The 72,089-nt window shown below is 44.4% G+C and overlaps 1 protein-coding gene across 1 annotated transcript; it reads right to left on the bottom strand.

Moving 5' to 3' along the window:
- Nucleotides 1–52,218: 52,218 nt before the first annotated feature.
- LOC138644989 (hemoglobin subunit alpha-3-like) lies at nt 52,219–53,795 on the bottom strand. The gene is made up of 3 exons (XM_069733949.1): nt 53,632–53,795; nt 52,952–53,156; nt 52,219–52,589 (listed from the first exon to the last, which is right to left on the bottom strand). Exons 1-3 carry the CDS (start codon nt 53,724–53,726, stop codon nt 52,461–52,463), a joined length of 429 nt encoding a protein of 142 aa, XP_069590050.1. The 5' UTR covers nt 53,727–53,795; the 3' UTR covers nt 52,219–52,460.
- Between the last annotated feature and the right edge of the window lie 18,294 nt (nt 53,796–72,089).

The raw sequence follows: 72,089 nt of genomic DNA, 5'->3' as shown, positions 1-72,089 counted from the left end.
GTAGTTTGTATTCAGCCAGGGTGACACAGTCGGAATCGTCATAAATGAGCCCCCAGGGCACTAAAAAATTCTTCCATGTCAAACTCATCTGAGCCGCCACAAAGCACCTTAAATTGTGTTCCAAAGATTGATCTGCCCTTTTCAGTCTTATTGTTGATTTCATGGTGATAAACAAAGGACAATGACAATTTAATCCCCAGTTTACTACAAAAAAGGCTCCAGAATTTGAAGACAAATTGCATTACCCTATCAGACACAATGTTAAGGGGGATCCCATGTAATCTTACAATATTAGAAATAAACAACCTGGAGAGTGTCTCTGCATTAGGTTAATCCTGAGAAATCAACAAAATGAGCTTGTTTGCTGAATCGGTCAACTACCACCCAGATATCAATTTTCTCACCAGACAAAGGCAAATCCGTAATGAAATCCATGAATAGATACCTTTCTGGAATCTTGGCAATGGAGCCAATTCTGAGATCAGCCTGTTACGATAAACTTTAGTGCGAGTGGAGACTTCACAAGCAAATATAAAATATTTAATATCATTATGCATGGAAAGCCACCAAAAACATATAGCAATGGATTTTCACATAGCTGTGACCCCAGGATGACCACTCAAGACAGAATCATGAAACTTCAGATGCAATCTAAGATACATAGTCACAAATAATTTGGACCCTGGATAGCCGGAAGGAGCCATTGACTCGACTTTACAGATCTCCTCTTCCAATTCCGATGTTACTATGGAAACCACAATACCCTGAGGAAGAATGGAGGATGGAGGTTCTGGAGGAGAAAATTCAATAGAGACTGCTTTATAACATATCAGCTTTCACATTCTTAGACCCCAGCCTGAATGGGATAGAGAAATTAAAGGTAAAGAAAAACAAGGACTGTCTAGCCTTGTTTAGCTTATTCAATGTTCACTAGATTCTTGTGATCAGTGGTCACCGTAACTTGATGAACCGCCCCTTCCAAAAAATGCCTTTGTTCCTCAAAGGCCAATTTAACAGCAAATAACTCATGATTCCAAACATCATAATTTCATTACACAAAGGCTATTTTTTTTTTAGAAAAAAAAGCACATGGACGCAGGTTAGTCAGAGTTTTGGCTCCCTGCTATAAAACAGACCCTACCCTGTAATTCATAAAGTTTTGAAATACAGCAGGCATGACAAGCTTTTCAAATAAACCCTCAGGTATTAAGAACTCTGTTTTCCACTCATCACCCTTCCAGATGCATATTATATTATAAGTCCCTCTAAGATCAAGTTTAGAAAATCTCCTAGCCCCCTAAAGCTAAGGGATGAGTGGAAGTGGGTAAGTATTTTTAACCGTAATTTTTTTTAGTTCTTGCAAATCGAGGCAAGGACGGAGGCCGCCATCTTTTTTTTTTTTTTTTTTTAACAAAGAAAAATCTGGCAGCCACAGGTGAGGAGGAAGGACGGATATGACCCTTCTGTAAACTTCCATTAACATATTCTTTTATGGCGGTCCGTTCAGGTCCAAACAAATTGTACAGGCGAGCTTTAGGTAATTTGTCATTAGGGTGAAAATGTATACTACAATTATAGGGACAATGGGGAGGTAATATCTCTGTCTCTTTTTTCTGCGAACACATCCCCAAAAACATTCAGATACCTTTGCAGACCCTTCAGACTCGTAGAGTCAATGAACACCTGGTCCTTCAAGGATAACACCATATTCATTAATGCTTTATCAGAGGAAGAAAAAGGTACCTGGGGGTCTGGGTGATCTCTTCGTCAATCACCCAGACCCAGACGTTCTCCCGACAGTTTGATTCCCTGAGAAAAAGTTGGGCAATCCTTGACAAAATGTCCAGTGAGATCACAGTATAGACAGAGTCCATGATCTTGTCTATGTTTCCTCTCCACCACACGAAAACTGGCAACTCTGACCTCCAATGGCTCCACCTCAGGTAAATGGACCTCCTCCATGGAAATATAATGGGTGGCCTGCTGTTCACCCCGTTTATCATGGATTCTGCAGTCCAGTCTTATGGCCTGGGTCATGGAATCCAGCAGAGAACAAGGGGCATCATGAAGAACCAGAGCATCCTTAAGAGTTTTGGAAAGATCTTTGCGGGACTGGCACCTAAGTGCTGCATCATTCCACTGAACTTCAGTGGACCACTGTCAGAAGTCAGTGCAGTAGTCCTCAGTCATGCGCCTCCTCTAAGCTAGGTTTATGATCTTTGCCTCAGTGACCTGGATCCTGTCAGGTTCATCATAGATCAAACCTAAAGCATCAAAAAAGGCCTCCACAGAAGACCGTTCAGGGACTTGTGGGGACAAAGAAAATGCCCAGGTTTGAGGACCTCCATGTGGTAAGGACATGATTATTCCCACCTACTGGAACTCATCCCCTGACAACCGGGGCGCAGGATAAAAAAATAGCCTATTCTCCCTGAACACACTAAACTGGTTTTGCTCTCCCTAAAATTTATCAGGGAAGGCCATTACAGGTTCAGGAGAGATCAACTGTACCTCAGAGGGTACTGACATCACAGGCACTGCCGGCAGTGGAGAGCTATAGGAAGATTTCATAAAACTACCATATTTTTCAGACTATAAGACACCCAGGACCATGAGACTCACCTAGATTTTAGAGGAGCAAAATAGAAACAAAAAGCTGAAGCAAAAAATGTGGTCATGACATACTGTTATGGGGGTAGGAGCTGCTGATGACACAGCTATAGGGGAAATATTCCCAATCCTGGTATATATATGCCCCCCATCCTAATATATCTGTCTCCATCCATATATAAATGGCCATTCTTCCTAGTATACATGGCCACCATCTCCATCCTGTTATACATGGTCCACCATCCCCATCCTGGTAAACATGCCTACTCCCTCTCCCCATCCTGGTGTACATGTTCCCTCATCCCCACCCTGATATACATAGCCACCATCCCCATCTTGGTATATATGGCCACTATCCCCATCCTGCTATATAACGCCACCATCCCCATTCTGATATACATGCCCCCCCATACTGGTATACATGACCCCATCATGCTGCACACATAAAAAATAAACAGTTCTACTTACCTTCCCTCCGCTCCCTTGCAGCAGCATTCTGTTCTGATGCCAACAGCTAATTAAAGCATGTAACAGCACATAATGTCACTGCTATGCGCCCTGACACACTAAGGTCAGCTGCCAGAATACTCACTGCCCTCCATGCCTGGGATTATTGGCGTGGAGAGCAGTGAATGTTCATTTTCTTTAATAGCGGGCACACTGTTATAGCCACAGCCACCATGCAAATACGTGTGCCCGGTATGAAAGAGAATGAATATTCACTGCTCTCCACTCCTATGGGCATGGAGAGCTGTGAATATTCATTCTCTTTAATAGTGGGCAAACATGATCGATTGGCTGCAGAGACTGTGTACCCGCTTTTAAAGAGAATTAATATTTACTGCTCTACACACCACCAAAACAATTCCTCTAAATAAAGATAAACTATGATCCTCTCCACAACTAAACCGCTATTACTAATTGAGATAGTGAAGCAAAAACACAATCAAAATATGATAAAACCAATGAATCGCTTTATTCAAAATATTACATAGAAAAATTCCAGGTGAATATATTACAAAGATGATACGCAGCAGCCTACCGAATACGTCAAATCGCATGCTAATACAAAATTGTCAAATATTAGGCTATCTATGACCATCCATGAATTACATTAAGATTGCAACAATGTCCACAAACTCCCATATTTGTGCATAATATATAAAATAATAAAACCATGAACAATAAGTGACAGATATTAAATCATATAAGAAAATATGCATTAATCATACAATAGACAGGAAAAAATATAATTAAATAAGAAATAATTAATAAAAATAAAAATAAATATGAAATAAAAAATATATATATATATAATGCATATCTGTGATTAAATGTGCACTCTTGTGCTAAATACTGTGTACAAATAAGCAAGTGCTGTGAAACATACTAAATCCATATAATAACAATTATCTACAGTAAGTGAACGATATTTAAACTAGACATAAAGATACATAAAGTACATGGGTGCATTCATCTTACAAAGTATGAGGGCTGTGAAGCAAAAAATTATTATTCATATAACCTCATGAAGTGATATTGCATATATTAAATATATTTTTTCTAACAAGGTTATGAAGACAAGTCGATTTGTTGGTTCCAATCCAGCAACGATAGGCAACTTAATCATCATCCATGGGCACTACATCAGTACTTCTTTCACTCTGAATAGCAAAGTTGAGGTAAGTAAATAACCCGTATAACCTAGACAGATAGACATAAACAAATTAATAAACAACAACAATATTAAAAACAAGCAAACAATATACGAAAATTCGCGCCATAATTTAGATGAAGGATTTGAAGCTCACCACCTCTTTAAGCCCATTGGGTGTAAGAGTATTCAAAGATATGATCCACTTAGCCTCCCTTTTAAGCAATTCTCTCTGATAGTTACCCCCTCTAGTTCCCAGCTGTACTCTGTCAATTCCTCTTATTTTGAGGCCTCTAGGGTCACTATTGTGATGGGCCAGAAAATGTCTAGGAATTGTTTTCAATGTTGTTCTGTCTTGTATTTGGGCGGCATTCTTTATATCCCTAACATGCTCTAATGTCCTCACTCTCAATTGCCGGGTAGTCATACCGATATAATTCTGATTGCATGGGCAAGATGCAAAGTAGATTACCATATCAGTTTTACAGGTAATGTGGTGGGTGATAGTATATGTACGAGATTGGTCACTATTATGAAACGTAAATGTTCGCTCTATGAATTTACAGGCCGAACAGTCGCCACATTTAAAACAGCCCCATTTAGGGCCTGTTCTCTCTGAAAAAAATAAGTTCTTAGGGGCCACATAGTGGCTACGGGTCAAAATATCTTTCAAGTTTTTCGATCTCCTCCACGTTATAGACGGAGTTTCAGGAAGATGTTTTGCTAAGTCATTATCCATTCTCAGAACTGACCAATGTTTTTTGCAGATACGTAATATGTCTGTCCATCTAGAGTTGAAATCAGTGATCAATCTCACCAGTTGTTCTGACTGTAACATAGTTTTTTTCTTTTTTACAAGTAGCTGATTTCTGGATGTAAATTTAGCTCGTCGGTATCCCGCACGGATATTTTGGTGATTATATCCCCGTTGTTTCAGATTTTGTGTCAAAATTTGCGCCTGACTCTCAATCTTATATTATCTGAGCAGATACGTTTCATACGTAAAAATTGTCCCACCGGGACGGACCTAATAGTCTGCGGGTGATGTGATGACCCTGCATGGAGGAGTGCGTTAGTTGCCGTATCCTTACGAAATACATCAGTTGTCAAAAATCTGTCATTACCAACCTCAATGAGGACATCCAAAAATTCCACTCGTTTTCTACTGATTTTCCAAGTGAGATTAATATTAAGCGAATTTTCGTTTAATTTATTAAGGAATGATGTCAACCCCGCTTCGGTTCCTTGCCAAATAAACAAAATATCGTCAATATATCTTGACCATGAGATCACAGCAGCGAAGTCCTCCAAATTATATACCACCTCTCTCTCCCACAGCCCCAGGAACAAATTTGCATACGAGGGCGCACAAGTCGCCCCCATAGCAGTGCCCTGGAGCTGTAGGAAAAAGCGGTCTTTAAATGTAAAAAAATTGTGTGTTAAGGAAAATTGTAAAAGATCAATAATAAAATGAATCAAATCTAAATCAAAATTAGTCATATTTAAGAAGGACCTCGATGCCGCGATCCCATGGTCGAGACGTATAGATGTGTAAAGTGACTCAACGTCACATGTAGCAAGGAACATATCCTGCTCAAGTTCGACATCATTCAATCCCCTAAGGATATCAGAAGTATCTCTAATAAAGGATGGCAATGTCTCAATGCATTTCTGGAAATAAAAATCAATAAATCTACACACCCCCTCACACAGGCCACCAATCCCAGAGACTATAGGCCGTCCCTGTGGGTTACAGGCATCTTTATGTATCTTGGGGGTCATATAGAACATAGGAACAACCGGTGAGTTGTTGGTCAAACCATCCAACATTTTTTTGGAAATAACTCCCTATTCAAAACCCTGTTTGAGTATCACATCCAAATCATATTTAAATTTATTGAGGGGGTTGCTATCCAATTTAGCATAACAATGTCTAGTGTGAAGCTGTTTAAAGGCCTCACGCTCATACATATCTACAGGCCATAACACAACATTTCCCCCCTTGCCTGCAGGTTTAATAACAAGATGTTTCATTCTCTTAAGTTCATGGATGGCCTTATTTTCAACAGCAGACAAATTGTGTCTGGAAACATCCTCTGGTAATAATAAGATGTCATCTTTTACTAACTTGACAAAAATGTCAATATTCGGACAAATACAGTGAATGTTCATTTTCGATCATGTTTGCCCACTATTAAAGAGAATGAATATTCACAGCTCTCCATGCCCATAGGAGTGGAGAGCAGTGAATGTTCATTTTCTTTAATAGCGGGCACACTGTTATAGCCACAGCCACCATGCAAATATGTGTGCCCGGTATTAAAGAGAATGAATATTCACTGCTCTCCACTCCTATGGGCATAGAGAGCTGTGAATATTCATTCTCTTTAATAGTGGGCAAACATGATCGATTGGCTGCAGAGACTCTGTACCCGCTTTTAAAGAGAATTAATATTTACTGCTCTACATGCCTATAGTCCCTCCCACATCTTGGTGCTGGCTATGTGCATAGAGGTGGGAAGGAATATTGGCATTGGGAGCGGTGAATATTCATTTTATTTTAACAGCGGGTACAGTGTTAGCTGCAGCAGCCGGCTCCTGCCTCCTGTGACCCTCTGCCCCTACTCCCTCCATCCACAGCCACAGAGGATATATATATATATATATATATACTAGATGTTGGCACAGTCACGTAGTATATTGTCCAGTCACGTAGTATAATGCTCCATTCAGTTATGGCCCCATAGATGCCCCATATAATGCTCCATGCAGTTATGGCCCCATAGATGCCCCATATAATGCTCCTTGCAGTTATGGCCCCATAGATGCCCCATATAATGCTCCATGCAGTTATGGCCCCATAGATGCTCCATATAATGCTCCATGCAGTTATGGCCCCATAGATGCCCCATATAATGCTCCATGCAGTTATGGCCCCATAGATGCCCCATTTAATGCTCCATGCAGTTCTTTATGGCCCCATAGACGCTCCATACAGCATTGTGTCACATGTAATGCTGCTGCTGCTGCTGCAATAAAAAAAAAATCACATACTCACCTCTTGTCGCTGCTCCTCAGCGTCCCTTCTCTCCACACAGACTGTTCAGGCAGAGGGCAGCGCGCACACTAATACGTCATCGCGCCCTCTGACCTGCACAGTCACTGAAGAGGACGGGAAGACGGAGCGGCGCCCGGCGGATGGAACGTGGACAGGTGAATATTAAATACTCACCTGGTCCTGACGCTGTCCCTGCCTGTTCCATGGTACCGCAGCTTCTTCGCGCCTGTGCGAGAAGGACCTGCCAGGACGTAATGGTCGCATGACCGTGACGTCATGGCAGGTCCTTCTCGCGCAGGGCCTGTGATGACGTCGCAGTCACATGACCGTGACGTCATGGAAGGTCCTTGTCGCATACCATCCTTAGCACTGGAACGTCGCGAAGAGCGGGAAAGGCGCCGGAGGGTGAGTATATGATGATTTTTTTTTTTATTATTATTTTTAACATTAGATCTTTTTACTATTGACGCTGCATAGGCAGCATGAATAGTAAAAAGTTGGTCACACAGGGTTAATAGCGGCGGTAACGGAGTTACACGCGGCATAACGCGGTCTGTTACTGCCAGCATTAACCCTATGTGAGCGGTGACTGGAGGGGAGTATGCGGGCGCCGGGCAGTGACTGCGGGGAGGAAGAAGCGGCCATTTTCTTCCGGACTGTGCCCGTCGCTGATTGGTCGTGGCTGTTTTGCCGTGACCAATGAGCGACTTGGATTCCATGACAGACAGAGGCCGCGACCAATGAATATCCATGACAGACAGAAGGACAGACAGACAGAAAGACAGAAGTTACCCTTAGACAATTATATAGAAGATATACAGTGGGGCAAAAAAGTATTTAGTCAGTCAGCAATAGTGCAAGTTCCACCACTTAAAAAGATGAGAGGCGTCTATAATTTACATCATAGGTAGACCTCAACTGTGGGAGACAAACTGAGAAAAAAAAATCCAGAAAATCACATTGTCTGTTTTTTTAACATTTTATTTGCATATTATGGTGGAAAATAAGTATTTGGTCAGAAACAAAATTTCATCTCAATACTTTGTAATATATCCTTTGTTGGCAATGACAGAGGTCAAACGTTTTCTGTAAGTCTTCACAAGGTTGCCACACACTGTTGTTGGTATGTTGGCCCATTCCTCAATGCAGATCTCCTCTAGAGCAGTGATGTTTTTGGCTTTTCGCTTGGCAACACGGACTTTCAACTCCCTCCAAAGGTTTTCTATAGGGTTGAGATCTGGAGACTGGCTAGGTCACTCCAGGACCTTGAAATGCTTCTTACGAAGCCACTCCTTCGTTGCCCTGGCGGTGTGCTTTGGATCATTGTCATGTTGAAAGACCCAGCCACGTTTCATCTTCAATGCCCTTGCTGATGGAAGGAGGTTTGCACTCAAAATCTCACGATACATGGCCCCATTTATTCTTTCATGTACCCGGATCAGTCGTCCTGGCCCCTTTGCAGAGAAACAGCCCCAAAGCATGATGTTTCCACCACCATGCTTTACAGTAGGTATGGTGTTTGATGGATGCAACTCAGTATTCTTTTTCCTCCAAACACGACAAGTTGTGTTTCTACCAACCAGTTCCAGTTTGGTTTCATCAGACCATAGGACATTCTCCCAAAACTCCTCTGGATCATCCAAATGCTCTCTAGCAAACTTCAGACGGGCCCGGACATGTACTGGCTTAAGCAGTGGGACACGTCTGGCACTGCAGGATCTGAGTCCATGGTGGCGTAGTGTGTTACTTATGGTAGGCCTTGTTACATTGGTCCCAGCTCTCTGCAGTTCATTCACTAGGTCCCCCCGCGTGGTTCTGGGATTTTTGCTCACCGTTCTTGTGATCATTCTGACCCCACGGGGTGGGATTTTGCGTGGAGCCCCAGATCGAGGGAGATTATCAGTGGTCTTGTATGTCTTCCATTTTCTAATTATTGCTCCCACTGTTGATTTTTTCACTCCAAGCTGGTTGGCTATTGCAGATTCAGTCTTCCCAGCCTGGTGCAGGGCTACAATTTTGTTTCTGGTGTCCTTTGACAGCTCTTTGGTCTTCACCATAGTGGAGTTTGGAGTCAGACTGTTTGAGGGTGTGCACAGGTGTCTTTTTATACTGATAACAAGTTTAAACAGGTGCCATTACTACAGGTAATGAGTGGAGGAAAGAGGAGACTCTTAAAGAAGAAGTTACAGGTCTGTGAGAGCCAGAAATCTTGATTGTTTGTTTCTGACCAAATACTTATTTTCCACCATAATATGCAAAAAAAATGATAAAAAAACAGACAATGTGATTTTCTGGATTTTTTTTTCTCAGTTTGTCTCCCATAGTTGAGGTCTACCTATGATGTAAATTACAGACGCCTCTCATCTTTTTAAGTGGTGGAACTTGCACTATTGCTGACTGACTAAATACTTTTTTGCCCCACTGTATAAGGTACATGTGGATTGTAAGACACACACCCCACTTTCCTACTAAAATTTGGAGAAAAAAACGCATCTTACAGTCTGAAAAATACTGTAATTATCTGACCCTGCAACTGATATTATTATGATTTCAGACTCTGGCATTCCTTAGCCAAAATCTTGCATCAGTGACAGAGTGTGTGAATTGGATCCATATTGGCGAAAAAAAATCCAAAAACGTACAGGCCAGACGTAATGTGTTTGAACTAAAAAGGGTGGGAAAATTTACTCATAGGTAGGAGTTCAGAACTATCTACATGACCAACAGAAATAGAACTACCCAAAAGTTAAAATGTGTAAAACATAAGCCTTTAATGAATAAAAAAAACTGGATAAAATAAATATTAAAATAAAGAGGATATGAGCTTGTACAGCGAATATAGTAGTAATAAGTCAAATATACAGTTTAACATTAATCACCAATATTGATATAGTATCATGGGTTCCGAGTAATTCATAAGAAGGATCAGTGTCAAACAATTAAGCGCTATAAACAGTATACCCATAAATAAGCATTAGTGTAAAATTCACCATATGGATGAATTGCTATCTACACAATACGCTGACTCCACCTAGTGGACAAAAAAAATAATATAGACATCACAAACCCATAGGTTTCCATATTTTAGTGAAAACCTCAGTGTGACAAATAATGATAGCAGTGTGTACCTATAGCAAATCATATAACAGAAATATATACCATAGCGTAAGTGTATATATATATATTATTTCTTCAGAAAGCCAATTGGCGAAATGTGCATTAAGGGGATCAGTGGTAATTATGGTTCCCTCTATATTCCATACATGTCTGTTATTGAGGCTTTATTTATTCATGTGATGTTCCTTGTAGGTTAACTTGATATTGATTTAACCTCTTCATGACATGCGCTGTACATGTACGGCATGTCGTGCCCCTCCCTTTGATGTTTGCTCCGGTGCTGAGCCCACATCTTTCTTGGCACATGTCAGCTATTTTGAACAGCTGACAGGTGCCGCTAACAGCCGTGGGTGGAATCACAATCCACCCATGGCTGTTAACCTGATAAATGCCGCTATCAATCTTTGACAGTGGCATTTAATGTGATCGCGCCGGAAGCGCGTCACTATTGCCACCCATTGGCATCCGTGTCACATGATCGCATGGTGGGCATGACAACGCGGGGTCTGCAGCAGACCCCTGAGGTTGTCGTTGCCGGATTGCTATGAGCAAGTGAGCCTTTCTGCTACACACAGGCGATCTCATCATCGCCTGTGTGTAGCAAAGGCAATCAGAAAATCGCAGATTATAGTCTCCCATGGAGACTATTGAAGCAAGTGAAAAGTAAAAAAAGTTTTTCAAAATCTTAAAAAAATAAAATATAAAAGTTCAAATCACCCGCAATTTGCCCCATTCAAAATAAAACAATTTAAAGAAAATTAAAAATACACATATTTGGAATCACCGCGTTCAGGATCGCCCAATGTTTCAAGATATAAAAATAATTAATCCGATCGTTAAACGGTGTAGCAAAAAAAAAAATCGAAACTTTTTTTGGTAGCTGGAACATTGCATTAAAATGCAATACTGGGTGATCAAAAGATTATATCTACGTGAACGTGGTGTAATTAAAAACATCAACTTGGAGAGCAAAAAATAAGCCTTCACCCAACCCCAGATCACGAAAAATGTCGACGCTACGGGTCCCGGAAAATAGTGCAAATGTTTTTTAGATTTTTTTTCACCACTTAAATAAAAAAGAACCTATACATGTTTGGTGTCTCCGAACTTGTAATGACCTGGAGAATCATAATGGCAGGTCAGTTTTACATTTAGTGAATATGGAAAAAAAATGGTTATGGAATTGCACTTTTTTTTTGCAATTTTATTGCATTTGGGAATTTTGTTTCCCGTTTTCCAGTACAGTTTATGGTAAAACCAATGGAGTCGTTCAAAAGCACAAGTTGTCCCGCAAAAAATTAGCCCTTACATGGCCATATTGTTGGAAAAATAAAAAATGATTGGCTCTGGGAAGAAGGGGAGCAAAAAACGGAAACGCAAAAATGAAAATGTGCTGCGGTGTGAAGTGGTTAAAACATCCAATTGATTACCTTTTTGCACAATGTATTTTGCATCAAAAGATGATATCACGGAGGCTATAAATTAATTTATCTACCTGTTTATCTATCTGTTAATATGTGCAGTCTAGGTTACATTCACTGGTGTCGGCGTGCGGTGCTGTTAGGAGGAGTCACCTTGCAGGGGGTGCAGACGGAGACGATAGACTGCCAGGGGCATGCCAGTGTGTAGATCCCCACTGGAACAGTAGAATGCCTGGTCCTTGCATGCTCTGGCCGAAAGCAATGCTGAGGCCACGGTGTGGATGGCGGGGGGGCGGAGCTTGGTGTGGCACCCCAGGGTCCTGGTCGTCACAGTAGCATTACTTTCCTCCTGGGGAGAGTGATGTTACGCTTGAAGGCAAGAAGGGATAACTGTAACCAGGTAACCACAAGCATGCAACACATTCACACTCCAGGCCACCAAGGGGAGCTTTTGTTCCTATTTACTAGGTGACTCCCTATATATATATATATATATATATATATATATATATATATACATATATATATATATATATATATGTATATATATATATATATATATATATATATATCTGGTAGTCTATAGGGAAAGTCAGTCAGTTCTTGCCAGGAAACAGACTGGATCAGTCTGAGGCAGAGGAGGGATTAAGGAGCTGTGTAGCCGCAGTGCAGCAGTTCCTGGAAAGAGAGATTCAGAAGGCCGAATAGATTGCAGTGAACATGCAGGAGAGCAAAGCACAGGAGAGGATATCAGGGGGAGCCCAGCCCTGAGCAGGCTGCCTCCTTCTGAGGCGCAGAGACCGGTAGCTGGAACACCGAGGTTGTAAGGACCTCTATGACTTACATCAGAGACCGGCAGGACAGCTGAACTCCAAGTTACCCATCCGACCAAATACTCAGGAGGCACGGTGACACCCTTAGAGGCTGGGGCATGCTAGAGTCCCTATAAACCACCTCAAGTCACCAGTCATAGGGGTTATGTCCTATCCTATCCGGGGGACAGAGAGAGAGATAACATCTGTGAGGACCTTATGTGAAGCCATAGGCAGTAAGGGACTACACCACCACGGCGCTAGAGGAAGGCTTTGATTTCCACCTGGATAAGGGGACTCCTAACTTGCCTCCAAGCCGGCCGGACCCTGCCTGCCCTGTGATCCGGTGCCCTGGACTGTGGCTGCCTGAAGTTGACAGTAAACAAGGTAAAGAGACTGCAAACCTGTGTCCTCTTTCCTTACTACGCCATTCACCATCTACCATCTACACACCGGGAAGCCCTGGGGACATACTTCACCTGTGGGAAGGTATACCATCTAGCTGCCATAACATCACCCCAGAGGACCCCTTAAAGCAGTGTCCCCACTGGGAACTTTTCAGAATATTTTCCCAGGCTCGAGTTCATATGAGGACATCCAGCAGAGGGCTCATCACCGCAACACGAGCTAACTACAGGTCATTCACCTACATTCCATTCATTCGCCGGGTTTTTACAGGCAGGGGTGGCTGCATTAGCAGGCTTCTGCTTGTAAAATTAGTTAACCCTTTCAGATGGATTTACAGCGTGGGACGAGACTGATCGTCGGAAGGTATGGAATATTGTTGTTTGTTTTGTTTTCATTTGTTTCAGGTGACAACGGTCTTCAGGTGGATTACCAGCATAATAAAATATTACAACAACCTGTGTATTTATTTCATTAAAATACTTTGTAATAATGTGTGTGTGTGTTTTTTTTAACCATTTCATACTATCCGATTAATAATGGATAGGTGTCATAATTGCCGCCTCTCCATTATTAATCTGGCTTAATGTCACCTTACAATAGCAAGGTGACATTAACCCTTCATTACCCCATATCCCACCGCTACACGGGAATGGGAAGAGAGTGGCCAAGTGCCAGAATAGGCGCATCTTCCAGATGTGCCGTCTCTGGGGTGGCTGGGGGCAGATGTTTTTAGCCAGGGGGGGGGGGGGGCAATAACCATGGACCCTCTCCAGGCTATTAATATCTGCCCTCAGTCACTGGCTTTACCACTCTGGCGGAGAAAATTGCGCGGGAGCCCACGCCATTTTTTTCCGCGATTTAACCCTTTAATTTAATAGCTAGAGCGCCCAAATTTTGCACATACACATTAGTAGTGTGGAATATGCAAAAAAAAAAGGGATATGAGATGGTTTACTGTATGTAAACCATGTCTCATATCATGTCGGGTTTGAGGAGATAGGAAAAGCCGGCAATTGAATTACCGGCTTTTAAGCTATCCAGCGCTGTATGATATATTAATATACGTTATTTTTATATATATATATATATATGTGTCTCACTGATATATATATAGATAGATAGATAGATAGATAGATAGATAGATAGATAGATAGATAGATAGACAGTATATATGTTTTTACGATTATTTGAGCCCATGGATTCATTGTATGTCCGTATTGCAAGCCTGCGAGAAAATCTCGCAGTACGGATGCCATGTGGATTACATACAGAGGATGCCATGTGCAAAATACGCTGACACACCCTGCCTACGGATGACATACGTATTACTATTTTGGGGACTTTTCTGCGTACTACGGCCGTAAATAACGGACCGTATTTTCATACGCTGAGTGTGACGCTGGCCTCAGGGTTAAGTCTCTCTTGTGTAGCCCCTTCCTTTTAGAGCAGATCTCCTTCCCCTGTGTGCAGGACACCTATTAAGCTAAAAGGCGGCGTGTATGCTTGTAATTACTTAGTGGATTGACGCACAGATGCAAAAATAACTGGACTGCATGGACTTAGATTGTAATAACAAGGATGTGAAAATGCATTCACCCCATTGGAATAAATAGATAAAACAAATGAAAACTTAATAAGGGAATTGACCCACGTTTGGATGTGCTGACTAAGATAAAACTGCGATTTTATTAATATTTGGTTAAAAATAAAAAATAGGAAATAATGTGGGCAATTATATTGAGACAGATAAAAATTATGTGTAACATATAGGAAAAATATTAAGAAAAAGTAAAATAAAAGTACTGGTGAAGGGGACTCTGGATTCGCTTCCAAGCCGGCCGGACCCTGCCTGTCCTGTAATCTGGTGCCCTGGACTGCGGTTGCCAAAGGGTATGTGCACACGTATTCTTGGCCACTGTGGATTTTTCCACAGCAGATTTGATAAATCTGCAGGGCAAAAACGCAGCGTTTTTGCTGCAGATTTATCGCGAATTTGCCATGGATTTACCGCGGTTTTTCTGCAGTTTTCCAACTGCAGTTTTCCATAGGGGCAGCTGTAAAACCGCTGCGAAATCCGCAGAAAGAAGTGACATGCTACGGAATGTAAGCTGCTGCGTTTCTGCACGTTTTTTTCTGCAGCATGTGCACAGCGTTTTTGGTTTCCCATCGGTTTACATTGAACTGTAAACTCATGGGAAACTGCTGCGGACCCGCAGCTACGGAAATGCTGCGGATCCGCAGCAAAATCCGCATCGTGTGCACATACCCTGAAGCCTTCAGTAAACAAGGTAAGAAACATTGCAAACCTGTGTCCTCGTTCTTCATTGCACTATTCACCATCTTCACCTATACACCGGGAGCCCTGGGGACCTACTTCACCTGTGGGAAGTTATACCATCTAGCTGCCATACCATCACCCCCAGAGGACCCCTTTAAGCAGCGTCGGTCCCTACTGACCGAATACCACAGGTGGCATCACGAACAAAAACTTTAATCAATATTTCTTTTACATGGGTGCCCAGGCCACGGACCGGGTCGCCGCTGTGACACGTCCCCTTAAGTACTGGACGCGGTACCGAGTACCCCACGGCCCTGGCGGGTGACTCATCTCTCTCGCACACCCATCTCTGAGCCCTAAGCCCTGTGACGTCATGCCAAGCTCTGCCCCCCCACCATCCACGCCGCGCCCTCAGCGTTGCTTCCTGCCGGAGCACGCGAGGACCCGGTGTTCTTCTGTTCCAGCGGGGATCTACACACTGGCATGCCCCTGGCAATCTATTCTCTCCGTCTCCACCCCCTGCAAGGTGACTCCTCCTAACAGCACCGCACGCCGGCACCAGTGAATGTAACCTAGACTGCACATATTAACAGTAAGTGCACTACTATTACTTTAGTAGAATCTCTGTACTCACAGTAGCATTTTCACCATTACAAGTATTAACGGACCACCACAATTGCCTTTTTGATTCAGCTAAAGCGCATTTGTCTCGCTTGCGACATTTATGTTATAGTGTGCATACCCCAAATACCAGTCTTAATTGTCATAGGAATTCACCCTCATTCTCTGGGCAAATAAGTGAGTACATGCAAATCAGGACGCTGACTCCTAGATACTTACTATATTCCACAAAATACAGCAGGTCTAACAATTAATTAACTCTCATTGCAATCCACAGTGTTTCCTGCTTTCACATCTCTCGCTGCCTTGTACCCACATCCATTGAAAACCAGGTTATCTACTTCCTCTGAAGTTTTCAATTCACTCACTACTTCCTCAGACGGATCAGTAATGCCTTGTAGTGCCCTAGATATGCTTCTGTGACGCCCAGGAGACCGGGGTACCCAGCACCGGACCAATGGGGTCTGTCTCTTGAGGGGGATGTCACGGGTGGCTTGACCCGGTGCTGTGGCCTCAGGCAATGCACAGTGTAAGGGGTATCATGAGGGAACAGGCACTTACTTGATCAGCAGCAGGTTCTCTCAGCGGTGATGATCCCGATCCTGGATAGATAGCTATTGTCCAAATGAAAGACTGAGGCACTGAAACGTTTAACCAGTTTACTTCAACATAAAAGGGATTTACAACCAGTCCTGTCACCGGAGTCTGTATGGGAACTCTGAGTTACTTTGACCCTGCCGGGGTCTTCGCCTCTTATTGTACGCAGTTTCTGTGTGGCCCTGCTGCTGTATGTGAACTGGCTGCCGGCCCAATCTGTCCCCTCCGGGTCCTGGTTCGACGGGCAACCCGAGTCCTTTTATCGGCTTACCCCCTCCGGGAGTACCGCTGAACTCTGTGTCTGTTGCTGCGTCCGACCCTAGTGAAGCTGATATCACCTCACGTTTTTCCGGTTGCTGTATTATATGTAATGAATACAGCCACGGATCCGGTATCCGTCTTTGCGCCTGTTCTGGGTAGTGATTAATGCTACCCGGTTCTCACAATGTCCTTTTTCTCTGTCCCTCTTCTCCTCAGGCCGGTGATTTAGGCCTGGAAACAGTCACAGGACTGTTAGAAATTCAGCTGTATGACCTCTCACTTTCAGCTCCTTAGCCCAACTGCCATTTCTTCTCTCAGACCAGAATGGATCAAGGGGAGTCTCTGGAGCTCCCCCTTCTGGCCGGAGGTGGTAGTGCAGTCTTGCTATTTTAGTATTTGTATTTACTGTCAGTAACTATTTTTGTGGCAAATACCCCTAGGGGTGTCACATTCCCCCTTAGTTAAGAACAGTACTCCGGGACTGTGGGACGATAACATTTTGAAATAACAATTAATATGTACAGAGTCTTAAAAATGAAAAGTTACAAAAACCACTCAAGGAAACAAAAATAGAGTTCTGTAAAAAGTCACTTCAAATAGCGTCCATTAATACAGTCCTATCTTTGAAGGTACTAGGAAAGGCACTGCACTTTGTGTCCAGGAATTTAGTTCCATTTTTCCAACGAAGTTGTCAATATAAAGTCTAAAGAAAGTTCAAAAAGAGCAAAAAGCAAAGTTCAAAAAGCAGTCTTTCCGGAGCTTTGATTTAGTGCCTCCGGGCTGATAACAAGTTCAAGAATATGCAAGAAGTTCATACAGACAAGTCTCTGTAGGTACTGGGCTTAAACGTTGCAGAATGATAACAATGACTATAGTTTTATAATTGGTAATCTGCATACCTGGCCGGTAATTGACCCTGGGTACTACGCTGTGATCTACGTAATAGCGGTATCTCTTCATGTGGTGTACTACTGTCTACTGCGGATGTAGTATCTGCCCGCTCTGCTAAAGATAATTCCATGACTATGGAGTTGGCAAGTCCACCGTGAATGGGATTACTCTGATCAGGAATCTGTTCTTCCTGACCTGGAACCTCCCGTAGTACGGGGTCAGCCTCTTCCTGTCTTGGGACTTCTGGCATTGGGTTCGGTGTTGGGTAAAAGGCCACCATGGGAACCACTACTGCACCATGGTATGTTAGTAGGGTTTTGGGAAAGTCTCCTATACAGGTGTGATACATTTCCTCTTCTTTTTCCTTTACTGGTTGAACCTGTATGGGTTGAATAACTTCTGGTTCTGGCTGGACAACTTCTGGCTCTTTCAATGCTTCCGGACATAATTTAAGATTGTCTCTTGACACTAGTACAGATGTTAAGCCTCCGTTTTTGCTAATGAGACACATTTTAGGATTATCCATTCTTGTTGGTAAAACTGTGTAGGGTACGGCTTCCCACTGATTGTCTAGTTTATTGGTTCGACGATTTCTCTTGAGCACTTGGTCACCCGGTCTTAATGGGGTCGCTAGAGCATTCTGGTTGAAAGTTCGCTCTTGTCTTTCTCTAGTTTGCTGAAGGCTTCTTTCCACACTCTCTTGCACTTGGCGATACTGCTTTTGCCGTATGATATCCCAATTGGAGTCTTGAACTTCTGCGTCTGGTTTCAGAATTCCCATTTCTAGATCGATTGGTAATTGGCCGGGTCTTGCACGCATAAGGTAAGCTGGGGTGCAGTTGGTGGAGCTCACAGGGACATGATTATACAGATCCACCAAGTCAGGCAATTTCTCTGGCCATTGATTCCTTTCTGTCTCAGGTAAAGTCTTTAGTAGGTCTATTACAATATGATTCATCTTCTCGCATAAGCCGTTTGTTTGTGGATGATAGGCCGTCGTCCGGATCTTTTTGCAACCATACATATTACAGAATTCTCTGAAGATCTCTGATTCAAAGGCTGTACCTTGGTCGGTGAGAACCTGTTCCGGATATCCATGGGGTCTACAAAAGTACGTTTGGAACGCTTTGGCTGCTGTTTTTGCTGTCAGATCTTTTACGGGTACTACTACCAAGAAGCGTGAATAATGGTCCACGATGGTCAAGGCATAGACATAGCCGGACCGGCTTGGTATTAACTTCACATGGTCTATGGCTACAAGTTCAAGTGGTTGTTTGGTGATTATGGGCTGCAGTGGTGCTCTTTGGTTCTTTTGATCGTTTCTTCTGAGGTTGCACGGGCCACAATTTCTGCACCACTGTTCGATTGATTTTCTCATCCCGACCCAATAAAATCTTTCTCTTAGAAGTACTTCTAACTTTTTCCAACCGAAGTGACCAGCACCATTATGGTAAGCTTCGAGCACCATCTTCACATCTTGTTTAGGCACGATAATCTGCCAAACCAATTCATGTGTTTTCGGATTGGTGTACCTTCTACAGAGCTTCCCTTGATACAGGAACATTTTGCCTCTCTCTTTCCAGAGTTGATGCGTCTCTTCTGGGGCATCCTCATCGGGATATGCACTTTGCTCAGTCAGCAGTTCCTTCACCAACTTCACAGCCGGATTGCTGTCTTGGGTGTCAGCCCATCTATGGTGTGCTAACGGATTAAAATTCACCTCTTGTTGTTTCTGATAGGTACTTGACTGATGATGTTTTGCCTTGGGATGATGGAAGGCTGGTAGTTCAATTTCTTCAAGCTCCCCCGTTTCCTCTTTTACATCTCTCAAGTGTGGCATCCGGGATAGGGCATCGGCATTTCCATTCTTGCGACCTGCTCGATACTTGATTATGAAGTTGTAATTAGATAACCGGGCTATCCATCGCTGTTCTAACACACCTAATTTGGCTGTGTCCAGGTGGGTCAACGGATTGTTGTCAGTATAGACAATAAATTCTGCAGCGGCCAGATAGTGTTTGAAACGTTCAGTCACAGCCCAAACTACTGCCAGTAGTTCCAATTTGAAGGAGCTGTAATTTTCTGAATTTCTTTCAGTAGGCCGGAGCTTTCTACTTGCAAAGGCGATGACTTTCTCCCGACCTTCTTGCTTTTGTGACAGCACCGCTCCTAGTCCCACATTACTGGCATCGGTGTAGAGGATGAAAGGTTGATGGTAATCTGGGTATGCCAGAACCTCTTCTCTGGTTAGTGCCTTCTTTAGTTGTTCAAAGGAGTCTTCCCTTTCGTCGTTCCACTGAAAAGGAGGGTTTCGGTTTGAAGGTTTCTTCGTCTGCCCTACCAAGGCGTCTTGCAAGGGTGCTGCCAACTTGGTAAATCCTTTTATAAATCTGCGATAGTAACCCACCAATCCCAGGAATTGTCTCACTTCTTTTGCGCTGGTAGGTCTTGGCCAATCCCTTATGGCGCTTATTTTCTCGGGATCTGGTGCTACTCCCTCCGAACTCACGATGTGTCCCAGGTACTGTACCTTTGGCTTGAGAAGGTGACATTTGGATGGCTTGACTTTCATGCCATACCTGGATAAGGCTTCGAACACTTCTGCCAGGTCTTTTAAGTGTTGTTCGTAAGTCTTTGAGTAGACGATCACATCATCTAGGTACAGGAGAACGGTCTCGAAGTTCTTGTGTCCGAGGCAGCATTCCATCAGCCGCTGGAAGGTACCGGATGCGTTGCAGAGTCCGAACGGCATGCGATTAAATTCACATAGACCCATTGGTGTGGTGAATGCCGTCTTTTCCTTATCTCTCTCAGCCACAGGGACTTGCCAATACCCGCTTGTTAAGTCTAAGGTGGAAAAATAATTAGCAGATTTCAAAGCAGTCAAGGACTCTTCTATCCTAGGCAAGGGGTAGGCGTCTTTATGGGTGACGTTATTAATCTGCCGGTAGTCTACGCACATTCTCATGGTTCCGTCCTTTTTTTTGACAATCACTAGAGGGGCCGCCCAGGGGCTACAGCTGTCTCTTATTACCCCGGCCTGTTTCATCTCCCTCAGCATATCTTTTGCACACTGATAGTGAGCGGGCGGTATGGGTCTATATCTTTCTTTTATTGGGGGATGGTCACCGGTGGGGATTGTGTGTTCTACCCCTTCTATCCGTCCGAAGTCCAATGGGTGTTTACTGAAGACTTGTTCATATTCCGTCACTAGCCTATACACCCCTTGTTTTTGATGGGTAGGTGTTGAATTTATAACCACGTGTAGCTGTTGGCACCAATCATCCAATTCTCCGTCTGAGCCGTTGCCTTCCACCTGACAGGTTGGTTCTAAGGGCTCAATGGTCGTGATGGCATTGTTGTCAACAGTATATAGCTTTGCCATTGTAGCATACCTTGGCAAAGTGACCTCTTCCTCTCCACAGTTCAAAAGTCGTACCGGCACTCGTCCCCGGTGTACCTCGACTACCCCTCGTGCTGTGAGTATAGTGGGCCTGCTGTCGGTGTACACTGGTTCTATTAAGGCTTGATAATCTCGTCCCTTTGTACCAATGGCTGCTCTACACCATACCAGCATTTCTGTTTTTGGTGGGATTACAATAGATGTCGGATCACTTACCCTCACACTGCCGATTTCTCCACCTGCAACTTCTACCTGTTGCCTTAACATCAATACTCTTATTTCCCTCCGGAGAACTCTCTGCTGGTAGGATTGGGCAGTTTCAGCAATTTGCTGTAAGACAGAAATAACTTCGGCAAAGCAGTTCTCTAACACATTCATTCCTATCAATATAGTTGGTTCACAGTTCCGCCGGTCAACATCAACAACAATTATACCCTGTTTCTTCAATTCTACTTTACCAATCTTTATGGTCATCTCCCTGAATCCTAGTTTCGGTACCAACTTACCATTACTGGCCCATATATCTAGTTCAACATCAGAGGGCCCTTTATCAATATCTGCATCAGCCCAGTACCTCTTATAAAGGATATACGGTATAGATGAAATCTGGGAACCTGTGTCCAGCAAAGCGTTGAGGGGAATTCCGTCCAGCACGATAGGGATAATGGGTCGTCCTCCGATGTACCTGTCGTGCCAGGGTGTTGGGCCTTGAAAGTTCATTCCTGTGAAGCGGCCCGCATTCCCAGGGGATTCCCGTTTAAATCACAATCTCGTGCAAAGTGGCCTGGCTGCTGGCAACGGCGGCAAATGGGCTGTCCATCCGGTTGGTAGCGGTCTCGGGGTCGTCCTCTCCATGTCGGGTATTTCCGGGGTCTCATCCATGGAACATCCTCTCTACGGTTTGCCAACTCCATCTTGGGTCCTCTCATCTCCTGCATGGTTTTAGCCATTGAAGCAACAACATCAGTTAAAGAGTCAAGCTTTTGTTGAAGAGCCTCATTAGTACTGGGCCCCAGGGGCTTAGCAATGGCCCCGGACATAGCTGATGTCACTGGCACTCCCTGTTGTTGAGGTGTCTCTGCCATGGGTTGCGCAGGATCCTGATCCCGAGGTGCCTCTGCCAGCTGGAGACGTATAGCGCTCTCCTTTAATTGGGCAAATGTCAATTCAGGGTTCTTAAAAACAAGCATGCTCACATGCCCCCGGTGAGAAGGGGTATAGAGTCCCTCAATAAATTGATCTCTTAGCAGTTTATCCGCTCCGGTGTTAAAAATGGGTTCAGCCAGTGTAAGTGATTTAAGGGCTTCCTGCAGGTTTAAGGCAAAGTCTCTCACGCCCTCATTAGCTTTTTGTTTGCAATTAAAGAATCGTATTTTAGCTTTGCTGCTGGCCGTGGTTTCAAACGTAGCTTTTAATCCAGCAAATATGCGTTCAACAGTGCCTTTTAGATCAGCTGCCCATGCTGTGACTTCTCGCTTAGCATGGCCACTTAACTGCATCATCAGGAGACTAACACGCTGAACTTCACCCATGGGGAACATGTCAAAATGGGCCAGCATCTTTTCTCTGAAATTGTCAAGGGTATTAGGCTCACCTTCATACATTGGAAGCCACGGGCCACCCGGGGTATATGGCATCAGCACCGGCATGATGGGCGCCAATCCTTGCACCGCTGCGCTACCGGACTCTCTATCGACACTCTGTCTTTCAGCTTCATTAGCGTCGCTGGGTGCTGCGGCGTCTCCGTGCTGCGGCATACTGTGCCCCCTTAGTTAATCCGGACCCTTCCGGTCCTCCGCTTCCGTCGGGATAGTGTAGATTCGTTCCGCTGTGCAGCAGGATTGGTTTTCCCCTTGCTCTGACGTCAGAGCGCTCAGCTTGGTGCCGCCCACAATGACACGCCCCCTGCTGCTCCCGCCCGCCGCACGCTCTGTAATGGCGGATTCTGAAGTTTTTCAGTCAGACTGGGGCTCAGGTAATGGCGTAGCTCAATTAACAGTCCCGTGCCTAACGGTTATGAGGTGATGGCGGCCATCTTTACTCCATTATATCCAATGGGGAAAAGTCACTTTCAATAGTTTTCAATGGGGAACAGAATTTTCTTTAATAAAGTCAATTTTCCAGATTTTTCATCCAAGTTTTCACAGTTTTGGGCTCTAATCACGGCACACAATACCCGGTAAATGGGCTGGCTGGATCCTGTTCGTGACGCCAATTGTGACGCCCATGAGACCGGGGTACCCAGCACCGGACCAATGGGATCTGTCTCTTGAGGGGGATGTCACGGGTGGCTTGACCCGGTGCTGTGGCCTCAGGCAATGCACAGTGTAAGGGGTATCATGAGGGAACAGGCACTTACTTGATCAGCAGCAGGTTCTCTCAGCGGTGATGATCCCGATCCTGGATAGATAGCTATTGTCCAAATGAAAGACTGAGGCACTGAAACGTTTAACCAGTTTACTTCAACATAAAAGGGATTTACAACCAGTCCTGTCACCGGAGTCTGTATGGGAACTCTGAGTTACTTTGACCCTGCCGGGGTCTTCGCCTCTTATTGTACGCAGTTTCTGTGTGGCCCTGCTGCTGTATGTGAACTGGCTGCCGGCCCAATCTGTCCCCTCCGGGTCCTGGTTCGACGGGCAATCCGAGTCCTTTTATCGGCTTACCCCCTCCAGGAGTACCGCTGAACTCTGTGTCTGTTGCTGCGTCCGGCCCTAGTGAAGCTGATATCACCTCACGTTTTTCCGGTTGCTGTATTATATTTAACAAATACAGCCACGGATCCGGTATCCGTCTTTGCGCCTGTTCTGGGTAGTGATTAATGCTACCCGGTTCTCACAATGTCCTTTTTCTCTGTCCCTCTTCTCCTCAGGCCGGTGATTTAGGCCTGGAAACAGTCACAGGACTGTTAGAAATTCAGCTGTATGACCTCTCACTTTCAGCTCCTTAGCCCAACTGCCATTTCTTCTCTCAGACCAGAATGGATCAAGGGGAGTCTCTGGAGCTCCCCCTTCTGGCCGGAGGTGGTAGTGCAGTCTTGCTATTTTAGTATTTGTATTTACTGTCAGTAACTATTTTTGTGGCAAATACCCCTAGGGGTGCCACACTTCCATCTGGAGCGGTGTTGTTAGGTATATAAGTGCAACATCTGGTACCTATCATTTTACAGACTGCACCTTTTTCTGCCAGGATCATGTGTTGGGCCATCCTGTTTTGGAAAGCCATAATGGATGTGGAGCCTAGTTGCTCAGCAAGTCCCTTTACAGCAGTTCTAGTGAAGTTAGCGAACTTCTGTTGATTATAGTATATGTAGTTTATCCATTTTACATTTTTTATTATCCCAATCATGGCAAAAATTGATTCCAATCCAGCTGCCACCTCATTTCTGGCTTTGAATTCATTAGGTACTCCCTGTGGAACCCCGAGGGCATCTATATAGATATGAGGGTCAAAGGAACCATGTAGTTCTCTCCTTATTCTCTGGGGTAGTTGGCGTACCTGATCCCAACTGGGCAGATCAAATATATGAAAGGGCATGAGGGCTTTTACCATAGCGCACTGTCCTTTCCAAGAGATGTTCAATCTGGACCTAATTTTCGTGTCCCCACATAGCCAATACACGTCAGGCAACTGGTAGATTTGACCTACCAGAAAGGAATCATTGTATGGACTTCCTTCCCGGACGTGGATGACATAGTTACAGTAGTTAGATGGCAACTTATCAACATGCCTTCCGGGGCCATCTCGTTCAAAACAAGTGTAGTTCCCTAGGTAGGGGGTGATCCCGTGACCAGTTGGTTCCTTGCTTCTATAAGGTGGGTATAAGTGGGATACAGTTTGGCATTTTTGGGAACTACTCGCGTGGTTGTCTCTGTACAGTGACAGGGCGCATGTGAATCCCTCCTCATCTACCCTTGGATCTATCGGGAAGGGTACTGTGCCTAAATGAGGTCGGGCAGTGGTACAGGCTAGGCATGCGGAGCGGTTTGCACTAGTAGCAGTGTACTTTACCCATTCAAGCCAAATGTTGGAGTCAGAGAATCCTGTCTCTAGTGCGAGCGTATCCTCATAAGTCAGATCTAATAGGAATTATGCTCCTGGTACTGGGTCATCTACAGCTTGTGTGTTCACAATGGGCCTAGAATCAATATTCCTTAACCAACATTTACCCATTCTGTCACCTTCTCCCAATCTCCCGAGTTTGGTACTTGAGCCGAGTACATATAGCCCTTGATAATTCTCTGAGGGGTTATCAATGGTGAGGTACAAAGCTATGCATCTCTCCTTGGGGTAGTGGGTGGCAGGGATGGAGAGCATTGATCCTGGAAAACCCTTCTGGCCTTTGAATGGGGCTTTGGTCAGGGTCATACGAGCTAATAGGCTGGCTCCCCATTTGTCCCTTCGTTGCAGGGCCTGGACCGGTTGATATCCCCAGTCACTTTCACCAGTGTGCCACCCAACAAGTGACCAATCTGTTGTGAATTCTGTTGTCAGGCTCCCTCCTGTGGTCATGAATGGTACTTCGGCTGGTTCTGTCCATGGACTTCCTCTGGTGGGTGTTTCTGAGTTTCCTTTCACAGGTGACGAGGTTAATTTGTTAGCTGCTGCTCTATTTAACTCCACTTAGATCTTTGCTCCACGCCACCTGTCAATGTTTCAGTTTTGGTCTAGTTCACTCCTGGATCGTTCTTGTGACCTGTCTTCCCATCAGAAGCTAAGTTCCAGCTTGTATTTCTTTGGTTTGCTATTTTTCTGTCCAGCTTGCTATTTAATTTGTTGTCTTGCTTGCTGGAAGCTCTGGGACGCAGAGGGAGCGCCTCCGCACCGTGAGTCGGTGCGGGGGGTCTTTTTGCGCCCTCTGCGTGGTCTTTTTGTAGGTTTTTGTGCTGACCGCAAAGTAACCTTTCCTATCCTCGGTCTGTTCAGTAAGTCGGGCCTCACTTTGCTTAATCTATTTCATCTCTGTGTTTGTATTTTCATCTTTACTCACAGTCATTATATGTGGGGGGCTGCCTTTTCCTTTGGGGAATTTCTCTGAGGCAAGGTAGGCTTTATTTTCCTTTCTTCAGGGCTAGCTAGTTTCTTAGGCTGTGCCGAGTTGCATAGGGAGCGTTAGGCGCAATCCACGGCTATTTCTAGTGTGGTTGATAGGTTTAGGGATTGCGGTCAGCAGAGTTCCCACGTCCCAGAGCTCGTCCTTTATTATCAGTAACTATCAGGTCATTTCGTGTGCTCTTAACCACCAGGTCCATTATTGTCGTGACCACCAGGTCATAACACCAATCCTCACAGTTTGAACCTTCCCCCGTATCAGCAGTGGTGACACAAATGAATTGTGTACCTAGCCAGATGTCAATCTGTGCCATGGGGCCTGGGTATTCTACTATGAGGCAATAATCAAATTGATATGTTACCCTTGGTGTGGAGACATTATACCAGAAAGTTACTAGACCCTCATGAGTTACATAGTTATTAAGGTTGAAGGAAGACTTTAAGTCCATCTAGTTCAACCGATAGCCTAACCTAACTTGCCCTAACATGTTGATCCAGAGGAAGGCAAAAAAAACCCATGTGGCAAAGAGTAAGCTCCACCTTGGGGAAAAAAATTCCTTCCCGACTCCCATACGGCAATCAGACTAGTTCCCTGGATCAACGCCCTATCAAGGAATCTAGTGTATATACCCTGTAACATTATACTTTTCCAGAAATGTATCCAGTCCCCTCTTAAACTTAAGTAATGAATCACTCATTACAACATCATACGGCAGAGAGTTCCATAGTCTCACTGCTCTTACAGTAAAGAATCCGCGTCTGTTATTATGCTTAAACCTTTTTTCCTCCAAACGTAGAGGATGCCCCCTTGTCCCTGTTTCAGGTCTATGATTAAAAAGATCATCAGAAAGGTCTTTGTACTGTCCCCTCATATATTTATACATTAACATAAGATCACCTTTTAGTCTTCGTTTTTCCAAACTAAATAGCCCCAAGTGTAATAACCTATCTTGGTATTGCAGACCCCCCAGTCCTCTAATAACCTTGGTCGCTCTTCTCTGCACCCGCTCCAGTTCAGCTATGTCTTTCTTATACACCGGAGACCAGAACTGTGCACAGTATTCTAAGTGTGGTCGAACTAGTGACTTGTATAGAGGTAAAATTATGTTCTCCTCATGAGCATCTATGCCTCTTTTAATGCATCCCATTATTTTATTTGCCTTTGTAGCAGCTGCCTGACACTGGCCACTGAATATGAGTTTGTCATCCACCCATACACCCAGGTCTTTTTCATTGACGGTTTTGCCCAGAGTTTTAGAATTAAGCACATAATTATACATCTTATTACTTCTACCCAAGTGCATGACCTTACATTTATCCCCATTAAAGCTCATTTGCCATTTATCAGCCCAAGCTTCTAGTTTACATAAATCATCCTGTAATATAAAATTGTCCTCCTCTGTATTGATTGCCCCCTGAGTACTAGCCACCCCTGGGGCTATATAAAGGATAATCATTAGATGGATGAAGAAGAGCAGCCGTCACTGGTCTCTGGATCTGGCACCTTCTTGCAGTGGGAAGCGTGGATCCATGTGGGCTTTCCTTCAAGCTTGACTGCTGTGGCAGTGGTCAAAAGACATGGTACGGTCCGTCGTATCTGGGCTCTAGGGTACGTCTGTTGACCCTCTTGCTGAGGAACCAATCACCGGGTAGGATCTGGTGAGCTCCCTCCAGGTCCTCAGGATCTGGGATGGATGAGAAAACTCGAGAATGTATTTTAGTTAGGTGTTTGGTCAATTCAATCACATACTTAGTCAAAGTGTCATACTGCATAGACAACTGCTGTGGGAAGTACAGTCCTAGCATGGGAGCACTTCCAAACAGGATCTCATATGGACTAAGTTTGGCTGGACCAACTGGTGTGTGTCTGACACTAAATAGTGTGAGGGGAAGACTCTCATGCCATGGCTTCCCTGTCTTTTGTGCTGCTTTGAGCATTTTACTCTTTAGTGTCCCATTTAACCTCTCAACCTTACCTCAGGGAGGAGTTTCTTAGCCGTGGTTTTTGCTGACTGATTTCTCACTGGGAATGCCTCTGGCCACCATGAGAATATGTCTATCACCACCAGAACATATTCAAACCCCCCAAGTGCGGCATCTGTATGTGGTCTATCTGTATGCGCTAAAACGGGTATAGGGGTCTGGGTGTGCATTTCTGGGGTACCTTCTCTGTTTCTCTGTTTTTCCCGGATTGCAGCGGGCACAGACAAGACATCCCTTCGTGAAATTTGTGGCTACCGTTGAGAAGCCTGATGCATGGTAATACTGGCGGACAAGATTGTGCATTTTGATCTTGGACTGATGGGTTGTGTCGTGGACTCATCTGGCCACCATAGCGTAGATTACCCTTGGGAGGCAAGGTCTTCCTTTGTTCATTATTAGGTGTCTTGTATCCTGTGTGGCTCCATCTTGGGTCCATTGGTCCTTCTCCTCCTTGGGTGCCTGCCTCTGGAGTGTGGAAAACAACCTCTCCCAGGATTGTTCCTTTTCCTCTGTGTTCAGATCCATGAGCGAGTACAGATGAGATGTTTTTGTGTCAAATGGTAGCATTGCGGCTTCATTTGCTGTTCCTTTGAAGTTCTTCCAGTGTGTGCCTTTACCTTCACCACTGCAACTTTCTTCGGCATCAATAAGGACTCCATCAGCTCTTGTATGGCCTTGTGGTGTCTGACAGACATTCCATTTGCCGTGATGAAGTCTCTTGCCTTCCAGATTGGTCCATAGTCATGACATACGCCATAAGCGTAGCGTGAGTCAGAGTGCCTTCTTCCCCCGGAAGAAGGCACTGTTAGCCGAAACGCGCATTGGGGTGGGTGCTGCTGTGGTATACACAGGTATATACTGGCCTTACATTTTATGGCATTCTTTTCGCTCTAGGTCTGTTACTTTGCTGCTTCTTATGGCTTTTGCACTTTGCTAGTATCCATATTATGTTGCACACCTGCACTTTATTTCTTATATACATTAGTGGCGTGGCCTAGATACCTTTACTTATGTAACCTGCTTGTTTACCGCGGTTTCACCCTTCAGTGTATCATTGTCTTGTCCATGCTCTCATTTTACTTGTCCTTTTACTGTTGTGTATTAATAAAGTTGACATATTGTTTTAGTAACCTTTGGTTCATTTGGTGCTTTTTTTCTTTGGTATGATTTTCGTGAGTCAGAGTATATTGTAGCTTTGCATTAGGCAGACATTTTACATGCTTCTGTCAAGGCCCGCAGTTCCGCCTCCTGTGCAGATATGGACGGAGGCAGTGGCTTTGCCAGCAGCACAGTGTCAACTGTGACTACTGCTACGCCAGTGTGAAAACGGCCATTTTGGTCTGCATACCATGATCCATCCACAAAGAGCGTTAGGTCAGGATCTTCCAAAGGTACATCTGTGACTGAGTCAAATCTGGAGGTTTCCTGTCTCATAAGAGTGAGGCAATCATGTTGAACCATCTCAGAGTCGACTACCTCTTCCACTTGTGTGTGAGAGAGGGCTGCATCTGTGTCCCCCTTGGCAGAGGTAGGATAGTAGCGGGTTAAGGACAGCACACCTGGAGATGGTGACGTTGTTGGGAAGCAGAAGAGAGCATTGTAGACGTAGATGGCGAGCAGCAGACAGGTGTTTTGGCTGTGTCTGGGCCAGTATAGCAGTAATGTCATGGGGAGCCAGTATTTTCAGCTGATGGGCCAGAATTATGTCAGAAGTCTTATCTAGCAACAGGTGGGTTGCGAACACGGCTCTCATGCAGGTTGGGGATCCACGGGCCACAGTTTGGCAGAGTAGTACTCGAGTGGGCGTTGCCTTCCTCCATGAAGCTGTGTCAGGACTCCAGTTGCATGGCATTGTTTCTCCATGACAAACAGGCAGAAATGCTTGGTGTAGTCTGATAGTCCTAAGGCAGGAGAGGATGTAACTGCAGCTTTTAGCTCGTGGAACCCATCAATGGCTTCCGTGGTTAGACTGAAGGGGATGTCCTTGAGGCAGTCATACAGTTGCATGTGTAGAGAGGCATCAAAGATCCAGGGGCAGCAATAGGATACAAGTTCAAGGAAGGACTGTAGCTGTGTAGGCTTGGTTGGCAGAGGGATATTCTGCACAGCCGCTTTCCTGTCTTCAGTCAGATGTTTTGTTTGATGGGAGATGCAATGTCCTAGGAACACAACACTTTCTTTGCAGAATTGTAGCTTGTCTCTAGATGCTTGTGATATCGTTGATTATATGTAACGTGGAAGTCACTTTATTGCACAAGACACTTTATACGATACATACTGAGATGATATTATTGCACTTTATGATTAATGAATATGAAATTTGAAACACTTTTTGGTACAATAATGTTTAATAAGTATTGTTAAGAATCATGTATTTACACTCACCTGTGTGTGTAGATCACTGCTTGAGAAAGGCTCAGTGTGAGCCGAAACGTTGCCACAGCATGTGGGTTTGAAATAAACCACATTTTTTTCACCTGAATATATGGAGTGCTGCATTCATTTTTTTCCTATCAGCATTGGTCCAAGTATTGGAGGTTTTGCTAGGAAGGCGTGCACCCACTTATTGGTATTGTGCTGTTCCATTTTTTTTGTATAGATAGAAAGATAGATATGGGATAGATAGATAGATAGATAGATAGATAGATAGATAGATAGATAGATAGATAGATAGAAAATAGAGCAGCACATTCAGCATGGAAAGAGTCTGGGTGCAATAGAGCTTCCACAGACATATTCCAAACCTTACATGTAGTAGTCCAAAAGAGGAAGCAGCACACCACTGTCTGTGAATAAGGAGCTGTTTTATTTAGCCCATGATGGCGATGTTTCAGTTCAGAGTAGTGAACCTTTCTCAAGCTACACTGAACCGAAACGTCGCCATCATGGGCTAAATAAAACAGTTCCTTATTCGAACTCGGCTTCAGGAAAATGGCCACCGCGATCTCCATCTGCGCACGTGCGGCATCCCGCGGCCATTTTCCTGAAGCCCCGGGCAGCAGAGGACTCCACATGCGCACGCACGGCCTCAGGAAGATGGCTGCCCCCACAGATCATCAGGGAAATAGCGCAGATCGCGCGTTTTTTCTTCTCCTGCCCAGTGGATTCAGAAGATGGGCAAGCAAGATCTGGGGGAAGAAACAGCGATGTCGCCACGCCCATATGACCTGACCAGCCTGATTGACAGGCGAAAACGGTGACTTTGGTAAGTTATTTCGGCAGCATAGGTGGGGAATCAGGGTACACAAAATACACTATAGTAACGCTCAGCTCAGGCCCTATTTAACAGTATTTTTATCTCGTACTGAAAAAACGGGGTGACAGGTTCCCTTTCAGGTTCTTTTTGAAGGTTTTGATGGTAGGTGAGAGTCTGATATGTTGTGGTAGAGAGTTCCAGAGTAGGGGTGATGCGCGAGAGAAATCTTGTATGTGATTGTGGAAAGAGGAGATAAGAGGGGAGTAGAGAAGGAGATCTTGTGAGAATGGGAGGTTGCGTGCAGGTATGTACCGGAAGACGAGGTCAGCTTTGTATGTCATGGTTAGGGTTTTGAACTGGAGTCTTTGGGTAATGGGGAGCCAGTGCAGGGATTGACAGAGGGGAGAGGATGGGGAATAGCGGGGGGACAGGTGGATTAGTCTCCTATGTATAGCACTCATGCTCTGTTTACATTGCTTAACAGTGCAGATCCATTCAGTCCCACCATCCAACACAAGAGACGCTCTCACAAATCACTTAACCATCTGCTCACTCTTTCGATCCTCCTTCTCCTAGTCGCTGGAGACATCTCTCCAAACCCCGGCCCCCAATGTTATAGCCAGTCAAACCTCCCAATTGCTACACTCAGAAACCCCTCTAACCTTATTAATATTCCCTGCATGCCTTCTGTCTCTTTGAATTGTGCCCTTTGGAATTCTCGCTCTGTGTGTAATAAACTCTCCTTCATTCATGACTTCTTCCTTTCTAATTCTCTTAATCTCCTGGCTCTTACTGAAACCTGGATCCAGCAGTCAGACACCACCGCTGCTGCTGCTCTTTCATATGGTGGACTACACTTTTCTCATACCCCAAGATCAGACAACAGTGCAGGTGGAGGCGTTGGTTTGCTCCTTTCACCCAAATGTACTTTCCAAGTTATCCCCCAAGTACCCTCACTTGTCTTCCTTTCCTTTGAGGTCCATGTGGTCAGACTCTACGTCCCCTTCTCCATGCGAGTGGTGGTGGTGTATCGTCCTCCCGGCCCCTCTCATCAGTTCCTGGATCACTTTGCCACCTGGCTTCCACACTTTCTCTCCTGTGACACCCCCACCCTTATCTTTGGTGATTTCAACATCCCCATTGCCTCTCCCCTCTCCCCATCTGCTTCTCACCTTTTATCTCTATCCTCCTCTTTCGGCCTCTCGCAGCATACTAACTCTCCAACACATGAATATGGAAACTCCCTTGACTTGGTCTTCTCCCGGCTTTGCTCAGTGGATGATTTCACAAACTCCCCTCTCCCACTCTCTGACCACAACCTTCTTTCATTCTCTATCAAGAACTGCCATCCCACTCAAATCACCCCCACTTTCCACACTTATAGAAACATACAGGCCATTAACACCCAGAAACTTATGAAGAACTTGCAGTCCTCATTGGCCCCAATCTTCTCCATCTCATGTCCTGATTCTGCTCTGAAGCATTACAATGAAACCCTGCAAAGTGCTCTGGATGAAGCTGCTCCTCCTATACATAAAACAACTCGGCACAGACGGCAACAACCGTGGCACACGCTGCAAACACGTTTCCTGCAGCGGTGCTCCAGGTGCGCAGAACGTCTGTGGAGAAAATCTAATCTACCCGAAGATTTCATCCATTATAAGTTCATGCTAAAGACATACAATTCTGCCCTTCACCTCTCCAAACAAACCTACTTCAACACCCTCATCACCTCCCTGTCCAATAACCCTAAACGTCTCTTTGACACGTTCCAGTCCCTACTCAACCCAAGAGAGCAGGCCCCAACCACGGATCTCCATGCTGACGATCTGGCTAATTACTTCAAAGAAAAAATTGACCACATTCGACAGGAAATCATCTCCCAATCTCTTCATACCATGCACTGTCCTCCCTCCCCCACTGCATCTAGTTCACTCTCTGACTTTGAAGCAGTTACAGAAGAAGAAGTAAGCAGGCTCCTTGCATCTTCTCGCCCGACCACTTGCACCAGTGACCCCATTCCGTCACATCTCCTCCAGTCCCTTTCCCCGGCTGTCACCTCTCACCTAACAAAAATATTCAACCTTTCCCTCACTTCCGGTATTTTTCCCTCCTCATTTAAGCATGCCATCATACATCCATTACTTAAAAAACCATCCCTTGATCAAAACTGTGCCGCTAATTATAGACCTGTCTCTAATCTTCCCTTCATCTCTAAACTCCTCGAACGCCTGGTCCACTCCCGTCTTACCTGCTATCTCTCAGATAACTCTCTTCTCGACCCTCTTCAATCTGGCTTCCGCTCTTTACACTCTACTGAAACTGCCCTCACTAAAGTCTCTAATGACCTACTAACAGCTAAATCTAATGGTCACTACTCCATGCTAATTCTCTTGGATCTCTCTGCAGCATTCGACACTGTGGATCATCAGCTCCTCCTCACTATGCTCCGCTCCATCGGCCTCAAGGACACCGTTCTCTCCTGGTTCTCCTCCTATCTCTCTGACCGATCCTTCACTGTATGTTTTGCTGGTTCCTCCTCCTCTCACCTTCCCCTTACTGTTGGGGTTCCTCAAGGATCAGTCCTAGGCCCCCTCCTCTTCTCGTTGTATACTGCCCCTATTGGACAAACAATCAGTAGATTTGGTTTCCAGTACCATCTCTATGCTGACGACACCCAATTATACACCTCTTCTCCTGTTGTCACGCCGACCTTTTTAGAAAACACCAGTGATTGTCTTACCGCTGTCTCTAACATCATGTCCTCCCTCTATCTGAAACTAAACCTGTCAAAAACTGAACTCCTCGTGTTCTCTCCCTCTACTAACCTACCTTTGCCTGACATTGCCATCTCCGTGTGCGGTTCCACCATTACTCCAAAGCAACATGCCCGCTGCCTTGGGGTCATCCTTGATTCTGACCTTTCATTCACCCCCCACATTCGATCACTGGCTCGCTCTTCTTACCTGCATCTCAAAAACATTTCTAGAATTCGCCCTTTTCTTACTTTCCACTCTGCAAAAACTCTTACTGTTTCACTTATTCATTCTTGTCTGGACTATTGTAACTATCTACTAATCGGCCTCCCTCTTACCAAACTTTCCCCACTCCAATCTGTCCTGAATGCTGCTGCCAGGATCATATTCCTCACCAACTGTTACACCGATGCCTCTACCTTGTGCCAGTCATTACACTGGCTACCCATCCACTCCAGAATCCAGTACAAAACTACTACCCTCATCCACAAAGCACTCAATGGCTCAGCACCACCCTACATCTCCTCTCTGGTCTCAGTCTACCACCCTTCCCGTGCCCTCCGCTCCGCTAATGACCTCAGGTTAGCATCCTCAATAATCAGAACCTCCCACTCCCGTCTCCAAGACTTTACACGTGCTGCATTCTTTGGAATGCACTACCTAGGTTAATACGATTAATCCCCAATCCCCACAGTTTTAAGCGTACCCTAAAAACTCACTTGTTCAGACTGGCCTACCGCCTCAATGCATTAACCTAACGATCCCTGTGTGGCCTATTTATATATTAAAAAAAAAAAAAAACCAGGTTCCTCCCATCATGTTCTCATTCACTTTATGCAGTTAATAGCCCTCTGTGTCTGTACTGCTGCATACTTAGGCAGTTAACTGGTTCATGCAGCTTTACATGAACACCCGAGCCTTACACTATGGCCGGTCCGAATAACTAAAGCAATTGTTACCATCCGCCTCTCGTGTCTCACCTTTTCCTCATAGTTTGTAAGCTTGCGAGCAGGGCCCTCATTCCTCCTGGTATCTGTTTTGAACTGTATTTCTGTTATGCTGTAATGTCTATTGTCTGTACAAGTCCCCTCTATAATTTGTAAAGCGCTGCGGAATATGTTGGCGCTATATAAATAAAAATTATTATTATTATTATTATTAGTCAGGCAGCAGAGTTTAGCATAGATTGGACGGGCGTGAGAGTGTTCAAGGGGAGGCCAAAGAGCAGGAGGTTGCAGTAGTCAAGGCGGGAGATGATGAGGGCATGGACTAGGGTTTTGCAGATTCTTGGTTGAGGAATGTACGGATCCGTGAAATATTTTTGATTTGAAGTCGGTAGGAAGTGGAAAGGGCTTGGATATGTGGTTTGAAAGAGAGATCAGTGTCAAGGATTACCCCAAGGCAGTGAGCTTGTGGGACTGAGGAGCATGGGCAGCCGTTTACCTTAATGGATAGGTCCGTTGGGGGGGTCGCGTGAGATAGGGGAAAGATGATGAATTCTGTTTTGTCCATGTTAAGTTTTAGCAATCTAGCGGAGAAGAAGGATGAAATAGCGGACATACATTGTGAGATTCTGGTTAGTAGGGAGGTGATATCTGGTCCAGAGATGTAGATCTGTGTGTCATCAGCATAGAGATAATACTGAAAGCCATGAGATTCTATGAGCTGTCCCAGGCCGAAGGTGTAACTGGAGAAGAGCAGGGGCCCTAGGACTGAACCTTGTGGGACTCTGACAGATAGGGAGCGAGGTGAGGAGGTGATGTGCGAGTGGTAGACGCTGAATGTCTGGTCTGTTGGGTATGACGAGATCCAGGATAGGGCCAAGTCTGGGAAGCCAAGGGATGAGAGGGTCTGTAATAATAGGGAATGGTCCACTGTGTCAAAGGCAGAGGACAGGTTCAGGAGGAGGAGGAGAACAGAGTAGTGTTGCTTGGCCTTGGCGGTTAATAGGTCATTGGTGACCTAAGTTAGGGCAGTTTCCGTGGAGTGGTGTGACCGGAAGCCAGATTGTAAGCGGTCAAAGAGGGAGCAAGAAGAGAGGTGGGAGGACAGTTCAAGATGGACGTGTTGTTCCCGTAGTTGTGAGGCATAGGGGAGATGTGATATAGGGCGACAGCTAGATGCAGAGGATGGGTCAAGAGAGGGCTTTTTGAGACTAGGTGTGATTGAGGCATGTTTAAAGCTTGAGGGGAAAACACCAGTTGTTAGTGATAGGTTGAAGAGATGGGTTAGGGTTGGGATGAAGACTGTGGTGAGTATTAGGATGAAGTGGGATGGGATCAGGTCAAGTGCACAGGTGGTGAGATGCGATCTTGAGAGTAGAGTGGAGTTGATCTTCTGTAATGGTGGAGAAGTTGGTTTTGGAGGAGGAGGGCTGGGCAGTTAGGAGGAAGGGCTCTGGGGGTTGTCGACCAAAACTGTCTCTGATGTTATCAATCTTCTGCTTGAAAAATGAGGCAAAGATAGATATATAGATAGATGATAGATAGATAATAGATATATAATAGATAGATAGATAGATAGATAGAAGATATATAGATAGATGATAGATAGATAGATAATAGATATATAATAGATAGCAGATATGTAGATAGATAGATAGATAGATAGATAGATAGATAGATAGATAGATAGATAGATAGATAGATAGATAGATAGATAGATATGGGATATAAAAAAATCCTGACCAGCACCTCCTAAGTGTGAAAAGGTGCAAGCTGTAATGACTGCAAAATATGTATACAAAAGCACAGCGTACACTCTGTGTATGCCAAGACATATAGTGTCAATGGAAATAACAACTTCCAACTGCATTGTCCCTCAGCCAGATGCACTTACAAAACAAACGAAGGTTCATAGCGCATACATTGGCAAGGAGACAAGGCAAGGTTACACTTCTCTGATGGGTCCTATCCTAACCCTTCCGTATTCTACTGTACATGTCCCTTTCGGGCTAAAAAGCCTACAATAATGGCCAAACATGTCTCTCCTGGGCTGCAGGCCTACAATTTGAATGGGCAAGTAGAATTGGTTGAGAACACCTGCAGGTCAATGGGGGGGAGTGCAGTGTCAGAGCAGAGGGAGCCATACCCTCTAAACTAGCTATACATATACATTATAAAGCTTGTTATATGGATACCTCAATAGCAAGGGTGAACAATTAGTTTTCCCAAGGGTTTACATGAGAGACCCTAACTGCTGCGGAGGGTCGACCAAACAGCCAACCAAAATTTTTCTTATTTTTTTTTATATTTTATACATGTTATAGTAGGGCTTATTGTAACATCTCACCAGTAGAAGATAATCAAAACCATATAATTTACAGCTTTCAAAAACATTCATAAAAAGCAGAAAATCCTTCTTCTCCTATTATTCATACTTAAATATATTTAATAAACATAGATGTACCCCACACAGCATGATGTCCGCAAAGCCTCCCTGCATGCACAATATGATTCCCCACAGCTCCACACAGAGTATGATGCCCCCACATCCCCCACGAACACACAGTATTATTATTATACTTTTTTATAGCACCATTTATTCCATGGCGCTTTACATGTGAAAAGGGGGCAAATATAGAAAAATACAATTAAACATGAGCAAAAAACAAGGCACACATGCACTTAAGGAGGGAGGACCCATGCCCGCGAGAGCTCACAGTCTGCAGGGAACGGGTGAGGATACACTAGGAGAGGGTAGAGCTGGTTGTGCGTTGGATCAGTAGGTTGAGGATCACTGTAGGCTGTAGGCTTGTCGGAAGAGGTGAGTCTTCAGGTTCTTTTTGAAGATTTCTATGGTATGCGAGAGTCTGATGTGTTGTGGTAGAGAGTTCCAGAGTATGGAGGAAGCACGGGAGAAGTCTTGGATGTGGTTGTGGGAAGAGATGAGAGGGGAGTAGAGAAGGAGATCTTGAGAGGATCGGAGGTTGCGTGTAGGTAAGTACCAGGAGACCATGTAACAGATGTATGGGGGAGACAGGTTGTGGATGGCTTTGTATGTCAGTGTAAGGGTTTTGAACTGGAGTCTCTGGGCGATGGAAAGCCAGTGAAGGACTTGGCATAGGGGAGAGGCTGGGGAATAGCGGGGAGACAGGTAGATTAGTCAGGCAGCAGCGTTTAGGATGGATTGGAGTGGTGCCAGAGTGTTAGAGAGGAGGCCAGAGAGTAGGAAATTGCAGTAGTCAAGGCGGGAGATGATAAGGGCATGCACTAGTGTTTTTGTGGTGTTGTGGTCAAGGAATGTGCGGATCCGGGAGATATTTTTGAGTTTGAGACTGCAGGAGGAAGAAGGGCTTAGATATGTGGCTTGAAAGAGAGGGCAGAGTCGAGGATCACCCTTAGGCACTGAGCGTGTGGGACTGGGGAAAGTGAGCAGCCATTGACATTGATAGACAGTGGTGAAGGGGTAGAGTGAGATGGGGGAAACATGATGAATTCTGTTTTGTCCATGTTCAGTTTTAGAAAGCGAGCAGAAAAGAAGGCCAAGATGACAGACAGTGTGGAATTTTGGTAAGTAAGAAGGTGAGGTCAGGTCCGGATAGGTAGATCTGCGTGTCATCGGCGTAGAGATCATACTGCATACCGTGGGATTCCATGAGCTGTCCCAGGCCAAAGGTGTAGATGGAGAAGAGTAGGGGTCCTAGAGCAGAGCCTTGAGGAACACCGACAGACAAGGGACGGAGTGAGAAGGTGGTGTGGGAGGAGGGAGACACTGAATGTTCGGTCTGTCAGATATGACGAGATCCAAGATAGGGCCAAGTCTGTGATGCCAAGGGATGAGAGGATCTATAGCAGAAGGGAGTGCTCAAAAGTGTCAAAGGTAGAAGACAGGTCCAGGAGGAGGACAGAGTAGTGTCGCTTGTGCAGCGCCCCAGAGATCTGGTCGTTGCAGTATGACACTCTGCCGCTAAGGGGAGTGATGGTACGTCTGATGGCACTGAAGGAATTCTACTGACCAGGTATCACCAGCACACATTACACTTCACACTCCGGCCACTAGGGGGAGAAAAAGGCTTTATTTATTGGGCCACTCCTCACACTGGTAAAACTAGGGGTTGGATAGGAAGTTAGTCAGAAGCTGACTGGGTTGGATTCAGGCAGCATCCCGTGGCAGGGGGTGTTGCAGGGAGAAGAGGCAACATCCTACTGAGGCACGTAGCCGGTGGCCGGAACACCGCGGGAGTAACTGACTCTAGGCCTTACTTCGAACTCCGCAGGACAGTTAATTATAGGTTGGCTGTCTACCTTAAATTTCCTACGAAGACATAGGGGGCAACGCGTGGAGAGGGGCGTCTCTAGGGTCCCGGAAGAGCTCCGAGCCTTCCCGTCATACGGGTGCGTCCTAGCCATAACATACCTGGGGGACGAGAAACTAGTAACATCTGGAACAAGAGAGAGAGAATTAGAAAGAATGAACGAACGAGAACAGAAGTTGTGAGGACTATTCCGAATGCTCAGCAGGGTAGCACTACAACACACAGGCGCTAGTGGTAGGCACTGATTTCCACCTGCAAAGGGAACTCTGGATGTGCCCATCGGACCGGCCGGTCTCAGATAGCCCTGTTAAGCATGCTCTGGATTGAGGATCCTGAAGTCTTCAGTAAAGAGGTAAAGAGACTGTAACCTTGTGTCCTCGTTATTGACTGCACCTCACACCATCACCATCCACCTTACTGGGAAGCCATGGGGACATACTTCACCTGTGGGAAGGTATACCATCTAGCTGCCATTCCATCACCCCAGCGGACCCCACAGCAGCGTCGGTCACCCTGACCGAACACCACAGGTGGCGTCACGAATCCCTGACAGACTCTTACCACCTTTATTGGACGCCCCTTAGCAGGGTCGCGGACCAGGTCTAGCCACCGTGACAGCCTCAGAACCGAACCAGAGAGGCCCGGTACCGAGAACTCGTGGCCCTGTGTCTAGCGGCGCTCCACTTACTCTTTGCAGTTCTTAGGTCATTGGTGACTTTAGTTAGGGCAGTTTCAGTTGAGTGATGGGGTCGAAAGCCAGATTGTAACCGGTCAAAGAGGGAGCAAGAGGAGAGGTGGGAGGACAGATCAAGATGGACATGTTCCCGTAATTTTGAGCATAAGGGAGAAAAGATATCGGGCGATAGCTAGACACAGATGATGTGTCGAGGGGGGGCTTTTTGAGGATGAGTGTGATCTTGGCATGTTTGAAGGATTAGGGGAAGACACCTGTTGTGAGTGAGAGGTTGAAGAGGTGTTAGGGTTGGGATGAAGACCGTGGCAAGGTTAGGAATGAGGACCCACCTCACAAGCATGCAAGTGGTGAGGTGTGATCTTGACAGTAGGGTGGAGAGCTGATCTTCTGCCATAGTAGAGAAGCTGGTTTTGGAGGAACAGGGTTGAGCAGCTAAGAGGGGCATTGGGCGCTGTGGGCCAAAGCTTTCTCTGATTCTATCGATCTTCTGTTTAAAGAAAGAGGCAAAGTCTTCAGCAGAAATGAGAGGGGAGGGTGTAACAATTATAGTGGTACACTCAGGAATCTCTTGGCTTGAGACAAATAAGGCAACTGAACCAAAGTGCAGTGTAAAGTCTGTATTATTCAAATGAATACAGGTGCAAGGCATGAGCAAGTTCAAACACAGAAAACAAGATGATATCAGGAGAAGTGCCTTAGTAGCTCTGCTACAGGCAGAGTCAGTGTTTATATGCACAAACGTAGATGCAGCATGTGCACAACAGTTCAAGTAAATAGCAAACAAGGTCCTTCTTAGGAGTAGTTCATTTGCAGCTCTGCTGCGGGCAAAGTATTATGGGTGTAGCACCCTCTGTGGTGAAGCAGATAATAAGAAACAGTTCATACTAGGTTTGGCAGTCACTAGAAAAGAGTCCAGAAGCAGTGCAGAAACAGTCAAATTGGCAGCGGATACCAAACTAGATTGGCTGTAGCAGGCAGAGCTTATGTGTCCTAGCAAGCAGGAGAATATTGCAGATAGACACAGGCAAAAACAGCTTGCAGCACAGACACCACTGAGAGCTGAGCAGGTTTGCTGAGGAGGCGGAGACAGAGTATTTGAAGAGGAAAGTCTCTTGTAGCACAAGCCAGGAATTCTAGCAGAATACACAAGCAAGGAGTTGGATATGAACCAGGGTTATAAAGACAGGGAAATCGGATCACATGAGCAGAAGCGAGGCAGCAGATGCCATCATGGAAAAGGGCGAAAAGTACCACAAATGAAAACAGGGAATCCAGAGTCCTGACATTACTCCCTCCTTAACAGCGGCCTCAGGATGATCCTGGACCTGGTTTCTCTGGGTATCTTTGATGAAACTGCGCAATCTTCTGTGGGTCACAAATGTTAGCCACGGGTTCCCAGGAGTCGTCCTCAGGTGGATACCCCTGCCATCTTATTAGATACTGAAGTCGATTCCAGCGGATCCTGGAATCAATGATCTCTTCCACCAAGATCTGTTCCTGCCCATCTACCAGTACGGGTTGTGGAGGGGGCACACTGCGTCCCTGAAATTTATTAGGAGAGACAGGTTTCAATAGAGAGACATGAAATACTGGGTGTACCTTCATAGCCCTTGGCAGCTTTAGACGACAGGCCACAGAGCTCACGATACCACTAATCTTGAAAGGACCGATGAACTTCTGTCCCAGTTTCTGTGAGGGAACATTCAGTCTTAGATTCTTAGTGGATAATAACACTGAGTCTCCTACCTTAAACATGGGTGCTGGCTTCCGGAATCTATCAGCCGATTTCTTGTAACGTTCCTGGGCTGAGGTTAAAGATTCCTTAAGGACTTCTAGATTCTCCCTCATAGTAGTCAACCTCTCCTCCACTGCAGGAACTGTAACATCAATTGGAGATCTAGGAAAGATGCTTGGATGATAACCTAGATTAGCGGAGAAAGGAGTTACCATAGTGGAGGCACTCTGAGAATTGTTGTAGGAGAATTCTGCTAAAGGAAGTAGCTCCAACCAATCATCCTGAAGATGGCAGATGTAGCATCGCAGATATTGCTCCAAAGTCTGATTGGTTCGCTCGGTCTCACCATTCGTCTGAGGATGATATGCAGAAGAAAGACGAACATTAATATTAAGTGCAGCACAAAACCCCTTCCTGATGTGAATTGTACTCCACGGTCAGAGATGACTTAATCTGGGACCCCATGCAGCTGATAAATATTCTGAATCACTAAGTTCACAGTCTCTTTTGCAATGGGGAGGCCAGTGCAGCGCCCCAGGGTCCTGGTCATTGCAGTAATGTCATTTTCCTCTAGGTGGAGTGATATTACGTTTGGAGGCAAAGAAGGACAACTGCATCCAGGTATCACAAACATGCAACACATTTCGCACTCCAGGCCACCAGGGGGAGCTCTGCTCCTATTTATTAGGGCACTCCTCACACTTAGGTAAAGATATACATCACCATCATAGGCCTCCACTGGTCCACAGGTCCGGATCATAGATTACTCCGACGAAGTTGGCATCTGATAAAATGGTCTTGGGTGGGGTTCCAGGTACGCAATCCGCAGAATGGATTCGGGGCAAATCATCAGCCTTTCCATTACGTGAACCTGGATGGTACGAAATCACAAAATTAAATTGGTTTAAAAATAAATTCCACCGAGCCTGACGTGGAGATAGACATTTAGCAGATCTGAGGAACTCTAAATTGCGATGATCGGTCAGCACTATGATCTGTTGTGCGGCCCCTTGCAGATGGTGCCTCCATTCCTTAAAGGCTGCAATAATTGCTAGAAGTTCCTTATCTCCCACATAGTTCCTCCCTGCAGGGGTAAGCCTAAGGTGAAAAGAAAGCACAAGGATGTAACAAGGCCTTCTCTCCAGTTCTTTGAGAGAGAAAGGCCCCCAACGCCCAATCAGAAGCGTCCATCTCCACGATGAAAGGAATTGCTGGATCTGGATGAATCAAGAGTGGAGCTGAAGTGAAATATGATTTAAGCCGATTAAAGGCTTCCTGAGCCTGTGAAGACCACTTAAAGGATTTCTCCTTCTTAGTCAGAGAAGTGATGGGACGGACAATCTCTGAAATATTTTGGATAAAACGTCTATAGAAATTTGCAAAGCCGATACAGCGTTGAACTTCTTTAACATTTTTGAGTGCCGGCCATTGCTTGAATCTTACCAAATTCCATGTTTATCCCTTGAGGAGAGATGACATACCCCAAGAATTGTATTTCAGAACGATGGAAATCACACTTCTCTCGCTTGATATAAAGATGGTTTTCTTGCAAACATCTCAAAACTACCTTGACGTGTTCTTGATATTCCTGTAGAGAATCAGAAAAAATTAGGATGTCGTCCAGATAGATTACGGCAAACTGGTCCAGTAAATCTCTAAAGATATCATTGGCAAGATGTTGAAAGGTTGCAGGGGCATTGCACAACCGAAAAGGCATCACCAAGTATTCAAAGTGTCCATCCCGACATCTGAAAGCAGTCTTCCATTCATCACCAGGACGGATACGTACCAGATTGTATGCCCCGCGAAGATCCAATTTAGAAAATACCTTGGCATGACGGTTGGCGGGGTAGCTCAAAGAATTGATCAATTGTTTGCTAGATGTCTCATATTTGAAATACAGTTAGAATTTATGTGCAATTGCACTTCAGTTATTGCGTTCTGACCATAAGCAGTGCTGGCTTCTTCCCCTTTTTTTTCATGACGGTTTCTTACCAATAGTTCTGGAATCAAAAGCAAAGGATATCTATTCCAGATGATCACCTTGTTGAGTTCCCGATAGTCAATAGAGGGTCTCAGAGTCCCATCCTTCTTCTTCACCAAAAAATAGGCGACCCTGCTGGGGAGGAAGAAGGACGTATAAAGCCCTGGGCCAAATTCTCATGTGTATACTCCTTCAAAGCTTGGAGTTCAGGAGCCGCTAATGGATATACATTGCTGAAAGGAATGGCTGCCCCTGGAAGCAGTTCAATAGGACAATCATAAGACCTATGTGGTGGAAGCTGATCTGCCTTCTTATCACAGATATCCGAGAATTCCTTATACACAGAAAGTAAAGTGAATACCGGTTCTGGAGGTTCGGAATCAAGGGACTTTGGTAGAGTTTCCGTTAATGTTGAATCACTCCTTGTTGGAAATGTAATCTCTCTGGTCTCCCAGTTGATTGTTGGATTCTGTGAACGCAGCCAGGGAATGCCTAGAATCACAGGAAAATGAGGAGAAGAAATTAATAAGGAGAGCTGCTCCTGATGATCTGGCTCCAATACAATGGTAAGAGGTACGGTCTCCTGATCGACAGGCCCAGAGATTAAAGGTGACCCATCCACTGTCTCCATGGCAATTTTGGAAGCTCTATACAGAATATCTATACCATGTTTCTTGGCAAAAGCAATGTCCATGAAATTACCCCCTGCACCAGAGTCAATCATGGCTGCACTAGAGATCCACTGTCCAGAGCATAAAACTTTTATAGGAATTGAACAGTGAGAACTCCTCTCCTTCTGCTCAGTAGAAGAAGTAGTCATTGAAAGTGCATGGAAAACAGCATTCACTGGTAGACAAAATTCAGAGACATCTGACTCAGCATCACAGTTATCATATCCCCCTACTGCTGTTAACACCTTGTTAGGCCGCTTGGGACAATTGATCAGGAAGTGGTCAGATTGGCCGCAATAGAAGCATAGACTCTCACGGAAGCGGTGTTCCCGGCGTTCACTACTCTCACGCTTCTGCACTGAGTCAATTTGCATAGGCACCACCTCAGACTCCCAAGTGGCTTTACCTGCAGGTTCCTTGGGAGAAAGGGAATAGTTAGACTTACGATTAAATACTGCCATTTTCTCCTGTCTCCGCTCAGTAAGGCGAATATCAATGCGTACACAATGTTGGATAAATGTTTCTAGTTCTTGTGGTGACTCAGAATGAGCTAGCTCATCCTTTATAACACTAGACAGACCTCTCCTGAAAATAGGCAACTGTGCATAACAATCCCAATTAGTATCAACTGCTAACCTTCTAAAATCAGTGGCATATTCAATTACTGAACGTTTACCCTAGCGTAAAGACAGTAAGGCGGTCTCAACAGAGGCAAAATGGTTAGGATCATCGAACATTAAGGCCATAGCAGCTAAAAAGTCTTCCAAAACATTTAGACGTGGGTTACAAGACTCGATCATTGGATTCGCCCAGGCGAGTGCTCGTGATGTCAATATCATAATTATACACAACACCTTAGAATGATCAGTGGGAAAGCGGTCGGCGTGCACATCAAAATACAACATACATTGGTTTACAAAGCCATGAAATTTGTCACGATCGCCATTGTATCGAAATGGTGGCAGCTTAGGAGAACTGGCTGCCTGCGGTTGCCCTTGGGGTGAGACCGCCTGAGTGACTATCTGAGCACTTAAGTCCTGAAAGGCCTGTCCATACTGAGACTCATGCTCTTAAATGTATTTTCCTAGGTGTCCATGCGAGTATTCAAATCCTGCAGAGTCTGTCCAAACACCTGCTGATTACGTTCCAAGCCTCCCACCTTACTCAGCAGAGTGCCCATCTCCTTTTGCAGAGATCTCATCATAGAGAACCATTGTTCCAACCTAGGGTGAGTAGTAGTGATGAGCGATACTTTCCGATATTGGGAAATATTGGGATCGGATTGGATCGGCCGATATCCAAAAAATATCGGATATCGCCGATACCGGAAACCAATGCAAGTCAATGGGACACAAATATCGGAATCAAAATAAGCCCTTTCTGTCCTTGTACATCCTGTTCCGGAGGGGGGAAGAGTGTGGGCGGTGCAAGGGCAGAGACTACGTGTCTGTGTGGGACCGTGGGGGTCTGTGCGGGCCTGCCGGGGTCTGTACAGGCCTCTCGGGGGTCTGTGCTTGCTGCCGGGGGTCTGTACGGGCCTCTCGGGGGTCTGTGCGGCCTGCTGGGGGTCTGTGCGGGCCTGCCGGGTGTCTGTAAGGGCATCTCGGGGGTCTGTGCGGCCTGCCGGGGGACTGTGCAGCCTGCCAGGGGTCTTTACGGGCCTCTCAGGGGTCTTTGCGGCCTGCCGGGGGTCTGTGCGTCCTGCCGGGGGTCTGTACGGGCCTCTCGGGGGTCTATGCGGCCTGCCAGGGGTCTGTGCGGCCTGCCAGGGGTCTGTTCGGCCTGCCAGGGGTCTGTACGGGCCTTTCGGGGGTCTGTGCGGCCTGCTGGGGGTCTGTGCGGCATGTCCGGGATCTGTACGGGCCCCTTGGGGGTCTTTGTGTTTGTGTGCAGGCATCATCCGATGGGACTACAAGTCCCATCGGGCTATGCCTGCTACAATGGCAGTAATTGACACATTAGACAATGATGGGACAGTAGTATTCCCATCATCCGGCTTATGTGTTGAATGTAAAAAAAAACCACAAACATACATACTACATACAGTACATACTACATACATACTACATACATACATACAACATACCACATACATACAACATACATACAACATACTATATACTACATACATACAACATACATACATACATACAACATAGAGAGCGGTCGCATCAGCTGATGCTGTTGTTCTCTATGGGAGATCGTCGTGGGACACTCGTGGATTTCTGCGGATCAGGGATTATATTGTTTGTTTGTTATTTTAATATTTTTTACAGATGACACTGGCTACGGGGAACAAAGTGACAAGTGATGGTGAGTATGTAATCTCTGTTATATGTACTGTATGTCTATATGTATGTATTGTATTGTATGTAGCATGTATGTATGTATGTAGTATGTATGTATGTATGTATGTAGTATGTATGTATGTATGTAGTATGTAGTATGTATGTAGTATGTAGTATGTATGTAGTATGAATGTTTGTGTTTTTTTTTTTACATTCAACACATTTGCCAGATGATGGGACTACTACTGTCCCATCATTGGCTAATGTGTCAATCACTGTCATTGTAGCAGACATAGCCCGATGGGACTTGTAGTCTCATCGGACGATGCCTACACACACACACACACATACAACCCCCGGCAGGCCCGTACAGACCCCGGCGGTCCCGTACAGACCCCCGGCAGGCCCGTACAGACCCCCGGCAGCCCGCACAGACCCCTGGCAGGCCCGTACAGACCCCCGGCAGGCCCGCACAGACTCCCGGCAGGCCGCACAGACTCCGGCAGGCCCGTGCAGACCCCCGGCAGGCCACACAGACCCCCAAGAGGCCGCACAGACCCCCGGCAGGCCGAACAGACCCCCCTCACGGTCATGCACAGACCCCGCCCGCACACACAGACATGCAGTGTCCACCCACGCACTGCCGACACTCCATTATAGCGCATCATTGCACTATAGGAACTTCCGATTCTGGTATCCGATATCTTAAAAGTATTAGGAGTAGTTCATTTGCAGCTCTGCTGCGGGCAAAGTCTTATGGGTGTAGCACCCTCTGTGGTGAAGTAGATAATAACACACAGTTCATACTAGGTTTGGCAGTCACTAGAAAAGAATCCAGAAGCAGTGCAGAGCTTCGAGTCCAGAAACAGTCATACTTGATTGGCTGTAGCAGGCAGCGCTTACGTGTCCTAGCAGGCAGGAGAAGATTGCAGATAGACACAGGCAAAAACATCTTGCAGCACAGACACCACTGAGAGCTGAGCAGGTTTGCTGAGGAGGCAGAGGCAGAGTATCTGAAGAGGAAAGTCTCTTGCAGCACAAGCCAGGAATTCTAGCAGAATACACAAACAAGGAGTTGGATGTGAACCAGGGTTATGAAGACAGGGAAGGCGGATCACATGAGCAGAAGCGAGGCAGCAGACGCCATCTTGGAAAAGGGCGAAAAGTACCACAAATGAAAACAGGGAATCCAGAGTCCTGACAGAGGGAAATGCGGGGGATGGAGTAGAGAATTGAAAATGTTGAAAAGCTGTTTAGGGTTATGAGACAGGGAGGAAATGAGAGATGAGAAGTGTTTGTTTTGTGGCAGTGAGCATGGACTTCAAGCTGGCGAGGGACTGCTTGTATGCAGTGAAGTGGTCGGCAGAGTGGGATAGCTTCCATCTCCGCTCAGCGATCCTGGAAGCCCGTCTCAGTTCTTTGGTCAGGCTGGTCAGCCAGGGCTGCAATGAGCGGGGCGGCCGAATCGAGTGTTGCTGTTATTGTGGTGTTATAAAAAGTGGCAGCAGCATCTGTGTCACGAAGGGAGGCTATGTCTGTAAGAGGGAGGAGGGACTCAGAGAGTGACTGTAAATTGAGGTGTTTGAGATTTCTGAGAGGGGGAGTGAGTTTGTGTAGTGGGGGTTGCACACTAGAAGAGGAGAGGGAAGAGAATGTCAGTAGGTTGTGGTCAGACAGGGGGAGGGGTGAGTTAGTGAGATTAGTAAGGGAGCAGAGGCGGGTGAAGATGAGTTCCAGCGTGTGGCCATCTTTGTGAGTGGCCTCTGAGGACCATTGAGTGAGGCCAAAGGAGGCAGTCAGTGATAAAAGTTTAGAGACAGCTGAGGTGGAAGTGTCAATGGGGATATTGAAGTAACCAATGATAATAGTGGGGATGTCAGCAGAGAGGAAATGAAGTAGCCAGGTGGTGAGGTGGTCGAGAAAGGTAGACATGGCTAGTTCTGGGGGTGGTAGATGACAGCCAGCTTCAGGTGGGAGGGGGAATAGATGCGGACAGAGTGCATCTCAAACGAGGGAAGAGTAGTGGAGGGTGGTAGCGGGATTGGAGTAAAGGAGCAGGTGTCGGACAGGAGCAGCCAACTCCTCCACCACGTTTATTGCTGGGGCGAGGGGCGTGAGAGAGGTGGAATCCACCATAGGAAAGCGCAGCTGGAGAGGCTGAGTCAGAGGGGGTGAGCCAGGTTTCAGTGATGCCAAGGAAGGAGAATTTGTTATTGATAAAGAGGTCATGGATAAATGGCAGTTTTTTGCAGACAGAGCGTGCGTTCCATAGTGCTCCAGGTGGGGGGACCGGGTGAGTGGGGGCTGGATGAATGGGTATGAGGTTATCATGGTTGGGAAAACGTGCAGAGGATTGTGGCAGGGGGTTAGAAATGAGTGTGGGGATGTGTTGAGGAGGGCCGGGATTTGGGGATATGTCACCAGCGATGAGGAGTAGCAGACAGAGCATTAGAAGGTGGGAGCAGGATAGGACATGATGTGGCCATGTGTGTCTGGAGAAAAATGCTTGTATATGGAGGAACAGTTCTGAGGAGAAGGTGAGATGGAGGGAGAAATTAGTAGTTCTTTACTAGGTGGAGGGATTGCAGGAGATTGTAAGAAGGAAAGTAGTATGGGGGTGAAAGAGAAAAGAAACCGAAACATTGTAGTGGTTCGGTATTCTGTTACCTTCCAGTCAATTCCAGTCTAATTCAGTCTAATTCAAAGTAATTAGAAATATGTAATTTGAAAGATGCAGACTACGACTGGATCAGTCTCCTGGATCTGAATATACAGTTAGGGCCAGAAATATTTGGACAGTGACACAAGTTTTGTTATTTTAGCTGTTTACAAAAACATGTTCAGAAATAAAATTATATATGTAATATGGGCTGGAAGTGCACACTCCCAGCTGCAATATGATAGTTTCCACATCCAAATCGGAGAAAGGGTTTAGGAATCATAGCTCTGTAATGCATAGCGTCCTCTTTTTCAAGGGACCAAAAGTAATTGGACAATGGACTCTAAGGGCTGCAATTAACTCTGAAGGCGTCTCCCTCGTTAACCTGTAATCAATGAAGTAGTTAAAAGGTCAGGGGTGGATTCCAGGTGTGTGGTTTTGCATTTGGAAGCTGTTGCTGTGAGCAGACAATATGCGGTCAAAGGAACTCTCAATTGAGGTGAAGCAGAACATCCTGAGGCTGAAAAAAAAGAAAAAATCCATCAGAGAGATAGCAGACATGCTTGGAGTAGCAAAATCAACAGTTGGGTACATTCTGAGAAAAAAGGAATTGACTGGTGAGCTTGGGAACTCAAAAAGGCCTGGGCGTCCACGGATGACAACAGTGGTGGATGATCGCCGCATACTTAATTTGGTGAAGAAGAACCCGTTCACAACATCAACTGAAGTCCAGAACACTCTCAGTGAAGTAGGTGTATCTGTCTCTAAGTCAACAGTAAAGAGAAGACTCCATGACAGTAAATACAAAGGGTTCACATCTAGATGCAAACCATTCATCAATACCAAAAATAGACAGGCCAGAGTTAAATTTGCAGAAAAACACCTCAAGAAGCCAGCTCAGTTCTGGAAAAGTATTCTATGGACAGATGAGACAAAGATCAACCTGTACCAGAATGATGGGAAGAAAAAAGTTTGGAGAAGAAAGGGAACGGCACATGATCCAAGGCACACCACATCCTCTGTAAAACATGGTGGAGGCAACGTGATGGCATGGGCATGCATGGCTTTCAATGGCACTGGGTCACTTGTGTTTATTGATGACATAAGAGCAGACAAGAGTAGCCGGATGAATTCTGAAGTGTACCGGGATATACTTTCAGCCCAGATTCAGCCAAATGCTGCAAAGTTGATTGGACGGCGCTTCATAGTACAGATGGACAATGACCCCAAGCATACAGCCAAAGCTACCCAGGAGTTCATGAGTGCCAAAAAGTGGAACATTCTGCAATGGCCAAGTCAATCTTCAGATCTAAACCCAATTGAGCATGCATTTCACTTTCTCAAATCCAGACTTAAGACGCAAAGACCCACAAACAAGCAAGACCTGAAGGCTGCGGCTGTAAAGGCCTGGCAAAGCATTAAGAAGGAGGAAACCCAGCGTTTGGTGATGTCCATGGGTTCCAGACTTAAGGCAGTGATTGCCTCCAAAGGATTTGCAACAAAATATTGAAAATAAAAATATTTTGTTTGGGTTATGTTTATTTGTCCAATTACTTTTGACATCCTAAAATGTGGAGTGTTTGTAAAGAAATGTGTACAATTCCTACATTTTCTATCAGATATTTTTGTTCAACCCTTCAAATTAAACGTTACAATCTGCACTTGAATTCTGTTGTAGAGGTTTCAGTTCAAATCCAATGTGGTGGCATGCAGAGCCCAACTCGCGAAAATTGTGTCACTGTCCAAATATTTCTGGCCCTAACTGTATGATGTCCCCACTACCTCTAGCATAGTATGTTGTCCTCACAGCTCTTCACACAGTATGATGTCCCTCACAGCCTAAGTGTATATTGACCACACACACAAGATTTATGTGCCTACCTCTCCTCACACAGTATAATGTCTCTACATCCACTCACACAGTGCAATCTCCCGCAGCCCCTAAGTATTGTGTCCTAACACACAAGTATAATGTCCCCACAGCCTCCCACAGTTTATTAATCTCACACAGTGCTCACGGCCCCTCACACAGTATTATGGCCCTTAATGAGATCATGATGTCCTCAAAGAATCTATCACAATATTGCCTCTTACACAGTATTATAGCCCCCACAGAAGTATGATGTTACCACAGCCCCTCACACAAGACTGATGAGCCCACAGCCCCTCATATAGTATCATTGTCTCCCACACAAGTATGGTGGGCTCACAGCCCCCCATACAAGTCTGATCCCACAGACCCTCCCACAGCATTGTGTCCCCATAGCACCTCACACAAGACTGATGAGCCCACAGTCCCTCACATAGTATCATTGTCCCCACACAAGTGTGATGTGCTCACAGCCCCTCACACATAATTATGTCCCCCCACATTTCCCCCACACATGTAGTGACTGATTTAAAAATCTAAATAAAACTACTCACATCACCCCATTCCCCCACTGCTCTGGTCTGCGCTGTTTTGCGGCTGGGGCAATGTAGAAATGTCATCACACCTACAGCAGTCATAGGTGCATAGGCTCAATGATAGAAGAGGTTGCTGACAGCTTCCTTCTCCATCATTGTATTCACAGGTTTCAGATACTGCTGAAGGTGAGACACCAGACAATGGGGTGGCCGCATGGCCACTGTATCCAGTCCTTTGGCTGTCCCAGTTCGCGTATTTGCAGCAGAACAGCCAAAGGGCAGCCTATGGCCCACAGGCCGCACTTAGTCCATATCTATAGTGTTTAACTCTATAATGATTTTAGTAGCTAACACAGTTAAGTATAATGTCCATTCTTTAAATATTAATAAAAAAAATAGACAGAAATTAAAAATAGATGTACTTTTATTAAAGATTACACCAGATTTATTTTGATGGACAACAGACACAAGTACTAGCCAGCCAAAGAATGCAGCGAAAACACAAGCCAGCAAGATTATTTTACAGCTGCGTTACATTCATTGATTGGCCTTGGACATGATGATAAATGTGTTCATATGGTTTCCTCTGAACTTCCCACAGGATGTTCTGCTGCAGGGACTGATGTAGTCTCCTATATCAGGGGAGCTTTATCTGTACTTGGAGGTCAGGATCTCAGCGACTTCAGAGAGGAATTTGTCCCATGCAGCATGGGCTTCAGCAGAGAAGTCATTGGGGAAGTTAATGGCCAGGACAACCTGGATGGTGTGAGACAGCAGCTGCAAAAAGGAGGAAACAACATGTTAATTCTCACACGTCAAATAATTCAAGGTGTAAATGTTTATTGTATCAAATATTACTTTCTCCTAAAACAGAACTATCAGGTATAAATGTTAAGTACATAGGCAATTAATATGGTTACATACAAAAGTGTCACTTTACAATTGGAGGATGGGATATATCTGCTACTTGTTAAATATATATTTAATAACTACAAATGATTTAACATGTCTTCATTATAGACATATATATATATGTTGGCATAATAATATCATAAATGTGAACTTACAGTATGTGCTAACATGGTTCCTAATTTTAGTGCTCCTAGAGTACAAAATATTACAACTAATATTTTCCTCACCGCAAAGTTTCCAGGGTCCACTCTCAGATTGTAGGCATGGAGGTCACTAAGGCTGGACAGGGCACCATCAAGGTCATTCAGATGACTGGCTGCCTTTCCAAGAGCACTCAAGACCTTACCACCATGGGCTTTGACGTCAGCAGATCCATGAGACAAGTCAAAGTGGGAAAAGTAGGTCTTGGTCTGAGGGAAGCTCAGAAACAGCCTAAAAGAAATATAATCAGGGTGAGAATTGGGATCGCTGTAAAACTAAATACCAGTACTGTGTTACAAAGATCTCCTACATTAAATCGATATATCATTGATCATCACGGAGACACTATATGTTCAATATATTCCTTTTTTCCACTTTGGAGCTAACTTAGAGTGTGTACTCAACTAATGCTAGAAAAATATAAAATAAAAATACAGCATTTAATGCAATAATATACAGACAAAACCTCTAATATCTGAAAGACCTTCATTCTTAAGATAACTGTACCCAACAGCACCATAGCGCAAAGTAAGCTGATATCAATCCCAAACATGAAGAAGACACGACTATGCGATAGATATACTATGTAATCTATGATAGCACATATCCATTATCTCACAGCTAAGAGATATTATCATGCATTCTACTTCCAATTATCATTTGCAAAGTTATCACTATAAATATACAGGATAGAAATACCACATACCTGTCCAAAGCATCACCACCCAAATCATTGACTCTAGGAGCAATCTTGGGCCAAAGGTTCAGGATGAAAGCCTTCTCGCTTGCAGTCAGAGGCATTGTGATGTTGGTTAGTTGGTGAGGCTTAGGTAGACTTGGAAACACAAGAGTCCATGTTGTACAGCCGTTGTTGGAAGTTTATAAAGGCTAAAGTTATCATTCACACAAATTGAACTCCAATTCTATTGGCTAAAACCAAATCCCACCCTGTAGATTTATCTACTCAGCAACACATGAAAATTGAGCTGACATATGACAAAATCTTATCTCAATATGTCGCATGCTAAGCACATACCTATGTTCTTCTAGAGCTCATTGTAATATTCATTGTTCATCTACAGAAACTTACAGAAACCATTTTGACATTGTTCTCTAAAATTTGTAATATCAGAGCAGATAAAGCAATTGTAACACAAACTAAACATCAAAATATTGGAATTGAATTGAATGTACAATTGCAATTTATACTTGGTTGTTTCCTAAACGTGTTCAAGTGTCATGAAAAAGATATTGTCACATATTGACTTTATCTATTTTACATAGCTTTTTTTCACATACAATATATGAAACTATTTATTCTTTATTGTAAAATACATTATTAGCTGCCATGTACCTATATAACAAATATGGAGGCACACGAGAAATGGATCAAATAATTAAACATTACTCTAATTTATATCTTATTTCTTGTACCGATTTTACTACCATATCAATTCAGTATATCATAAGAGTTTGACCCCCTTGTTCGGCTTAAACAATGCACTAAAACCTCATTGCTGTAGACTCCATAAATCTCAAGGTCAATAAGTAGCAGGTAAGTAATATTTTACGGATGACCGCCTCCACATTGTGGAAAAGCTATTTTTATTGTTTTCTTGATATCTAAAAATGCAAGAACTCATAAAGGTAACCATGAAAAAACACCAAATTGTGTTTTTATACGATTTCATAATAAACAATGCTCCAAATTAAAAAAATATTGTATAATTGCAATAATTTGACTTTTATATGGCTTTCTATAGTATATTCAGCTTTTTCCACATGTGATTATTTTAGTCTGCAGTGAAATTCATATTCTCTGATTGACTACTAGTAAACATTTTCCTAATGGATGCCAAAAGTGTGGTGTGCCGCCATGCCGATCGTTTACCTGTATAATATGAAAGTGCAGCACACTGTGTTTTTCTTTGCAGATTAAAAGAAAAAAGGTTTTGGTACCGTATTAGCCAGTTGAAAAAACTTTGAGCAGTGAAAATAATAAAATCACATTTTCCTCACAAAAATGTTGCTTTAGCCCCAAGTTTTAAATTTTTTCTAAGGGATAATAGGATTTTTTTTTTACAACAAACTGAGGCCATTTTTTCCTGCGTGCGCCAATACTCTACATATAATCGGGAAATATTTTTCAGGCACACTGCATAGCTCAGAAGGCAAGGAACCCCAGATTTTACTGTTATGGTTTGCAGGTACCATGTCCCATTGGGAAAGTCCATGAGGTGCCAGTTCAGCCGAACCCCTGCATAAGTGACCCCATTTTACAAACTACACCTCTCAGTGAATTCATCTATGGGGGCAGTGATGATATAGATGTAGGATGCTAGCAGGTGCGTAGGATGCAGTGACACACAGGAGGCAGAGCAAGGGTTAACAGGTATTTTATGTAAAACAATAGTAGGTCAAGCAGGGGGTACTATTATAAAGGTAACAACAGTTTAACTTATCAGTCTCTGTGCCTTGGTGGAAGGTGGCTGGAAGATCCCTCGTCGGCGCAGCAGGCAACGCGAGATGTCTCCGATCTGGTCCAACAGAAAGGCAATGCACTGTCTCCTCGCGGTGGTGAATCCTCCAGATCTTTCGGCACGTGGTCTCCTGGCATGGGCACGAGATGTTGGAGTGGTGTAGGTCCGCAGCACAGCGGACGAAGCAAACAGTTCAGTAGACAAGGCCGCAGGAGAAGTACACAGGAGCAGGCCGGTTCTCAGTGGGCACCGCAGTGGCCAGCGGAATGATGCTATGCAGTACGTACTGGTAACTGTACGGTGCGGAGGTCTCTCTGAGCTGTGTGTCAGCAGTCGAGATGGTTTTGCTAACCGGGTATGATGGCACGGATAGCTGCCGTTGGTAAGTCGAGAGGGAGTCAACAATCTCTGTGCCAAAAGCCTCATCTTCCCGCACACACCGCTATTTAAGTTGGATCTGCCCCCACCAGTCAGGTGTCCTGGCCTGCTCCGATCAGAAATCTCTTCCCCCGGGATAATATTGACAGTCCTGACAGTTCTGGCCCACACACGCAGAAGGGACCGTCAGCCTGGTCCACCTCCCTATATTGACACCACGGGTGTGTCACAGAATTTTATACCATTGAGCAGTGAAGACAAAATTACATGTTTACTATCAAAATTTACTTTTAGCCCCAGATTTTACATTTTCACACAAGACGTGGGTAAAAATGGCATTCAAATTTGTCCCACAATTTCTACTGATGTGGCAATACTCCATTTGTGGCTGTACAGTACTATGTAGCCATATGGAGAGACTCGGGAGAAACAGAGCGCTATTTGCCTCCAGGAGCGCAGATTTTCCTGGAAGAGTTTGCGGACTCCATATAGAGAGCCCCTAATTGCTAGAAGAGCAGAATCCTCCCTCAAGTGACCCCATTTTGGAAATTATATTCCTTGGGGAATTTATCTACAGGTGTAGTAATGATTTTGACTCCATGGAAGCAATGAATGTTGCCAAGCGAAAATTACAAACTGCCACTGTAGAGACCAATATGCTGTAGTAACCAGTACGTTGCAGTCACCAGCATGTTATGCCCAGCCCGTGCTTCTGAAGGCATACACCTGTAAGTTAGGTGGACTCTCATCGCTTCAGAAATGCCAAATGTGGACGCTATATGTGCTTTAAGTACACTGTGAGGCTGCTTTTTATGTGGATTGAGTTGAAGCTTTTACTGGGAACGTTTTACATAACGTTTGGGATCACATTTATCCGGCGCTCTAAGCTGAGCACTTTGGGGTTTCCATCTAAATCTCTGAGTGACGTGATTCAGATGAAACCCCCAAGGGATTCATTCACTATAATGAGGCAGTAGAGATTTATCGGGTTTTTATGTTTGGCTGCACTAATAGACGCTGTTAATTGCAAAAAATAGTTTTGCGTCACCACATTTTGAGACTTATAGTTTTTCCATATTTGGCCCACAGAGTCATGTGAAGGTTGTTTGTTTGCAGGACGAGTTGACATTTTTATTGGTACCATTTTCAGGCACATTACTTTTTTTTATCGCTTTCTATTCCAACTTTTGGGAGGCAGAATGAAAAAAACAGCAATTCAGGAATTTCTTTTTTTTTGGGTGGGGGGTTTATGCAGATCCATGTGTGGTAAAATTAATACGGCAGTTTTACTCTTCATGTTAGTACGATTACAGAGATACCTCATTTATATAGTTTTCTTATGTTTTGGCGCTTTTGCACAATAAAAACTATTTTATAGAAAAAATAGTAATTTTTGCATTCCTTTATTGTGAGAGCTAGAGCTTTTTTATTTTTATTGGTGGAGCTGTGTGGTGGCTTGTTTTTTGTGGGACACAATTACGTTTTCAGCGGTACCATAGTTATTTACATCCATCTTTTTGATTGCGTTTTATTCCACTTTTTGTTCGGCAGCATGATGACAAAGCATTGCTTTTTGCCTTGTTTTTATTTTTTTTTATGATGTTTACTAAAGGGTTTAACTAGTGGGATAATTTTATAGGTTTGGTTGTTGAGGACGCGGCGATACCAAATATGTGTAATTTTCTTGTTTATATTTTTTTTGCTCAAATATTTATTTGCAAATACGAATATATTTTAATTTTTTAATTATTATTTTTGATTTTTTTAACCCCTTCATGACGCCAGCTTTTTTCGGTTTAGCATTTTCGTTTTTCGCTTCCCTCCTTCCCAGAGCCATAACTTTTTTATTTTTCTGTCAATATGGCCATGTGAGGGCTTAGTTGTACTTTTGAACAGCATCATTGGTTTTAGCATGTCGTGTACTAGAAAACGGGAAAAAAAATTCCAAGTGCGGTGAAATTACAAAAAAGTGCAATCCCACGCTTGATTTTTTTTTTTTTGCTAGGTTCACTAAATGCTAAAACTGACCTGCCATTTTGATTCTCCAGGTCATTTCGAGTTCATAGATATCAAACATGTCCAGGTTATTCTTTATCTTTGTCCAGCGTCACACTGGCGTTTTAAATGGCCGAGTGCAATGCGGTAAAAAATCGCATTGCACTCAGACCAATGTTAAGCTATGGGGCAGCTCCCAGCAGCCGACATTTTGTCGGCCGTTTTCCTTGGTCCCAGACAATCGCAGCATGCTGCGATTGTCTCGGACCGAGGGAAAACTCTCGGCTCACTCGCACCCATATAAGCCTATGGGTGCGAGTGAGACAGCGCACATCACTCAGATATCATCCGAGTGATGTGCGTTATAAGCGGACCCCAGCAATGGAGGAGATGGAGAAATTCATTTCTCCGCCTCCTTCGCAGCTGTGCTCGGATCCTCCCTGTGCGAGAGAATCGGAGCGCAGACGCATGACACTGCTGCGAGCAGGAGCCGAGTGTCATTAGCATATCGCATCCGATGATCTCGCATTGGATGCAATACGCCAGTGTGACGCCGGCCTAAGTGACGCCTCCATTTTTCATGATCGGGGGTTGGGTGATGGCTTATTTTTTGCATGCTGAGCTGACATTTTTAATGATACCTTTTTGGTACAGATACGCTCTTTTGATCGCCTGTTATTGCATTTTAATGCAATGTTGCGGCGACAAAAAAAACGTAATTCTGGCATTTCACATTTTTTTCTCGCTACACCATTTAGCGATCAGGTTAATCCTTTTTTAATTGACAGATCGGGCGATTCTAATTTTTTTTATTGTTTCATTTTGAATGGGGCAAAAGGGGCGTGATTTAAACTTTTTTACATATTTCTTATTTTTTTCATATTTTTAAAAACATTTTTTTAACTTTTGCATGCTTCAATAGCCTCCATGGGAGGCTAGAAGCTGGCATAACTCGATCGCCTTTGCTACATAGGAGCGATGGTCAGATCGCTCCTATGTAGTAAATTTACTGCATTGCTATGAGCGACGACCACAGGGTGGCGCTCATAGCAATCCATCATCAACAACCATAGCGGTCTTCATTAGACCTCTGGCTGTCATGCCGACGCATTGCTGACCCTCAATCACATGACGGGGGTCAGCGATGCGCGCCTTTCCGGCCCGATAGCCGGTAGCGCTATATAAATGCCGCTGTCAGCGTTTGACAGTGGCATTTAACTAGTTGTGGGCACATGTCAGCTGTACAAAATAGCTGACATGTCCTGGCTTTGATGCAGGCTCACCGCCGGAGCCCGCATCAAAGCGGAGGTTCTGACCTCAGACATAGTATCCCATCCGAGGTGAGAAAGGGGTTAAAAAAAATTTGTACAAATTTTTTTTTTTAACTTTTTTTAGTTAGTCCAACTATGGGGCAATTTTTTACAGGCTGAACACTTCTACAGCATGGAGATGCAGCAGCATCCCAATGCTGTAAATACTGTCAGCTCTGCACTGACAGACTTCTTGCAGAGTGCATGATCAGCATGTTTCCTAGCTCTGGCAACCCGGATGTCGTCATGACACCATGGCCACGATCGGGATTCCGCGTTAGCATAGGGCCCAGATCAGCATGCACAAAAAATAAATTTAGCATTCCAAAACCTCAACAAAAACGCAGCAAAAAGCCAAAGAAAAACGAAGAAAAGCAAGCTTTTTTTCTGTACCTTCTTTCATCCCAAGAAATCAGGTTTTGCTGCTGAAAAAAAAAACCTCTGAAAAAAATGCCTAGTGTGAACTTATCCTTACTGTCCCGATATCCAAGTAAGATCAAAGGCCTGGTGCCCACAACTTCTTTGGAGCAGATTACTCAGATCCTGTAGTAAATCATAAATCCTCCTGACAGATTTAGTCCTGTGGGGATAGCATCAAAGACTCTAATAAGTTTGTATTCCCAAACTCTGCAATGTTTTTGTGATTTGAAGTTGCCTATTAATATGACAACTTTCATTGTTTATGTTGTGTCCTACACAACATACATTATACATATATACATATATACATTATATGATGAAATCAATGGTGTCGTTCAAAAGTTCAACTTGCCTTGTAAAAAACAAGCCCTCACAGGTCCATATTGACAGAAAAATAAAAAAAGTTATGGCTCTGGGAAGAAGGGGAGCGAAAAAGAAAAAAAGAGAAAATTTCACGGGGTTGAAGGGGTTAAGAGGTGAGTCTCAAAACTTCTTTTTTATAGTATATTTACCCCTATACATTAGTAAAGCGTTTCCCTACTATGGTGATCGTTAGCCCTAGGTTTATGCGAGCAACAGTGAGGATTTCCCAAGACCAAAGCAACAACAAGACCAAAATGCAGAGAATAGTGTCTCTTCGTCAGATCTGTGTTTCAGAAGTTGGGACCTCCTTACATTCAGTATGGTTGTAGCCTGTAGCTCCATGCTGGCTGGACGTGCTCTCATTTAGGCACATGCAGATTGAATTTCCCAGAATCTTGTCTGTCTACTTGATGTCATAGATGGAGTGGTATTGGGATGATATGACAGAACTTTGTTTCAGTTTACACTAAAGATAGTTTTCAAAGCATTGATAACCTTAGTATGACACTATGGCTACAGGTGGTTGACAAAAGTGTTCCAATATGCAGAACATTTTACGGCAACTAGAAATGTCCTCACAAATTTAAAAAGGCGTGTGGAAAAAAGCTGGCGACTTTGGACATCAAATATTAAAGTAAAACATTATGAGTGCAGTGAATGATGCAGTTTATCCTATGTGAATCGTGGCCAATGCCATTATGTGCTGGGTGCGGGCAGGACTGAGGGGGCAGTGGGTTGTGTGTGACTGGCTGTATAATGTCTTAGAGCATAATTGTTTTTTTATAAGCAAGGTCTTATGATATTTGTTGTTTATTATTGTTGATGATATGAATAACATGCAATTATTCAGATGTGCCTGGATTGTTGTGGATGCATGGTTCTTCATCATTCAAAGCATTTGTTCTTGAAAAAAGATGTCTACTGTAATCAGAGATACAAAACTGGGTGGAGTAGAGGGTGAGTCTGCACAAAATTGCACGTCAGTTTTAGAAACATGCAACATAAGCAACTTTAACATGATAATCGTCTGCAATTGTTACAAAGTGTCGGACTAAAAGGCTCCTAAAGAGAGATCTTCCCACTGAAAGCAAAAAAAACCCAACAATTAATTGTACTTGTAGTAATATGTATGCAATTGTCAATATATTGTAAGAATACTATAATAATTCAGTCTCCCACCATAGGCTGCAAGCAAGTTGGATCAACAGCAATGCATATGATAAGGGGTCTACAGGGTGAGGGGCTCATTCAGGTGAAAGAGCATTGTACCTTTGTGTAGGGAACATGGAGGTTATTCTCTCATATAATATATGGCTGTATGATTCAGACCCTTAATTATGATTACTTGTGCTGCAGTAACAGTTTTATGCCGTTAATTAGAGTGACCCATCTTCGAGTTATGCCCCTGACTGCAAACTTCCATAATATGGGAAATATTGGTGGTAACATTCACTGAGAGAACACATCCACAAGCTTTTATAGGCTTGATGGACAGAATGACTACACTCCCTGACAGAAGTTATGTTGCTTATCCATGTTATGTAAATAAAAGCTTATAACCTGACGTTAAATTCATCCATTGGTTATATAAATTATTCTTTTAAAAGCTGAAACCCTCCGAAATGTGGTTTAGGTTAAGAAAATAATTTGCCATCAATGCAGAAATACTGGTCAGTTAATGGACACAGAATGGTCAGATTTTGGCAAGACAAAAGTTTTGTCGCCTGGTCATATAATGCACTCAGTCCTAGTTTACATCCTCACCTGTGCTCAGTAAATGATCGGTTAATTAGTGTGCGTGTGTATAAAAAGAAACCCAGCACCCTAGACATTCACTTGAACTGCAACTTGAGCTCTGACAACATGCTAAAAATCCACCCTGTGACCAAAGCCTGGATTATCAAGAGGCTGAAGACCAGATCCACTGCAGAGGTGGCTAGCACCTTTAATGTGTCTCAGCGTCAAGTACAAAGAATTAAAAAAAGATTTGAACAGACTGGAGATGTGTTTGAGAAGCCCAGGTACGGCAGGCCCCACAAGACAACTGCTCAGCAGGAACATTTGTTGGTTAGAAAATCCAAAGCAAGCCCCTCATCCACTGAGGCAGAGCTCCGACAGGCCTGGTCACCTCAAGTCCCTGTGTCAACTAGAACAGTTTGTAGGATTCTGTCTCGAAATGGCCTCCATGGTTGAATCAGTGGCCAGAAGCCAGCACTAAACAAAAGGCAAATAAACCGTGTGGCAATTGCAAAGTCCCACAGCCTGCTAAACAGATGGACTCTGCAAAAGTGGGAGAAGGTGGATTTTTCTGATGAATCTTCAGTAGAATTACACCACAGCCGCCGCAAATACTGCAGGAGACCTACTGAAGCCCGTATGAATCCAAAATACACCCAGAAAACAGTTAAATTTGGTGATGGAAAGATCATGGTCTGGGGTTACATTCAGTATGGGGGTATGCAAAACATTTGCAAGGTGGAAGGCAATATCAATAGCCTAAAATATCAAGAAGTATTAGCTACCTCTTATATTCCAAATCATAAAAGGGGTCAAATTCTGCAGCAGGATAGTGCTCCATCTCATACATCCATCTCTACAACAAAGTTCCTCCCGGAAGAAGAAAGATCAAGGTGCCCAAGGACTGGCCAGCCCAGTCACCAGACATGAACATCATTGAGCATGTTTTGGGTAGGATGAAAGAGGAAGCTTGGAAGACAAAACCAAAGAACCTAGATGAACTCTGGGAGGCATGTAAGACTGCGTCACGCCCCCGGAAGAAGCTGGCGGCGAAACATACGTCGGGGTGAGTGGACGCCGAACGGGTACACGTGTGCGGAATTTGGTGAGCACATAGCACTTGCTGGCATGGATAATTCATATGCATACCTTTTTAATGTCTTATTCCTTAAAGATATGGGGATTTAGATTTGATTAGTTTATCAAGTGGTATGATACTTTGTATGGCTTTTTTCTCATTGTGAAACAAGGATATTGATTACATTATTAGCCTTAGATGGCACTACTGGAGGCCGTATAGACTGGTATTCTGATGAATCTGGATGCATTTTTCTTTATACAGTTAGGGCCAGAAATATTTGGACAGTGACACAATTTTCGCGAGTTGGGCTCTGCATGCCACCACATTGGATTTGAAATGAAACCTCTACAACAGAATTCAAGTGCAGATTGTAACGTTTAATTTGAAGGGTTGAACAAAAATATCTGATAGAAAATGTAGGAATTGTACACATTTCTTTACAAACACTCCACATTTTAGGAGGTCGAAAGTAATTGGACAAATAAACATAACCCAAACAAAATATTTTTATTTTCAATATTTTGTTGCAAATCCTTTGGAGGCAATCACTGCCTTAAGTCTGGAACCCATGGACATCACCAAACGCTGGGTTTCCTCCTTCTTAATGCTTTGCCAGGCCTTTACAGCCGCAGCCTTCAGGTCTTGCTTGTTTGTGGGTCTTTCCGTCTTAAGTCTGGATTTGAGCAAGTGAAATGCATGCTCAATTGGGTTTAGATCTGGAGATTGACTTGGCCATTGCAGAATGTTCCACTTTTTGGCACTCATGAACTCCTGGGTAGCTTTGGATGTATGCTTGGGGTCATTGTCCATCTGTACTATGAAGCGCCGTCCAATCAACTTTGCAGCATTTGGCTGAATCTGGGCTGAAAGTATATCCCGGTACACTTCAGAATTCATCCGGCTACTCTTGTCTGCTCTTATGTCATCAATAAACACAAGTGACCCAGTGCCATTGAAAGCCATGCATGCCCATGCCATCACATTGCCTCCACCATGTTTTACAGAGGATGTGGTGTGCCTTGGATCATATGCCGTTCCCTTTCTTCTCCAAACTTTTTTCTTCCCATCATTCTGGTACAGGTTGATCTTTGTCTCATCTGTCCATAGAATACTTTTCCAGAACTGAGCTGGCTTCTTGAGGTGTTTTTCTGCAAATTTAACTCTGGCCTGTCTATTTTTGGTATTGATGAATGGTTTGCATCTAGATGTGAACCCTTTGTATTTACTGTCATGGAGTCTTCTCTTTACTGTTGACTTAGAGACAGATACACCTACTTCACTGAGAGTGTTCTGGACTTCAGTTGATGTTGTGAACGGGTTCTTCTTCACCAAATTAAGTATGCGGCGATCATCCACCACTGTTGTCATCCGTGGACGCCCAGGCCTTTTCGAGTTCCCAAGCTCACCAGTCAATTCCTTTTTTCTAAGAATGTACCCAACTGTTGATTTTGCTACTCCAAGCATGTCTGCTATCTCTCTGATGGATTTTTTCTTTTTTTTCAGCCTCAGGATGTTCTGCTTCACCTCAATTGAGAGTTCCTTTGACCGCATGTTGTCTGCTCACAGCAACAGCTTCCAAATGCAAAACCACACACCTGGAATCCACCCCTGACCTTTTAACTACTTCATTGATTACAGGTTAACGAGGGAGACGCCTTCAGAGTTAATTGCAGCCCTTAGAGTCCATTGTCCAATTACTTTTGGTCCCTTGAAAAAGAGGACGCTATGCATTACAGAGCTATGATTCCTAAACCCTTTCTCCGATTTGGATGTGGAAACTATCATATTGCAGCTGGGAGTGTGCACTTTCAGACCATATTATATATATAATTGTATTTCTGAACATGTTTTTTTAAACAGCTAAAATAACAAAACTTGTGTCACTGTCCAAATATTTCTGGCCCTAACTGTATATCCCCGTGTTTTCACACCATGGATGTGCGTATCTCATGTCAGCCATATAACTGATATATGAAATTATGGTCATTTATTTATACTATACAGCTATATTCAATATATCTATGTGTTCAGCTGTTCGGTGTCCATTAACAGTACAATTGCTTTTTTATTCCTCTGTTTTTATGTAACTGGCAATAAAAGTTAATTTTTATTTTTATTGTGGAATCTCTTCTTATTTCCATTATTCATGGAGTAATATGGAGTAATGGTTTATACTATACAGTATATATAAAGACACATCTGCATGTTTTTCTCAATATCTGCCATGAAATCAAAATAAACCTTTCCCGTTTCAGGTCAATTAGGATTACCATAATTATTCATATTTGCCAAATACCAGAATAATGAGAGAGAGAGACTCTTTTAAGGCATTTTTATTACTTACTGCAAAGTCAAAAGTTTGCATACATTTCATTAGTATTTGATATCATTGCCCTTAAACTGAATGACTTGGGTCAAACGTGTGGGATCTCCTTCCACAAGCTTCTCACAATAGTTGGTAGGATTTGCCTATATAAGGGGGGCTGCAGGATGGATATATGGGGCAGGAAAAAAGGATCAAGATGAATATAAGGGGGGCTGCGGGATGGATATATAGGGTGCAGGAAAAAAGAACCAGAATGGATATAAGGGGGCCGGCAGGATGGATATATTGGGGACAGGAAAAAAGGACAAGCATGGATATAAGGGGGCGGCAGGATGGATATATGGGGGGTCAGGATAAAAGGACCAGGATGGATATTTGGGGGTCAGGAAAAAAGGGCCAGGCTGGCTATAAAGGAGCTTCAGGAAAAAAATATGAGGGGGGCAGGAAAAAAGGGCCAGGATGTCTATAATAGGGGGGTGCAGGATGGATATATGAGGGGGGCAGGATAAAAGGACCAGGATGGATAAGAGGGGGCGGCAGGACAAAGGACTAGGATTGATATATGTGAGAGGCCAGGATGGATACATAAGGGAAGGCCAGGATATATATGGGGGGCACGACAAAGGACCAGCATGCATATACAGTATATGGGGGGCCAGGATGCAGACATTTTTTTGTGCGACCAGAATGGATATACGGTAGAGCAAGAATGCATATACAGTATATGAGGGTCCAGGATCGATATATGGGGGGGGGGGGGGGGGCAGGACAAGGGAACAGGATGCAGATATATGGGGAGCCAGTATGCATATAAGTGGGAAGCCAGGATGGATATATGGTAGAGCCAAGATACATATACAGTATATGGGGGCCCAGGATCAATATATGTGGAGCCAGGGTGGATTTATGGGGGGGCAAGACAGGAGAACAAGATACATATATATGGGGGGCCAGGATGCATATATCTGGGGGGTCCAGGATGCATACATATGGGGAGCCGGGATGGATATATATTGGGGAGCCAGGATGGATATATATTGGTGAGCCAGGATGGGTAAATATGAGGGGCCAGGATGCATATATATATAGGGAGACAGGATGGTTATATATGGGGAGCCAGGATAGCTATATATGGGGGAGCCAGGATAGTTATATATGGGGGGCCAGAATGGCTATATGGGGGAACCTGGATGCATATATACTGTAAGTGGGATCAGGATGGATATATGGGGGGAGCCAGGATGGATTAATTGGGGGGAGGCCCAGACAATGGACCAGGATGGATATATGGGGGGGCAGGACAAGGGACATATGGGGGCCAGTATGGATAGCTGGGGGCAGGGTGGACATCTAGGGGCCAGGATGCATATATATATAGGGAGACAGGATGGTTATATATGGGGAGCCAGGATAGTTATATATGGGGGAGCCAGGATAGTTATATATGGGGGGCCAGAATGGCTATATGGGGGAACCTGGATGCATATATACTGTAAGTGGGATCAGGATGGATATATGGGGGGAGCCAGGATGGATTAATTGGGGGGAGGCCTAGACAATGGACCAGGATGGATATATGGGGGGGCAGGACAAGGGACATATGGGGGCCAGTATGGATAGCTGGGGGCAGGGTGGACATCTAGGGGCCAGGCTGCACAATGGACATAGGGGGCCAGGCTGGAACGTAATATAAAATAAAGGGGACTAGGCTGGGCGAGATTATTAAATAAAGGGGGCCAGGATGAAGGACTTAATTACTGTTTGGGTGCCAGAATGAGGAACATGGTATATTAGTTTATGGTGACAAGTGGGGAGCATAATTTCTTTAGGGTCCAATAAGGGACATTATTACTACTGTAATATAATTTACTTTTTAGGAAACAGTTTTTCATGGAAGGAACAAAATGGGGGTCCTGTTACTGTGCAGGGCGGAACCACGTCGCTTTTTTTCTTCATCTGACGTACTGTAGAAGTCAGGGAAAAGTGGGGAAAGTGCTCTGGAAGCGATCAGCAATTGATGACTGTTATTTTCTGCAGAGATGAGTACTGGCTGGAAGAAGTGATGGCGGTCTGAGCTGGCTGAAGAAGAAAAGGGAATAAGAAGGACTTCAACTAGAGATGTCACCGGTGAGTCAGTGTATTACATGTACATGTACACTATACACTATATACTGTGTACAGAGTTACTGTTTATAATGTCACTGGTGATCCCTGTATTACCTGTACACTGACACTATATACAGAGCTCTTGTGCATAATGTTACTGGTGATCCCTGTATTACCTGTACACTGACAGTATATACAGAACTCCTGTGCATAATGTCACCAGTGATCACTGTATTACCTGTACACTGACACAATATGCAGAGCTCCTGTGTATAATGTCACTGGCGATCACTGTATTACCATTGTGAAACAAGGATATTGATTACATTATTAGCCTTAGATGGCACTACTGGAGGCCGTATAGACTGGTATTCTGATGAATCTGGATGCATTTTTCTTTATATATCCCCGTGTTTTCACACCTTGGATGTGCGTATCTCATGTCAGCCATATAACTGATATATGAAATTATGGTCATTTATTTATTTATACTATACAGCTATATTCAATATATCTATGTGTTCAGCTGTTCGGTGTCCATTAACAGTACAATTGCTTTTTTATTCCTCTGTTTTTATGTAACTGGCAATAAAAGTTAATTTTTATTTTTATTGTGGAATCTCTTCTTATTTCCATTATTCATGGAGTAATATGGAGTAATGGTTTATACTATACAGTATATATAAAGACACATCTGCATGTTTTTCTCAATATCTGCCATGAAATCAAAATAAACCTTTCCCGTTTCAGGTCAATTAGGATTACCATAATTATTCATATTTGCCAAATACCAGAATAATGAGAGAGAGAGAGACTCTTTTAAGGCATTTTTATTACTTACTGCAAAGTCAAAAGTTTGCATACATTTCATTAGTATTTGATATCATTGCCCTTAAACTGAATGACTTGGGTCAAACGTGTGGGATCTCCTTCCACAAGCATCTCACAATAGTTGGTCGGATTTGCCTATATAAGGGGGGCTGCAGGATGGATATATGGGGCAGGAAAAAAGGATCAAGATGAATATAAGGGGGGCTGCGGGATGGATATATAGGGTGCAGGAAAAAAGAACCAGAATGGATATAAGGGGGCCGTGTTGTGAATTCTGTGGCTGAATTCACTCCTGTGGTCACAAGTGGTACTGCAGCTTCTGAGCTTCCTCCCTCGGGTGTTCTGGTGAGCTCGTTAACTGCTTCATTACTTAACTCCGCCTGATGCTGCTATCCTTGCTCCTTGTCAATGTTTCAGTGTTGGATCTGAGCTTCTCCTGATTGTTCCTGTGACCTGCTGCTTTATAGCTAAGTGCCTTTTGCTTTTTGTTGCTTTTTTTCTGTCCAGCTTGTCTTTTGTTTTGCTGGAAGCTCTGAGACGCAAAGGGTGTACCGCCGTGCCGTTAGTTAGGCACGGTGGGTTTTTTTGCCCCCTTTGCGTGGTTTTGCTTTAGGGTTTTTTGTAGACTGCAAAGTTCGCTTTACTGTCCTCGCTCTGTCCTAGAATATCGGGCCCCTCTTTGCTGAATCTATTTCATCCCTACGTTTTGTCTTTTCATCTTACTCACAGTCATTATATGTGGGGGGCTGCCTTTTCCTTTGGGGAATTTCTCTGGGGCAAGTCAGGCCTATTTTTCTATCTTCAGGCTAGCTAGTTTCTTAGGCTGTGCCGAGTTGCCTAGGTAGTTGTTAGGCGCAATCCACAGCCGCTTTTAGTTGTGTCTAGGATAGGATCAGGTGTGCAGTCTACAGAGTTTCCACGTCTCAGAGCTCGTTCTTGTATTTTTGGGTATTTGTCAGATCACTGTGTGCGCTCTGATCGCTAAGCACACTGTGTTTCTGGATTGCCTTCATAACACCTGTCATTAGCAAACATAACAGTACAAGGAGCCATACTAATGATTCTCAATAGAGGGAAAGAAAAAGTTCTGACATCATTTTTTTTTTTTTTTTCTGCTCTGTGTTCACTTTTTTTTTTTTTTCCCCTAGACATTTGGGTGATTCTGGACACAGGTGTGGACATGGATATTCAGGGTCTGTGCTCTTCAATGGATAATCTCGTTATAAATGTACAAAAAATTCAAGATACTATTGATCAGAAATCTATGTTAGAACCAAGAATTCCTATTCCTGATTTGTTTTTTGGAGATAGAACTAAGTTTCTAAGTTTCAAAAATAATTGTAAGCTATTTCTGGCCTTGAAACCTCATTCTTCTGGTAATCCTATTCAACAGGTTTTGATTATTATTTCTTTTTTGCGCGGCGACCCTCAAGACTGGGCATTTTCTCTTGCGCCAGGAGACCCTGCATTGAGTAGTGTCGATGCGTTTTTCCTGGCGCTCGGATTGCTGTACGATGAGCCTAATTCAGTGGATCAGGCTGAGAAAAATTTGCTGGCTTTGTGCCAGGGTCAGGATGATATAGAAGTATATTGTCAGAAATTTAGGAAATGGTCAGTACTCACTCAGTGGAATGAATCTGCGCTGGCAGCTTTGTTCAGAAAGGGTCTCTCTGAGGCTCTTAAGGATGTCATGGTGGGATTTCCTATGCCTGCTGGTTTGAATGAGTCTTTGTCTTTGGCCATTCAGATCGGTCGACGCTTGCGCGAGCGTAAATCTGTGCACCATTTGGCGGTACTGCCTGAGGTTAAACCTGAGCCTATGCAGTGCGATAGGACTATGACTAGAGTTGAACGGCAGGAATACAGACGTCTGAATGGTCTGTGTTTCTACTGTGGTGATTCCACTCATGCTATTTCTGATTGTCCTAAGCGCACTAAGCGGTCCGCTAGGTCTGCCGCCATTGGTACTGTACAGTCCAAATTCCTTCTGTCCATTACCTTGATATGCTCTTTGTCGTCGTTTTCTGTCATGGCGTTTGTGGATTCGGGCGCTGCCCTGAATCTGATGGATTTGGATTATGCTAAACGTTGTGGGTTTTTCTTGGAGCCTTTGCGGTGTCCTATTCCATTGAGAGGAATTGATGCTACACCTTTGGCCAAGAATAAACCTCAATACTGGGCCCAGCTGACCATGTGCATGGCTCCTGCACATCAGGAAGTTATTCGCTTTCTGGTGTTGCATAATCTGCATGATGTAGTCGTGTTGGGGTTGCCATGGCTACAAACCCATAATCCAGTATTGGATTGGAATTCCATGTCGGTATCCAGCTGGGGTTGTCAGGGGGTACATGGTGACGTTCCATTTTTGTCGATTTCGTCATCCACCCCTTCTGAGGTCCCAGAGTTCTTGTCTGATTATCAGGATGTATTTGAAGAGCCCAAGTCCGATGCTCTACCTCCGCATAGGGATTGTGATTGTGCTATCAATTTGATTCCTGGTAGTAAATTCCCTAAAGGTCGATTATTTAATTTATCCGTGCCCGAACACGCCGCTATGCGCAGTTATGTGAAGGAATCCCTGGAGAAGGGACATATTCGCCCATCGTCATCACCACTGGGAGCAGGGTTCTTCTATGTAGCCAAGAAGGATGGTTCGCTGAGACCGTGTATTGATTACCGCCTTCTTAATAAGATCACTGTTAAATTTCAGTATCCCTTGCCATTGTTATCTGACTTGTTTGCTCGGATTAAGGGGGCTAGTTGGTTCACTAAGATAGATCTTCGTGGTGCGTATAATCTGGTGAGAATCAGGCAAGGAGATGAATGGAAAACTGCATTCAATACGCCCGAGGGTCATTTTGAGTATCTAGTGATGCCGTTCGGACTTGCCAATGCTCCATCTGTGTTTCAGTCTTTTATGCATGACATCTTCCGTGAGTATCTGGATAAATTCCTGATTGTTTACTTGGATGACATTTTGATCTTCTCAGATGATTGGGAGTCTCATGTGAAGCAGGTCAGAATGGTTTTTCAGGTCCTGCGTGCTAACTCTTTGTTTGTGAAGGGATCAAAGTGTCTCTTCGGTGTGCAGAAAGTTTTATTTTTAGGGTTCATCTTTACCCCTTCTACTATCGAGATGGATCCAGTTAAGGTCCAAGCCATCCAGGATTGGATTCAGCCGACATCTCTGAAAAGTCTGCAAAAGTTCCTGGGCTTTGCTAATTTTTATCGTCGCTTCATCTGTAATTTTTCTAGCATTGCCAAACCATTGACCGATTTGACCAAGAAGGGTGCTGATTTGGTTAATTGGTCTTCTGCTGCTGTGGAAGCTTTTCAGGAGTTGAAGCGTCGTTTTTGTTCTGCCCCTGTGTTGTGTCAGCCAGATGTTTCTCTTCCGTCACAGGTCGAGGTTGATGCTTCTGAGATTGGAGCAGGGGCGGTTTTGTCACAGAGAGGTTCTGATTGCTCAGTGATGAAACCATGTGCTTTCTTTTCCAGGAAGTTTTCGCCCGCTGAGCGTAATTATGATGTGGGCAATCGAGAGTTGCTGGCCATGAAGTGCGCATTCGAGGAGTGGCGTCATTGGCTTGAAGGAGCTAAGCATCGCGTGGTGGTATTGACTGATCATAAGAACTTGACTTATCTCGAGTCTGCCAAGCGCTTGAATCCTAGACAGGCCCGTTGGTCGTTATTTTTTGCCCGCTTTGACTTTGTGATTTCGTACCTTCCGGGCTCTAAAAATGTGAAGGCGGATGCTCTGTCTAGGAGTTTTGTGCCCGACTCTCCGGGTTTATCTGAGCCAGCGGGTATCCTCAAGGAAGGAGTCATTGTGTCTGCCATCTCCCCTGATTTGCGGCGGGTGCTGCAAAAATTTCAGGCGAATAAACCTGATCGTTGTCCAGCAGAGAAACTGTTCGTCCCTGATAGGTGGACTAATAAACTTATCTCTGAACTTCATTGTTCGGTGTTGGCTGGTCATCCTGGAATCTTTGGTACCAGAGAGTTAGTGGCTAGATCCTTCTGGTGGCCATCTCTGTCACGGGATGTACGTACTTTTGTGCAGTCCTGTGGGATTTGTGCTAGGGCTAAGCCCTGCTGTTCTCGTGCCAGTGGGTTGCTTTTGCCCTTGCCGGTCCC

The sequence above is a fragment of the Ranitomeya imitator genome, chromosome 7 (genome assembly GCF_032444005.1).
Source record: "Ranitomeya imitator isolate aRanImi1 chromosome 7, aRanImi1.pri, whole genome shotgun sequence".
NCBI lineage: Eukaryota > Metazoa > Chordata > Amphibia > Anura > Dendrobatidae > Ranitomeya > Ranitomeya imitator.
The sequence above is the reverse complement of the archived record's forward strand: the minus strand, read 5'-3'. Positions and strand labels throughout refer to the sequence as shown.

Excerpts from the sequence above, each read along its gene's own strand:
- LOC138644989 (XM_069733949.1), bottom strand. The coding sequence starts at position 53,726 with ATGCCTCTGACTGCAAGCGAGAAGGCTTTCATCCTGAACCTTTGGCCC. Across the intron at positions 53,157-53,631 it reads GGTGGTGATGCTTTGGACAG|GCTGTTTCTGAGCTTCCCTC; the intron begins GTATGTGGTATT and ends TATTTCTTTTAG. Across the intron at positions 52,590-52,951 it reads TGGACCCTGGAAACTTTGCG|CTGCTGTCTCACACCATCCA; the intron begins GTGAGGAAAATA and ends TCCTTTTTGCAG.